At 36.6% G+C, this 72,089-nt stretch overlaps 4 protein-coding genes across 6 annotated transcripts; 3 read left to right on the top strand and 1 right to left on the bottom strand.

Annotated features, from left to right (window-relative positions):
* Positions 1-22,143: 22,143 nt before the first annotated feature.
* Positions 22,144-34,780, top strand: LOC113764541 (pentatricopeptide repeat-containing protein At5g65560). Of its 2 annotated transcripts, XM_027308459.1 has the most exons (8): positions 22,144-22,360; positions 23,429-23,744; positions 25,383-25,443; positions 25,610-28,787; positions 29,820-29,869; positions 29,995-30,079; positions 31,789-31,871; positions 34,356-34,780. In XM_027308459.1, exon 4 carries the CDS (start codon positions 25,621-25,623, stop codon positions 28,423-28,425), a length of 2,805 nt encoding a protein of 934 aa, XP_027164260.1. In that variant the 5' UTR covers positions 22,144-22,360; positions 23,429-23,744; positions 25,383-25,443; positions 25,610-25,620; the 3' UTR covers positions 28,426-28,787; positions 29,820-29,869; positions 29,995-30,079; positions 31,789-31,871; positions 34,356-34,780. The 2 variants fall into 2 exon arrangements, with proteins under 2 accessions (XP_027164260.1, XP_027164261.1); XM_027308460.1 differs by lacking the exon at positions 31,789-31,871.
* A 20,724-nt stretch (positions 34,781-55,504) lies between these two features.
* On the top strand, positions 55,505-60,578 carry LOC113766909 (probable 2,3-bisphosphoglycerate-independent phosphoglycerate mutase). Its single transcript, XM_027311069.1, has 6 exons — positions 55,505-55,840; positions 57,509-57,954; positions 58,135-58,280; positions 58,590-58,866; positions 59,063-59,335; positions 59,779-60,578. Exons 2-6 carry the CDS (start codon positions 57,646-57,648, stop codon positions 60,256-60,258), a joined length of 1,485 nt encoding a protein of 494 aa, XP_027166870.1. The 5' UTR covers positions 55,505-55,840; positions 57,509-57,645; the 3' UTR covers positions 60,259-60,578.
* A 1,757-nt stretch (positions 60,579-62,335) lies between these two features.
* LOC113765732 lies at positions 62,336-63,932 on the top strand. Its single transcript, XM_027309977.1, has 2 exons — positions 62,336-62,718; positions 62,816-63,932. Exons 1-2 carry the CDS (start codon positions 62,399-62,401, stop codon positions 63,672-63,674), a joined length of 1,179 nt encoding a protein of 392 aa, XP_027165778.1. The 5' UTR covers positions 62,336-62,398; the 3' UTR covers positions 63,675-63,932.
* Positions 63,933-66,787: 2,855 nt separating this feature from the next.
* Positions 66,788-70,549, bottom strand: LOC113765675 (protein FLX-like 2). 2 transcript variants are annotated; one of them, XM_027309913.1, is made up of 5 exons: positions 70,425-70,549; positions 69,164-69,741; positions 68,654-68,799; positions 68,459-68,559; positions 66,788-67,863 (listed from the first exon to the last, which is right to left on the bottom strand). In XM_027309913.1, the coding sequence occupies exons 2-5, from the start codon at positions 69,721-69,723 to the stop codon at positions 67,297-67,299; spliced, it is 1,374 nt and encodes a 457-aa protein (XP_027165714.1). In that variant the 5' UTR covers positions 69,724-69,741; positions 70,425-70,549; the 3' UTR covers positions 66,788-67,296. The 2 variants fall into 2 exon arrangements, with proteins under 2 accessions (XP_027165714.1, XP_027165715.1); XM_027309914.1 differs by lacking the exon at positions 70,425-70,549 and adding an exon at positions 70,127-70,141.
* Positions 70,550-72,089: the final 1,540 nt, after the last annotated feature.

The following is a 72,089-nucleotide window of genomic DNA, read 5'->3' as shown; positions in this document are numbered from 1 at the left end:
CAAACTTACTGAAATCATCTTGTAGTATGTTCTTTTTTTTTTTTAGTGTAAACAGGAGGACTTGAACCCAAACCTCTTCCTTACACTCCCTCCCCCGTACCACCCAACCCAACCCAACCCTCCTCCTAGTATATTCAAAAAAAAAAAAAAAACTCATCCTGCTCATCCTATGCTAGTAATTAATTATGTCTAATAGGAACATTCTTTTCTAGAGAAACTTTCAGCAGTGAGAGTGCAAGATATATTTCACAATAAGCATTGCATGTGATTGATATTTGACACTAAATGACCAGCAATTTGTTTATTGCTTAAGGAGATATTTTTTATTCATTTATACATTTCTCCAAGATTTTTTAAAGTTAAACAATGCGATAAATTTTCTTATTTTGCATGGGAAGAAGTATGTAGTTATAATGTGTAGAAAGTAAAGATAGATAAAAGTGAAAATATTTCAAAAGTTAAACAAACACCAGAAAAATGAAGTAAGAAAATATTTTCAATAAGCTAACCAAACACCTGAAAATGATGAAAGGGAAATGATTTTCATGGAAAATTACTTCCACGGAAAATATTTTCCCAAGGAAAATATTTTACTTCCAACCAAACAGACCCTCAATCTCAAAAACTCTATATAATATTTAGTTAAGAATCCTGAGTTGGCATGCTTGTGATAAAAAATCCAACCACATGCATGTTCTAGGCCCATGGTCTTGATGACAAAAGCTTCACAATCCGGCTCCTTAGTTGCATAAGTGAACCATGCACACTTTTCATTTTTGCAACTTACCCTGATTCTATTCTTATCATTCTTGGCCACTTATGCTCCTTGCCTCACTTAATAGAATAATGTTCCACTGCCGTCTTAAATAGATTTTTGGTATCAAAAAGTAGATTCATAAAAAACTTTGGATCCTTCATGCCCCTTTCTGGCTTAAATCCTACATACTGTGATTTCTTTACTAAAGTATCTTCATCTAAGGAATAATAGTTGCCATTGAACTCCTCTGTGTTCACGGAATCTGACTCTTCATTGATAGGTATTTGTTCTCCAGCGTAAATGTTGAAATCAGCATAAGCCCTATCTTGAATATCAACTTTTTCACTTGCCCATTTGCCTCAATACCAGCTGCATTCTTACCCTTCACATCAACTGCATTTTTGCCCTTCACATCAGATGCCATTTTACGCTTCTCATTAGGTGCACTTTTACTTGCTCCTTCAACTTCACTAGCAGCTTGTAGATTGCTAATTTGCTGCTCTAGTGCCCTGTCAACAGTAGGAATACAGTTCTTGTATATTGTATTATCATCATCCTTGCTAAAGTCATAGTCGTTGTCATGATAAAATTTTTTTTAGAGTAAATTAAAAAAAAATACGTCACATTGTCAAAAAAATAGTAAAGACAAAAAAAAAAGATCGCCAATTGACACTAGTAAGAATGGTTAGGGTTCAAATTGATACTAGTAAAAAAGGTTAGGGTTCAAGTTGACACTAGTAAAAAAGGTTAGGGACTAAATTGGCAAGGAACTGGGATTATTAGGGACTAAATTGGCGAGGAATTGGGATTACTAGTGTCAATTTGAACCCTAACCTTTTTTACTAGTGTCAATTGGCGATTTATTTACTTTTTCTGAATTTACAATTTTTTTTGTCTAGATTGATGGTTTGAAAATTAGAAAAATAAAAAATGCTGAAAATTATATAGAAACTTTTTTGTGATGTTTTCAAGTTGGTAGAAAAAGTTATTTTCATTATTATAAAATATTTCAAATTATTTTTACAAGTATTGTAAATTATTTATATAATTTATAATAACATAAAAAATTTTAAACCAATAACATAAAAAACTATTAAAAGGTCTTTCGACCGCGTTATCAACTTTTTAAATTTTAATTAAAGAACCATACTAACCAACTTAACAAAAATTAAGAAATAAAATTAATGTATTACGACAATCAAGAGTCCATAAGACAGAATAAGATTATTATATCCCATCTTTCAAAATAAGTTTTTTTAATATCTAAAATATATAAAAGAGGGAACGCCCATTTGCTACAGTGCAGCCATGGGCCGGTTTCGATGGTAATTCGGATGACTTCATGGGGTATTTTGGTCTTTCCAATGTGGCATAAAGGTGAAATTTGTGGCTCTTGAATTTTCTGATATTGACTTTGCATTTTTTCTCTATAATGCCCCTGGTGGTCAGGTTTTGCCCGTAAATTTGGAGACTTGTGTGTCCGTTTATTAATGTTTGGTTAGCCTTTCTTGTAATTTTAACCATGTTTGTGCCCTTTTATTGTTCTTTTCCTTTACCTTATCGGCATTACCCGATGGGGTTGAGCCTGAGGAGTCAGAAATGCCCATTTTTTCTCTCATTTCTTCATCGTTGTCTCACTCTTCAGCTCATCTTCCCATCAATCATTCTCTTATGGGTTAATTACATTTACCTCCCCTGAGATTTGACCATATTACCAATCAATCCCTGTAATTTGTCCAAATAACGGTCTCATCCTTTGAATGATCAAACATTTAACAAAAACCCCCTAAATGCCGAAAATGCCCTTATTGAGGCCATGTTGCATTAAAAAAAGAACATATTTTTATTTTATTAACCCTGAAGCAATCCAAAAAAATAGAAAAAGTTTTTGCTTATTATTTTATAAAAACCATATCTTTGCTTCCATAAATAGTTTTGAATCAATAATTATTTTAAATCTTAAAAATGAATATTAAAAATTAGATAAATTGAAAGAAAAATAAAAAAGAAGCAATAATTTTAAATCCTCAAGTATGGTTCGAATTTGTGGTTCAAGGCATGTTGCGGAGAGCACAAGGCATGTTCTATACTTACTAAGATTGAGGGTAATAGGTTGTGACTTTAGTATTCATGTTCACTTGTAGCCTTTCTATTAGTGAAATTTGCAAATTATTTCTTGATAATCTTACGAATTAATTATATATGTGATGAATATCATTGTTAAGTTGTTAAGCTTAAAACGACTTATAAATCTCAACTTATTCAACCGTTGTTGTAAATCTCAGACTCTCTTAAAATATGTATTGCTAAGTTATGTACATTTTCAAAACACAACTTTGTCAAATCCAGCATAAACCTTTCTGCATTTCATGAAGTATAATAACATAAAGGAGGGGTTGCGCTAACATTTCTCTTAATTATTTAAGTACTTTGCACAAACAGTATTAACATGGTTGAAAACATAGTTATATTAGTATTAACATATCCAAACACTTCTAAGACAAACTGCAAATGAAACTTTGAAAACAAATTGACTTGAGTTCTTATCCTATGTTTAGAATTCTTTTTCTGTGGTTTATATGCTCAACAATTAAACGCTTGCATATTGTATAAGCAAGTGCAAGATTTACTATAATCCCAAAAATGTGTCCTTTTCTTTTGGATCGACTTTCTTTTGTTTTCTAATAAATCTAACGCATTCTTTCTTCTTTTGGCTATCTACATTGAATTCTTCTAATGTTACAATTGCAAAGCTTTAAAAATATGTTAAGAAAAATAATTTTTTCTCTTTTTTTTTTCATTATGGAAACACCAAATCTCCTTAATTTTTATTTATTGCTTTAGGGAATGTTATCCTTAAATGTCGCACTAATATTGCGCCAAATATTCATCCAAGTTATTTTTTAGAAAAACATTTACAAGAATTCTTACTTTTATCGCCTGTCAAGGGATTTTTTTTTTTTAATTCCTTTACTCAGCTTATCTGATTTGTTTTTTTTTTTTTTTTGTTTTTGTGGATAAATAAGGTGGAAGAAAGAGGATGCCTGCGGCAAGTGATAAGTGATTATGATACAGGTTTTGAGATTCAACTCTGATAACACTTCAGTATTTGTGTTCACTTGTAGCTTTTCTAATATTGTTTGACTTTTAATTGTAGTAATACCCTTTCATATTACAGCAATCATTTGAAAATTAAGTTTATGGCATTTTGTAGTCTGATTCATGTCTCACATGCTAGGGCATATTTGTTAAAGGACAAATCTAAGATCAGCTTACACCATCGTACTTCTAGCTAAAACAAAATGCCAATAGACAATCACTATAAAACGCTTTTGTAGAAAGGATATAGTTATTAAACCCGGCCCGGCCCGGCGGTTCGACCGGTCAACCCGGTGAACCGGCCATTGAGCCGGGCCGGTTAGCTAATTGGATCGTTTTGACAACTAAACCGTTGACTTTTCAACGGACCGGCGGTTCAACCGGTCAAACCCGGAGAACCGTCCGGTTTTATAGGAAACCGGGTTTGCATGTTAAAAATGTTTGGAAGAAAGATGCTGGAGTGAAGCTTCGAACCAACAACCTCTTGTATTGAAGGAAATGCAACAACCACTGCACCAACAGCTCACTTGTTTAACATTTAGTCTTTTTTTATATTATATATTAGACTTATTCTTATTTTAATTTTCCAAAACATAATTTATTTGGAATCTTTTAATAAATTTTATTACTCCCCAGACTCTATAAATTATGAAATGAATTTAAAAAATAACATATCACATAATTCATTCTAAAGGCAAATATCGTTCCTAATAATTCTTTGCATTTAAAATTCATAAATAAACTAGATAATTATACTTAGATAAAATTTTATTCTTGAAATTTGATGGATTATTAATTGCATTTAGGTTTTGTTAATTCTTATAAGAATTAATGATTCTATAATAAATTAGACTAATTGAGCATTTACTATGACATAATTTATTATAGTTTTAACCATATCAAAAATTATGAAACATAATATTTAAATATATTTCGTGACCCACTGGTTGAACATAACCAGATTAAGCAACTCAAACATTTACTACGAAGAGCATTTAAACACATAACACGTATACATAGATCACATAACCAGATTAAGCAATCATGCGGAACAGTCAGTCAAGTACATACAATAGTACTATGAACAACTACTAGGTCACAACTAGGTCACAAGTGCAAAAGAACTCACGAAAAGCTTTTCCCCTTCTAGGGCTTCGTCCAAATACTTATATCTTAATCAAGGTTGATCATGCTTAACCTCACCCGATCAAACCACACGAAGTTCCATAGAATCGCCTTTCTAGTTCACCACATCCTTTCGTATCCGGGCGCAAGAATCTCGTCTAAGATAATTCACATCTCGAGCCGGCCGGTCCCAAGAGTAAACTATCCTTATTAAAGATTCCTACCCGACATACATACCTAGCTTCCTCGAGTCCCATGATAATGATTCGTACACTTATTACATGCCCGGTTCATAACTTACGCTCAAACGAGCACTTAGACATATTCATGAAATTAGGACCACAACACCACTTGGCCCAGTCTCACTCCACGCAGAGACCACGCGAAGTGGCTCTGATACCACCTGTGACAGCCCCACCTTCCCCTAAGGCGAACCAAAGGGGTTAGCGGACTGCCTGCCCAGCTCTCGCCAGGACTACGGTACAGTTACACGCGTTCGAATACGTTTCGGGAAAACAAAAGTGCGCTCGGACAAGCCATAAGTATCAAAATAGCAAAATAAAAAAAATGGAAAACTGAATAGTGGCCTGGATAGAAGAATCCAAACATCAATTTAACATATACACATTGAAATCCAACATTTACACCCATAATGGCATGCCAAAACCATTCATTAAGGAGTACACATTCGATTTGCCTATCAAAAGGAAATGAACCCGTTATACATTAGGGTTTCACTTCAAGAGCTATACAAAAGACATTTACAAGCTCAGTATGGCAATTGACTATCCAGTCCATTTTCAAAAACAATTATATCCCTGTAAGGAAAACAAATAACATGGAATGAGCCAAAGCCCAGTGGTATACCACCATTTACTTCCAATCCTTCCACCTAACATACCCCAACCGGGCCCGCACTCCATTTCAGTAGCTTTTGGTAATACTCGAGTTTACCGGAACCAAGGGTCTCATTACCACAAGGTTCCCCAGTACAGTCCCCGTGGCATGATAATTTTCACGGCCAAGCCCTCGCCGGCTCGATCCAATTAACTACCATACGGGGTTGAGCTCATAAATGCAGTAAAGCCATTGGATACTCGTCCAACGACACCAAATCAGTTTCCATGAATGGAATGCAGTATCTCATATATCCAGTGCAGTATTTCAGTAAAACAATCAATAGCCATGAATAAATTCACAAGGGGTGAGGGCGATCAAGTACACCCTCACCTCAATCATTTCCAATAACCAAGTAAGCCTTCAAGGCATCAAATACACATAGCACAAAGCCACATTATAACAAGTAAGTGAGTAGTATACTCACTAAGTAAGAAAATGGTGTTTCATACACCGCGGTCACCAAGACGTCGTGAGCTACCGTCACGCCCTAGAATCACGCAACAAATGCAATGAGACTCGATAACGAGTCATATAGCAATGCTAAACACAACCCCAATAGGGTTTCATATGCATAAATGAGCATAATAGCAAACCAGAAATTAGAAAATGGCCTTAGTCTTGGCCCCAAATAGAAAACTGTTTTGCCCTTATTATGCGGTAATGGTGTAAAATTCTATACGGTTATCGGATGGGGGTGTAAGACCCACCGTTTCAAAGCTATGAAACAGGGCTACAACAATGTAGAAGGTCACTCAATCCAGTTCCTAGCTTAACTAGGTCGAAAATGCCAAATACCATACCATGATCATCAAAACAGGTTTGCAAAACACAGAAAACTGTAATCGGTATATCTCAGTCCATACAAGTCCAAATGCCGAAATTCCAAAGGCATATGTTAGCTAAGACCTCCAGATTCCTTTCATCAGAAGACACCAACTTCAAAATCCAAACCAAAACCAGTCAAAATGTCCAATTACTATCGCAGTTTTCGCATTCTGTCCAAAGCAGAACAGCTACAGTAATTTCGTCATAACTCATTCTACATTAATCCAAATGACCTGAAATTTTACAGGCATCTCCATCACATCAATACCTACAACTTTCATGTTTTGAGAAAAGTCAAATTCGGCCTCTAACCCTATGATCCAAAACCGGACAGAATTGGGATTTTAAGAACCCTAACTTTTCAATTGTCACACCAAATCCAAAATTGATTGCATTTTCCTATCCAATACACCTCATAGAGTCATTATCAGCCATTACCATTCATCATACAAGGCCACAACATTCATTTCATATTAAACCAGAAAAATTCCCAATAAAATAAAAACTTCACCAAATCAATTCAAACCAAGATAAAAACCAGAAATTTTAGCACTCTTATCACTAATAAGCACAACATAAGCATCATTAGGTGTAGTAGGGTGTTTCAAGCTTCACTTACCAAGAACCAAGAGAGAAGAAGATGTTGGGCACCTTAATCCTTCAAACAAAGTTCACCAAACAACTTACTAGCTCTAGAAGGAAGAATTTTATGGAGTGAAATGGATGGAAGCAAATGTTTTTGGTTGATTTGCACCAAGTAGAAGCTTGAAAATTGAAGAAATCTCCTTCCTTTCTTGCTCAAGGTGGCCGGCCAACAAGGAGAGAAAAATGGTGAATTTTGTGCAATTTTTGGATATTTAACCTTTGGTCAAAAAAATCAAAATTGTGAATAGTAATTCTTAAAAGGCATCCAATAAGAAGATGACATGTGGCACTCTATTAAATGCATTCCTATCTTTCTTTTCTCTCTCACATCAATCACTTCACACACTCTACTTATCACTTAACACCCGATAAATTTTAAACAGTATCCGAAACTTAACCTTAATGGCCGAATTTTTTCGAACTTTTCGCACTAGTGGGTCCCACGTCCAATATATATTCTTAATTTTCTAAAAATTCTCCAATACTAGAAAAATCATCTAAAAACCATAATTGCTCATAAAAGCCACCAAGAAAATATTCCTAGGCCAGAAAATGCAGAAAACATGAAATTTAAGGGGAAAAACCCTAGGAAAAGTATTAGGGCAATACGGGTTCTCACACTCTCTCCCCCTTAAAAGAATTTCGTCCTCGAAATTCCTTATCATTGACTACTCCGGGATTACATTGAGCAGTATACTTAGCTAACAGATCTGTACCCCTTCACTGGCCAGGTTCATTAAATTCTTACCTTCCACGTCCTCTGATGGGTCAACATCTAAGGAGTACACCCGAGAGGACACTTTCGATCCATCCTTGTCCCCCTTCGACTGGGCAGGGTTGGTCGTAGTTGGTGGCAGAGTCCCTTGCCGCTCGCGCAGGCGAGCTGGACAGTTAGCAATTTGATGTTCGGCACTCCCACAGAGCAAGCATTTTCCTCCTTTCCTCCAGCAATTGTCCTCCGAGTGGTTTAATTTTCCGCAATACCCGCAGGGTCCACGTGCTGTAGAAGCTGAGCTTCCTCTTGACAGGCTCTCGTGTGACACTCCCGGCATTCTTACTCCTCCCGTTCCCCGCCCAAACTTGGGAGGGGTACTTTCATCCTCCTGTCCCGAACTACTTCCAGGAAATCTCCTCTTTTTCGCCTGGAAGTTTTTCACCTGGAGCCTAGCATTCTCTACTCGTTGTGCCTTCTCCACTGCTTCGCTGAAGGCGTTAATTTGGGCTGCCGCGAGATCCTTCTGGATTTCTACGTTCAGGCCCTGGACAAATCGCCGTATTCTTCGTTGCTCGGTCATGATGAGTTCGGGCGCAAATTTGGATAGGCGGGTGAACTGGCTCTCATACTCCGCCACAGTTTGGGCTCCTTGGCGAAGTCGAATGAACTCGTCTTCCTTCCTCTCCTGAACTAGAGGAGGGAAAAACTTCGCATTGAACTCTCTGATGAAGTTCACCCAAGTCCTAGGTGTCTGTTCTTGTTCCCACTTCTGCCTAATTACGTTCCACCAGGAACGGGCTGCCCCTTCAAGCTGGAACACGGCAAAAGTCACCTGCCGTTCGTCAGGGTAGTGTAAGGCTGCAAAAATGTCTACCATCTTCTCAAGCCACTTCTCAGCCACATCAGGGTCGGGTCCCCCAACAAACTTTGGCGGGGAAAACTTTTGAAAGCGTTCTAGAGCTCTATCCTCGCTCTCAATATGATGGCCAGGGTTTCCGGGGTTTCCAGGGTTAGGGTTTGGGTTCTGAGCTTGTTGCTGCACTACTTGTGCAAGCAGGTTTGTCATTTGCTGCATAGCAGCAGCTATCTGGGCATTAGGGTTGGCTTGGGGTTCAGGATCAGGTCCAGTCGAGATTTCCCCCGCACCCCTAACCGGTGTAGGTTGTCTAGTTCTGCGTCCACGGCCTCGACCACTCCGAGTGCCTTCCATCAACCTAAGTCAATCTAGGTCACCAAATAAATATACTGTTAAAGGGCACCTAACCCTCCTTTCCGTAGCACCAGACAGGAACAATGAAACAAGAATAAGCAACTCAAACATTTACTGCGAAGAGCATTTAAACACATAACACGTATACATAGATCACATAACCAGATTAAGCAATCATGCGGAACAGTCAGTCAAGTACATACAATAGTACTATGAACAACTACTAGGTCACAACTAGGTCACAAGTGCAAAAGAACTCACGAAAAGCTTTTCCCCTTCTAGGGCTTCGTCCAAATACTTATATCTTAATCAAGGTTGATCATGCTTAACCTCACCCGATCAAACCACACGAAGTTCCATAGAATCGCCTTTCTAGTTCACCACATCCTTTCGTATCCGGGCGCAAGAATCTCGTCTAAGATAATTCACATCTCGAGCCGGCCGGTCCCAAGAGTAAACTATCCTTATTAAAGATTCCTACCCGACATACATACCTAGCTTCCTCGAGTCCCATGATAATGATTCGTACACTTATTACATGCCCGGTTCATAACTTACGCTCAAACGAGCACTTAGACATATTCATGAAATTAGGACCACAACACCACTTGGCCCAGTCTCACTCCACGCAGAGACCACGCGAAGTGGCTCTGATACCACCTGTGACAGCCCCACCTTCCCCTAAGGCGAACCAAAGGGGTTAGCGGACTGCCTGCCCAGCTCTCGCCAGGACTACGGTACAGTTACACGCGTTCGAATACGTTTCGGGAAAACAAAAGTGCGCTCGGACAAGCCATAAGTATCAAAATAGCAAAATAAAAAAAATGGAAAACTGAATAGTGGCCTGGATAGAAGAATCCAAACATCAATTTAACATATACACATTGAAATCCAACATTTACACCCATAATGGCATGCCAAAACCATTCATTAAGGAGTACACATTCGATTTGCCTATCAAAAGGAAATGAACCCGTTATACATTAGGGTTTCACTTCAAGAGCTATACAAAAGACATTTACAAGCTCAGTATGGCAATTGACTATCCAGTCCATTTTCAAAAACAATTATATCCCTGTAAGGAAAACAAATAACATGGAATGAGCCAAAGCCCAGTGGTATACCACCATTTACTTCCAATCCTTCCACCTAACATACCCCAACCGGGCCCGCACTCCATTTCAGTAGCTTTTGGTAATACTCGAGTTTACCGGAACCAAGGGTCTCATTACCACAAGGTTCCCCAGTACAGTCCCCGTGGCATGATAATTTTCACGGCCAAGCCCTCGCCGGCTCGATCCAATTAACTACCATACGGGGTTGAGCTCATAAATGCAGTAAAGCCATTGGATACTCGTCCAACGACACCAAATCAGTTTCCATGAATGGAATGCAGTATCTCATATATCCAGTGCAGTATTTCAGTAAAACAATCAATAGCCATGAATAAATTCACAAGGGGTGAGGGCGATCAAGTACACCCTCACCTCAATCATTTCCAATAACCAAGTAAGCCTTCAAGGCATCAAATACACATAGCACAAAGCCACATTATAACAAGTAAGTGAGTAGTATACTCACTAAGTAAGAAAATGGTGTTTCATACACCGCGGTCACCAAGACGTCGTGAGCTACCGTCACGCCCTAGAATCACGCAACAAATGCAATGAGACTCGATAACGAGTCATATAGCAATGCTAAACACAACCCCAATAGGGTTTCATATGCATAAATGAGCATAATAGCAAACCAGAAATTAGAAAATGGCCTTAGTCTTGGCCCCAAATAGAAAACTGTTTTGCCCTTATTATGCGGTAATGGTGTAAAATTCTATACGGTTATCGGATGGGGGTGTAAGACCCACCGTTTCAAAGCTATGAAACAGGGCTACAACAATGTAGAAGGTCACTCAATCCAGTTCCTAGCTTAACTAGGTCGAAAATGCCAAATACCATACCATGATCATCAAAACAGGTTTGCAAAACACAGAAAACTGTAATCGGTATATCTCAGTCCATACAAGTCCAAATGCCGAAATTCCAAAGGCATATGTTAGCTAAGACCTCCAGCTTCCTTTCATCAGAAGACACCAACTTCAAAATCCAAACCAAAACCAGTCAAAATGTCCAATTACTATCGCAGTTTTCGCATTCTGTCCAAAGCAGAACAGCTACAGTAATTTCGTCATAACTCATTCTACATTAATCCAAATGACCTGAAATTTTACAGGCATCTCCATCACATCAATACCTACAACTTTCATGTTTTGAGCAAAGTCAAATTCGGCCTCTAACCCTATGATCCAAAACCGGACAGAATTGGGATTTTAAGAACCCTAACTTTTCAATTGTCACACCAAATCCAAAATTGATTGCATTTTCCTATCCAATACACCTCATAGAGTCATTATCAGCCATTACCATTCATCATACAAGGCCACAACATTCATTTCATATTAAACCAGAAAAATTCCCAATAAAATAAAAACTTCACCAAATCAATTCAAACCAAGATAAAAACCAGAAATTTTAGCACTCTTATCACTAATAAGCACAACATAAGCATCATTAGGTGTAGTAGGGTGTTTCAAGCTTCACTTACCAAGAACCAAGAGAGAAGAAGATGTTGGGCACCTTAATCCTTCAAACAAAGTTCACCAAACAACTTACTAGCTCTAGAAGGAAGAATTTTATGGAGTGAAATGGATGGAAGCAAATGTTTTTGGTTGATTTGCACCAAGTAGAAGCTTGAAAATTGAAGAAATCTCCTTCCTTTCTTGCTCAAGGTGGCCGGCCAACAAGGAGAGAAAAATGGTGAATTTTGTGCAATTTTTGGATATTTAACCTTTGGTCAAAAAAATCAAAATTGTGAATAGTAATTCTTAAAAGGCATCCAATAAGAAGATGACATGTGGCACTCTATTAAATGCATTCCTATCTTTCTTTTCTCTCTCACATCAATCACTTCACACACTCTACTTATCACTTAACACCCGATAAATTTTAAACAGTATCCGAAACTTAACCTTAATGGCCGAATTTTTTCGAACTTTTCGCACTAGTGGGTCCCACGTCCAATATATATTCTTAATTTTCTAAAAATTCTCCAATACTAGAAAAATCATCTAAAAACCATAATTGCTCATAAAAGCCACCAAGAAAATATTCCTAGGCCAGAAAATGCAGAAAACATGAAATTTAAGGGGAAAAACCCTAGGAAAAGTATTAGGGCAATACGGGTTCTCACACTCTCTCCCCCTTAAAAGAATTTCGTCCTCGAAATTCCTTATCATTGACTACTCCGGGATTACATTGAGCAGTATACTTAGCTAACAGATCTGTACCCCTTCACTGGCCAGGTTCATTAAATTCTTACCTTCCACGTCCTCTGATGGGTCAACATCTAAGGAGTACACCCGAGAGGACACTTTCGATCCATCCTTGTCCCCCTTCGACTGGGCAGGGTTGGTCGTAGTTGGTGGCAGAGTCCCTTGCCGCTCGCGCAGGCGAGCTGGACAGTTAGCAATTTGATGTTCGGCACTCCCACAGAGCAAGCATTTTCCTCCTTTCCTCCAGCAATTGTCCTCCGAGTGGTTTAATTTTCCGCAATACCCGCAGGGTCCACGTGCTGTAGAAGCTGAGCTTCCTCTTGACAGGCTCTCGTGTGACACTCCCGGCATTCTTACTCCTCCCGTTCCCCGCCCAAACTTGGGAGGGGTACTTTCATCCTCCTGTCCCGAACTACTTCCAGGAAATCTCCTCTTTTTCGCCTGGAAGTTTTTCACCTGGAGCCTAGCATTCTCTACTCGTTGTGCCTTCTCCACTGCTTCGCTGAAGGCGTTAATTTGGGCTGCCGCGAGATCCTTCTGGATTTCTACGTTCAGGCCCTGGACAAATCGCCGTATTCTTCGTTGCTCGGTCATGATGAGTTCGGGCGCAAATTTGGATAGGCGGGTGAACTGGCTCTCATACTCCGCCACAGTTTGGGCTCCTTGGCGAAGTCGAATGAACTCGTCTTCCTTCCTCTCCTGAACTAGAGGAGGGAAAAACTTCGCATTGAACTCTCTGATGAAGTTCACCCAAGTCCTAGGTGTCTGTTCTTGTTCCCACTTCTGCCTAATTACGTTCCACCAGGAACGGGCTGCCCCTTCAAGCTGGAACACGGCAAAAGTCACCTGCCGTTCGTCAGGGTAGTGTAAGGCTGCAAAAATGTCTACCATCTTCTCAAGCCACTTCTCAGCCACATCAGGATCGGGTCCCCCAACAAACTTTGGCGGGGAAAACTTTTGAAAGCGTTCTAGAGCTCTATCCTCGCTCTCAATATGATGGCCAGGGTTTCCGGGGTTTCCAGGGTTAGGGTTTGGGTTCTGAGCTTGTTGCTGCACTACTTGTGCAAGCAGGTTTGTCATTTGCTGCATAGCAGCAGCTATCTGGGCATTAGGGTTGGCTTGGGGTTCAGGATCAGGTCCAGTCGAGGTTTCCCCCGCACCCCTAACCGGTGTAGGTTGTCTAGTTCTGCGTCCACGGCCTCGACCACTCCGAGTGCCTTCCATCAACCTAAGTCAATCTAGGTCACCAAATAAATATACTGTTAAAGGGCACCTAACCCTCCTTTCCGTAGCACCAGACAGGAACAATGAAACAAGAATGAGCAACTCAAACATTTACTACGAAGAGCATTTAAACACATAACACGTATACATAGATCACATAACCAGATTAAGCAATCATGCGGAACAGTCAGTCAAGTACATACAATAGTACTATGAACAACTACTAGGTCACAACTAGGTCACAAGTGCAAAAGAACTCACGAAAAGCTTTTCCCCTTCTAGGGCTTCGTCCAAATACTTATATCTTAATCAAGGTTGATCATGCTTAACCTCACCCGATCAAACCACACGAAGTTCCATAGAATCGCCTTTCTAGTTCACCACATCCTTTCGTATCCGGGCGCAAGAATCTCGTCTAAGATAATTCACATCTCGAGCCGGCCGGTCCCAAGAGTAAACCATCCTTATTAAAGATTCCTACCCGACATACATACCTAGCTTCCTCGAGTCCCATGATAATGATTCGTACACTTATTACATGCCCGGTTCATAACTTACGCTCAAACGAGCACTTAGACATATTCATGAAATTAGGACCACAACACCACTTGGCCCAGTCTCACTCCACGCAGAGACCACGCGAAGTGGCTCTGATACCACCTGTGACAGCCCCACCTTCCCCTAAGGCGAACCAAAGGGGTTAGCGGACTGCCTGCCCAGCTCTCGCCAGGACTACGGTACAGTTACACGCGTTCGAATACGTTTCGGGAAAACAAAAGTGCGCTCGGACAAGCCATAAGTATCAAAATAGCAAAATAAAAAAAATGGAAAACTGAATAGTGGCCTGGATAGAAGAATCCAAACATCAATTTAACATATACACATTGAAATCCAACATTTACACCCATAATGGCATGCCAAAACCATTCATTAAGGAGTACACATTCGATTTGCCTATCAAAAGGAAATGAACCCGTTATACATTAGGGTTTCACTTCAAGAGCTATACAAAAGACATTTACAAGCTCAGTATGGCAATTGACTATCCAGTCCATTTTCAAAAACAATTATATCCCTGTAAGGAAAACAAATAACATGGAATGAGCCAAAGCCCAGTGGTATACCACCATTTACTTCCAATCCTTCCACCTAACATACCCCAACCGGGCCCGCACTCCATTTCAGTAGCTTTTGGTAATACTCGAGTTTACCGGAACCAAGGGTCTCATTACCACAAGGTTCCCCAGTACAGTCCCCGTGGCATGATAATTTTCACGGCCAAGCCCTCGCCGGCTCGATCCAATTAACTACCATACGGGGTTGAGCTCATAAATGCAGTAAAGCCATTGGATACTCGTCCAACGACACCAAATCAGTTTCCATGAATGGAATGCAGTATCTCATATATCCAGTGCAGTATTTCAGTAAAACAATCAATAGCCATGAATAAATTCACAAGGGGTGAGGGCGATCAAGTACACCCTCACCTCAATCATTTCCAATAACCAAGTAAGCCTTCAAGGCATCAAATACACATAGCACAAAGCCACATTATAACAAGTAAGTGAGTAGTATACTCACTAAGTAAGAAAATGGTGTTTCATACACCGCGGTCACCAAGACGTCGTGAGCTACCGTCACGCCCTAGAATCACGCAACAAATGCAATGAGACTCGATAACGAGTCATATAGCAATGCTAAACACAACCCCAATAGGGTTTCATATGCATAAATGAGCATAATAGCAAACCAGAAATTAGAAAATGGCCTTAGTCTTGGCCCCAAATAGAAAACTGTTTTGCCCTTATTATGCGGTAATGGTGTAAAATTCTATACGGTTATCGGATGGGGGTGTAAGACCCACCGTTTCAAAGCTATGAAACAGGGCTACAACAATGTAGAAGGTCACTCAATCCAGTTCCTAGCTTAACTAGGTCGAAAATGCCAAATACCATACCATGATCATCAAAACAGGTTTGCAAAACACAGAAAACTGTAATCGGTATATCTCAGTCCATACAAGTCCAAATGCCGAAATTCCAAAGGCATATGTTAGCTAAGACCTCCAGCTTCCTTTCATCAGAAGACACCAACTTCAAAATCCAAACCAAAACCAGTCAAAATGTCCAATTACTATCGCAGTTTTCGCATTCTGTCCAAAGCAGAACAGCTACAGTAATTTCGTCATAACTCATTCTACATTAATCCAAATGACCTGAAATTTTACAGGCATCTCCATCACATCAATACCTACAACTTTCATGTTTTGAGCAAAGTCAAATTCGGCCTCTAACCCTATGATCCAAAACCGGACAGAATTGGGATTTTAAGAACCCTAACTTTTCAATTGTCACACCAAATCCAAAATTGATTGCATTTTCCTATCCAATACACCTCATAGAGTCATTATCAGCCATTACCATTCATCATACAAGGCCACAACATTCATTTCATATTAAACCAGAAAAATTCCCAATAAAATAAAAACTTCACCAAATCAATTCAAACCAAGATAAAAACCAGAAATTTTAGCACTCTTATCACTAATAAGCACAACATAAGCATCATTAGGTGTAGTAGGGTGTTTCAAGCTTCACTTACCAAGAACCAAGAGAGAAGAAGATGTTGGGCACCTTAATCCTTCAAACAAAGTTCACCAAACAACTTACTAGCTCTAGAAGGAAGAATTTTATGGAGTGAAATGGATGGAAGCAAATGTTTTTGGTTGATTTGCACCAAGTAGAAGCTTGAAAATTGAAGAAATCTCCTTCCTTTCTTGCTCAAGGTGGCCGGCCAACAAGGAGAGAAAAATGGTGAATTTTGTGCAATTTTTGGATATTTAACCTTTGGTCAAAAAAATCAAAATTGTGAATAGTAATTCTTAAAAGGCATCCAATAAGAAGATGACATGTGGCACTCTATTAAATGCATTCCTATCTTTCTTTTCTCTCTCACATCAATCACTTCACACACTCTACTTATCACTTAACACCCGATAAATTTTAAACAGTATCCGAAACTTAACCTTAATGGCCGAATTTTTTCGAACTTTTCGCACTAGTGGGTCCCACGTCCAATATATATTCTTAATTTTCTAAAAATTCTCCAATACTAGAAAAATCATCTAAAAACCATAATTGCTCATAAAAGCCACCAAGAAAATATTCCTAGGCCAGAAAATGCAGAAAACATGAAATTTAAGGGGAAAAACCCTAGGAAAAGTATTAGGGCAATACGGGTTCTCACACTCTCTCCCCCTTAAAAGAATTTCGTCCTCGAAATTCCTTATCATTGACTACTCCGGGATTACATTGAGCAGTATACTTAGCTAACAGATCTGTACCCCTTCACTGGCCAGGTTCATTAAATTCTTACCTTCCACGTCCTCTGATGGGTCAACATCTAAGGAGTACACCCGAGAGGACACTTTCGATCCATCCTTGTCCCCCTTCGACTGGGCAGGGTTGGTCGTAGTTGGTGGCAGAGTCCCTTGCCGCTCGCGCAGGCGAGCTGGACAGTTAGCAATTTGATGTTCGGCACTCCCACAGAGCAAGCATTTTCCTCCTTTCCTCCAGCAATTGTCCTCCGAGTGGTTTAATTTTCCGCAATACCCGCAGGGTCCACGTGCTGTAGAAGCTGAGCTTCCTCTTGACAGGCTCTCGTGTGACACTCCCGGCATTCTTACTCCTCCCGTTCCCCGCCCAAACTTGGGAGGGGTACTTTCATCCTCCTGTCCCGAACTACTTCCAGGAAATCTCCTCTTTTTCGCCTGGAAGTTTTTCACCTGGAGCCTAGCATTCTCTACTCGTTGTGCCTTCTCCACTGCTTCGCTGAAGGCGTTAATTTGGGCTGCCGCGAGATCCTTCTGGATTTCTACGTTCAGGCCCTGGACAAATCGCCGTATTCTTCGTTGCTCGGTCATGATGAGTTCGGGCGCAAATTTGGATAGGCGGGTGAACTGGCTCTCATACTCCGCCACAGTTTGGGCTCCTTGGCGAAGTCGAATGAACTCGTCTTCCTTCCTCTCCTGAACTAGAGGAGGGAAAAACTTCGCATTGAACTCTCTGATGAAGTTCACCCAAGTCCTAGGTGTCTGTTCTTGTTCCCACTTCTGCCTAATTACGTTCCACCAGGAACGGGCTGCCCCTTCAAGCTGGAACACGGCAAAAGTCACCTGCCGTTCGTCAGGGTAGTGTAAGGCTGCAAAAATGTCTACCATCTTCTCAAGCCACTTCTCAGCCACATCAGGATCGGGTCCCCCAACAAACTTTGGCGGGGAAAACTTTTGAAAGCGTTCTAGAGCTCTATCCTCGCTCTCAATATGATGGCCAGGGTTTCCGGGGTTTCCAGGGTTAGGGTTTGGGTTCTGAGCTTGTTGCTGCACTACTTGTGCAAGCAGGTTTGTCATTTGCTGCATAGCAGCAGCTATCTGGGCATTAGGGTTGGCTTGGGGTTCAGGATCAGGTCCAGTCGAGGTTTCCCCCGCACCCCTAACCGGTGTAGGTTGTCTAGTTCTGCGTCCACGGCCTCGACCACTCCGAGTGCCTTCCATCAACCTAAGTCAATCTAGGTCACCAAATAAATATACTGTTAAAGGGCACCTAACCCTCCTTTCCGTAGCACCAGACAGGAACAATGAAACAAGAATGAGCAACTCAAACATTTACTACGAAGAGCATTTAAACACATAACACGTATACATAGATCACATAACCAGATTAAGCAATCATGCGGAACAGTCAGTCAAGTACATACAATAGTACTATGAACAACTACTAGGTCACAACTAGGTCACAAGTGCAAAAGAACTCACGAAAAGCTTTTCCCCTTCTAGGGCTTCGTCCAAATACTTATATCTTAATCAAGGTTGATCATGCTTAACCTCACCCGATCAAACCACACGAAGTTCCATAGAATCGCCTTTCTAGTTCACCACATCCTTTCGTATCCGGGCGCAAGAATCTCGTCTAAGATAATTCACATCTCGAGCCGGCCGGTCCCAAGAGTAAACCATCCTTATTAAAGATTCCTACCCGACATACATACCTAGCTTCCTCGAGTCCCATGATAATGATTCGTACACTTATTACATGCCCGGTTCATAACTTACGCTCAAACGAGCACTTAGACATATTCATGAAATTAGGACCACAACACCACTTGGCCCAGTCTCACTCCACGCAGAGACCACGCGAAGTGGCTCTGATACCACCTGTGACAGCCCCACCTTCCCCTAAGGCGAACCAAAGGGGTTAGCGGACTGCCTGCCCAGCTCTCGCCAGGACTACGGTACAGTTACACGCGTTCGAATACGTTTCGGGAAAACAAAAGTGCGCTCGGACAAGCCATAAGTATCAAAATAGCAAAATAAAAAAAATGGAAAACTGAATAGTGGCCTGGATAGAAGAATCCAAACATCAATTTAACATATACACATTGAAATCCAACATTTACACCCATAATGGCATGCCAAAACCATTCATTAAGGAGTACACATTCGATTTGCCTATCAAAAGGAAATGAACCCGTTATACATTAGGGTTTCACTTCAAGAGCTATACAAAAGACATTTACAAGCTCAGTATGGCAATTGACTATCCAGTCCATTTTCAAAAACAATTATATCCCTGTAAGGAAAACAAATAACATGGAATGAGCCAAAGCCCAGTGGTATACCACCATTTACTTCCAATCCTTCCACCTAACATACCCCAACCGGGCCCGCACTCCATTTCAGTAGCTTTTGGTAATACTCGAGTTTACCGGAACCAAGGGTCTCATTACCACAAGGTTCCCCAGTACAGTCCCCGTGGCATGATAATTTTCACGGCCAAGCCCTCGCCGGCTCGATCCAATTAACTACCATACGGGGTTGAGCTCATAAATGCAGTAAAGCCATTGGATACTCGTCCAACGACACCAAATCAGTTTCCATGAATGGAATGCAGTATCTCATATATCCAGTGCAGTATTTCAGTAAAACAATCAATAGCCATGAATAAATTCACAAGGGGTGAGGGCGATCAAGTACACCCTCACCTCAATCATTTCCAATAACCAAGTAAGCCTTCAAGGCATCAAATACACATAGCACAAAGCCACATTATAACAAGTAAGTGAGTAGTATACTCACTAAGTAAGAAAATGGTGTTTCATACACCGCGGTCACCAAGACGTCGTGAGCTACCGTCACGCCCTAGAATCACGCAACAAATGCAATGAGACTCGATAACGAGTCATATAGCAATGCTAAACACAACCCCAATAGGGTTTCATATGCATAAATGAGCATAATAGCAAACCAGAAATTAGAAAATGGCCTTAGTCTTGGCCCCAAATAGAAAACTGTTTTGCCCTTATTATGCGGTAATGGTGTAAAATTCTATACGGTTATCGGATGGGGGTGTAAGACCCACCGTTTCAAAGCTATGAAACAGGGCTACAACAATGTAGAAGGTCACTCAATCCAGTTCCTAGCTTAACTAGGTCGAAAATGCCAAATACCATACCATGATCATCAAAACAGGTTTGCAAAACACAGAAAACTGTAATCGGTATATCTCAGTCCATACAAGTCCAAATGCCGAAATTCCAAAGGCATATGTTAGCTAAGACCTCCAGCTTCCTTTCATCAGAAGACACCAACTTCAAAATCCAAACCAAAACCAGTCAAAATGTCCAATTACTATCGCAGTTTTCGCATTCTGTCCAAAGCAGAACAGCTACAGTAATTTCGTCATAACTCATTCTACATTAATCCAAATGACCTGAAATTTTACAGGCATCTCCATCACATCAATACCTACAACTTTCATGTTTTGAGCAAAGTCAAATTCGGCCTCTAACCCTATGATCCAAAACCGGACAGAATTGGGATTTTAAGAACCCTAACTTTTCAATTGTCACACCAAATCCAAAATTGATTGCATTTTCCTATCCAATACACCTCATAGAGTCATTATCAGCCATTACCATTCATCATACAAGGCCACAACATTCATTTCATATTAAACCAGAAAAATTCCCAATAAAATAAAAACTTCACCAAATCAATTCAAACCAAGATAAAAACCAGAAATTTTAGCACTCTTATCACTAATAAGCACAACATAAGCATCATTAGGTGTAGTAGGGTGTTTCAAGCTTCACTTACCAAGAACCAAGAGAGAAGAAGATGTTGGGCACCTTAATCCTTCAAACAAAGTTCACCAAACAACTTACTAGCTCTAGAAGGAAGAATTTTATGGAGTGAAATGGATGGAAGCAAATGTTTTTGGTTGATTTGCACCAAGTAGAAGCTTGAAAATTGAAGAAATCTCCTTCCTTTCTTGCTCAAGGTGGCCGGCCAACAAGGAGAGAAAAATGGTGAATTTTGTGCAATTTTTGGATATTTAACCTTTGGTCAAAAAAATCAAAATTGTGAATAGTAATTCTTAAAAGGCATCCAATAAGAAGATGACATGTGGCACTCTATTAAATGCATTCCTATCTTTCTTTTCTCTCTCACATCAATCACTTCACACACTCTACTTATCACTTAACACCCGATAAATTTTAAACAGTATCCGAAACTTAACCTTAATGGCCGAATTTTTTCGAACTTTTCGCACTAGTGGGTCCCACGTCCAATATATATTCTTAATTTTCTAAAAATTCTCCAATACTAGAAAAATCATCTAAAAATCATAATTGCTCATAAAAGCCACCAAGAAAATATTCCTAGGCCAGAAAATGCAGAAAACATGAAATTTAAGGGGAAAAACCCTAGGAAAAGTATTAGGGCAATACGGGTTCTCACAGAACCACTCACCCACTGGTTGAACCAGTAACCCGTTCACCCACCTCTTCCGCCGGGTTCCCCTCCGGGTCGGGTTTAATAACTATGAGAAAGGATCTACCTTTGAACCGACTGTCATCACATTTAATTGAATAAAAAGTCCATATATATCTATAAGTATGCAATTTGCAATTCTGCAGATGGCCATTTCCGCATAAAAATTATAAGCCCTAAACGTCTAACTCCCTGGCTTCGTCCAGCGCGGGGGCCAAAAACTAGTTATATTTTAAAGTGGGTTGCAAAAGTTAGAAAAATACCCAATAAGGTAAATGAGATTTTTCAAAGTAGAAAGATACAAACAACTGAAACAAGTATCAGGCCAGTTTTCTGAAAATTTTCCTTTTATTTATTCCCTTCATCATCATTATTATTATTATTATTATTTATTCCCTTTATTATTATTATTATTATTATTGTTAATCTTTCTGTAACTTTGCAGTTCTGCACAGCTTCAGTAGCCGTCTCCTCCCTCGACCTCGATTCTGCCTCTCATTCTTCTTTCCTCCCTCTCCTCCCCCGATTTCACCACCACCCGAAAGCCTCCTTGATTCGCCCTTTCAATTTTCCTTTTCTTTTTCTTGGATATCTGCCACCCATTTGCTGTTTAGTGAAGAGTCTTCAAAGAGATTATTTTGGGTTAAAGATTGATTTGTTATGGCTGTCTTTCTGTGCAATTTCTCATGAATTGGATGCGGGTAAGTGTATTTTTTTAATTATTATTTGTTTATACCCTAAAAGTCTCTGAAAATCATGGTGAAAGCCTCCGTTCATGGATCTCTGATGAGTCAATATGGGATGACTCGGCCGCGCTTTGAGTCCCGGAGTCGACTCGGCCCGAATCTTCCGAGTCTGAACGAGTTTCCACCGGGTCTACTGTCTCCGGGATATGGCGTGGAAGCTGAAGTTCCAGTGATGAATCGGGTCGGGTCGACTTGGACTCGGCCAAGTCTTCAAACCATGTTTTCGATGATGCCTGGATTCTTGTATTTTCTGAATGTGAGTAGTGTCTTTAATTAGCATTTCGATTAGTCAAGTAAGTCCTAATTAGCATTTCGATTACTCACATTGGCTAATGCAAGTCAAGTTTTCCGCTTCTTTTCTCTTTCCTTTTTTCACTTTTTTATTCTTATTATTGTTGAGTATGGACACTTTTTTTTGGAAGCTTGGAATTAGGGACATTGATTTATTCGTTTATCATGTGTGTGGAAGCTTAAGTGTTAGTTTTTGCTTTATGATAATCAAATGCATGCTAAGTATTTTGTTTATCTTAAGCTGACTCAACTTTTGGCCTAAAAATTGTAAGAATGCAGATTAATTTTTCAACTAGTTTTTACCAGCTATGGGAAGGTGCTCGTGGTTGAAATCTTGACCTTCCTTCCTCTCAACTGAAGTTTATTTTATCTTATCTTTTTAAAGGAAGAATAGTCTAATTAAAGAATTTTGTCTCAAAAAATAAAAATTTTCATTTTTTGATAGAATTTCTAGCTGACACGTTGTACCTAGGGTCCAATTTTGAATGGCGACTCCAAATATTTGAAAAATTCTTTTCCTAGATTATACCGGGCATTTGATCGTCGCATTTCCAAGGTCCCATTTTTGGTCGTTTCTTCTTTTTTCTCTTTGCTTTTAGTTTATATTATTTAAAAATAAAAAATAAAAAACTAAAACCACTGGTGGTTATATTATATGTATTGGTCTAAAATAATGTGACACTTCAATAACATCTTATATCTATGTCTAAAGTGTGCATCTCCTCCAACCAGGGAACAAGTGGACCGGGCTATTAAAAGTCTTGATTAATTGTTGCAGCAGGCCTGACCCGAGCAAAGAAGAAGAAAATGATGACATGGTGGCTGGAAATGAGGACTACTGAAAGGTTGCCATTGAGTTCTTTCCTGACAGCGTCATTTCAGATGCATAAAGAGGTCTTGAAGAGTATTCCTATAGGTGGTAGGGATGGTGGTTCAGCCAGGAAAGAAGTCATTGGGATTGTGATTGGCATTTAAGCACTTGGTATTGCAAACATTCAAATAGTGCTTTTGGTTGGGTCTAAGGTTTATTTTATGACAAGTATAATTGGTTAGTATAAAATGAATATATAATTATAGATAAATAACATCCCTTATCTTAGTATAAAAAGTTTTACTTTACATTTGCGATTTTAAATTTATTGTCCATCTATGTAGAATATCTGGTTCCATTACTATTGTAATTGGACTTGTTTAGGGTTACTTGCTGTTTGGTAGTCTCCTTTGCCGTGTAACCACTTTGGATATTCAATTTAGCACACTAATTCAACTTTCTAATTAGAATTTTGCTACAATAATTTCTTATGTTCATCAAGCTTCTGCCACCAAAGTGCAGGAATTTTTGCCATTTAACAAAATTGTTATTTGCAGGTAAAATATGTAAATTGCAGTTTACAAGCTTTTCCTCAACTTTGTGGCTATAATTTCTGTATGGTTCTGCCGTGTGTTGATGAAACTTATAGGATTTGAAACAACTTGAACTTAAAATGTAGTCGTCAACTTTGCTTGGTGTTTGACAATCAAAGATATTAACTTCTGTTTGCCTTTGACTCAGTTTTTATGTCCCTTTGTCTTGACTGCGATTGTACGAACCCTGAAACTATATCCTTTTTGTACACAATATTTATTTTTCTTTTCTTCTGAAAGTTAGATTGCACAGTGTCTTAATCTTGGTTTAGCTTTCAAATTTTTGCACTTTCTCTTAATTTTTTAAGTGTTGACTATGTGTTTGCATGAATTATTGCATTTGCTGCTTGATTTTTTTATTTTTGGTTGTGTGGACTGTAGAAAGTATGAAAAATTCTGTTAACTAAAACTTCCAAAGTTACTGATTGGGTTAGGCAAGCAAGTTATTCCAACAAAAAGATCCCATGTGCTTATTTGCAATTTAATAGTTCTTATTTTTCAACTAACATTCTATCCTCTGTTTTCCCCCTTTTAAACTATCTTTGATTCTGTAAGGAGAATGTAGATGCTATTATGTTTTAACATTTTAAGCAAATCTCTGGATGTCACAGTTCAATAAATTGCTCACAAATCCGTTTTTGCATCTTCTCTTAAATTGTGACAGCAAGTTCAAGACAAGGTCTATGCTTTTTGGTGTTGAGTTTGTGGTAATTGGCAAATTAATTGCTATTAGTTTTTGCCAAACCCTCTCTATCCTGTGATTCTACCTCCCTTTGAACTGTATCAGAGCTTTGAATGTATATGCTGTTATGAACACCAGCTGCTTTAGCACTTACAAGAAAAGCTCTGGATGCCACGTTCAATTAAGTTGTTCGAGCTTGAATATTTGTTTTTGCTTCTTCTCTTAGATTTTATTAGCACAGCATGTTCAAGGCAAGGTTTAGGCTTTTTGTCTATGATTATTTTGTGGTAATTGATTTTGGCTTTCAGCTGGTGGTACTGTTATAGAGCAAGATTGGACCTTGTACCAATGTTCAGCTCTTTCTTACAGTCTCAAAAACCTGCATTCCTAAAACATGTAGAACTTGTACACCTTTTTTCTTATTAGAAGTAATTCTGAGATTGGATGTTTGGCATTTAGGATGTTTTGCATGTATGCAAAATTCATGAATCAGATATTTTGTTTGTCACAATTTAGAGTGTGTGATGAATTTCACATTTTTTGAATTGCTTATGGTACAGTTCTTCTCTGACCGTACTAGTATTCTGACTTCTTATTTAGGGGTACTGGCTCTTTGCTTGCTCAAGACAGTCTTTTCTGGTGTGGAATTGCTTTTAAATTGGTATGTTAGTCTCATTTGGTTAGCTGTCTCTTTTTTATTCTTTTAACACGACTAATTCTCTGTTTTATTTGTGTGCTATATAAGTAGAGTATGATGTTGAGTTTGAAATGTTCCTTTATGGATTTTGCGTTGCTCTCAACTTACTTTATGTATTTGTTTTTCCCAGATGCCAATTCCATGGTCTGGAAGAACTCTCTCACTTGCGCTGTCCGATCCTTTAGCACCATGATTATAAGATCAACTGCCACTGTCAACCATCTCAACAAGCCAGGTCCATCTCCTCTCATTTCCAAGCACCCATTTTCCATTGCCCCTTCTTTGCTCCCTATCACTTCTCCAGAACCCAATATTAATCCTCCTGTACAAGACCTCTCCGCCAAACTCTACTCCCTCCTGTCCAATCCCAATTGGCAAAAACACCCATCTCTCAAAAAACTAATTCCAATTTTAACTCCAAACCATCTTGCCAATTTCTATTCCCAATTTCCCAATCTCAATCCCCAAACGGCTCTCAACTTCTTTAACTATCTTTCCTGCATTCCATCTTTTAAACCAAGTGTTCAATCATATTCTTCCTTGCTGCATATCTTGATCCCCAATAAGTTTATTGGGTTTGCTGAAAAACTCCGCATTTCAATGATTAAGATCTGCGAATCCCCTGAGGATGCGCAGTTTGTTTTAGGTGTGTTGAGGGATATGAATAATAGTAAAACTGATCATGATAATGGGTTGCTTTTTAAGATTAGTCTAAGGTGTTACAATACCATGTTGATGATGTTGGCAAGGTTTCTTATGATTGATGATATGAAATGTGCGTATGTTGAGATGTTGGATGACAAGATTTCGCCAAATATTTATACTTTTAATACCATGATTAATGCATATTGTAAGTTGGGGAATGTGGATGAGGCTGAGTTGTACTTGAGTAAAATTTTGCAAGCTGGGTTGAGGCCTGATACTCACACGTTTACGTCATTTATTTTGGGGCATTGTAGGAAAAAGGATGTAGATAGTGCTTTTAGGGTGTTCAAGGAGATGGTTAAGAAGGGTTGTCGGAGAAATGAGGTTACATATAACAATTTAATTTATGGGTTGTGTGAGGTGGGGAAGTTAGATGAGGGGATGCAGTTGTTTAAGAAAATGGGGGAGGACTATTGTTGTCCTAATGTTAGGACCTATACGGTACTTATTGATGCATTGTGTGGTTTAAGTAGGACAATGGAAGCCTTGAAGTTATTTGAAGAGATGAAGGAGAAAGGTTGCGAGCCCAATGTTCATACTTACACTGTTCTCATTGATGGCATGTGTAAAGATGGTAAACTTGATGAAGCGTCGAGGTTGATGATTCTGATGTCGGAAAAGGGATTTGTTCCTACCATAATTACTTATAACGCTCTGGTTAATGGTTACTGTATGAAAGAAATGGTGGATGCTGCCTTCAAGATATTGGAAGTGATGGAATCTAATAAATGTAGTCCTAATGCCCGAACATACAATGAATTGATTTCTGGATTTTGTAAGGCAAAAAAAGTGCACAAGGCCATGGCATTACTTAATAACATGCTTGAAAGAAAGCTAGCTCCAACTATTGTAACTTACAACTTGTTAGTCCATGGACAATGTAAAGAGGGTCATGTTGATAATGCGTTTAGATTGCTTAGGTTGATGGAAGAGAGTAATGTAGCACCTGACAAGTGGACTTATGGTCCTCTAATTGATGCATTATGCAAAAAAGGCAGGGTTAAAGAAGCTAATGCGTTGCTTGATTCTCTCAAAGACAAAGGCCTGGAGGCAAATGAAGTGATGTATACTGCTTTGATTGATGGATATTGTAGGGCAGCCAACATGGATATTGCTTTTAATTTGTTTGAAAGGATGCTTGGAGAAGGCTGCATTCCGAGCTCCTGCACTTATAATGTGCTGGTTAGTGGGTTGTGCAAAGAGGGCAAAATGCATGAAGCATCTGAATTATTGGAAAGGATGTTGGAGAGAGGTGTGAAACCCGATGTTGTTACTTGTTCTATTCTCATTGAGAATATGCTAAAAGAATATGCCTTTGGTTATGCCTATGCAATGCTTGATAAAATGGTTTCTCTAGGATATAAACCTGATGTTTGCACTTACACTTCCTTTCTTCTTGCATATTGCAACCAAGGGCAGTTGAATGAAGCAGAGAATGTGATGACTAGAATGAAAGAAGAAGGCATTAGGCCAGATTTTATGACCTACACTGCATTAATGGATGGGTATGGACGTTTAGGATTGATGGACGGTGCATTTGATACCCTTAGACGTATGGTTGATGCTGGATGTGCACCTTCTCAGTATACCTATGCTGTATTAGTTAAACATCTTTCACATGAAAAGCATACTAAAGGAAATGTAACTGAAGTCAGACTCGATCTGAAAGGTGGGGTTCCTTTAATAAACATTGCTGATGTATGGAAAGTGATGGATTTTGGTACTGCTCTGATGCTTTTTGAGAAAATGACTGAATATGGTTATGCACCTAATTTGAACACGTACAGTGCGCTTGCTACTGGACTTTGTAGAGAAGGAAGAATTGAAGAAGCTTGGAAATTGTTTGATTATATGCATAAGCATGGTTTGTCTCCTACAGAAGATATGTATGATTTGTTGATAAACTGTTGCTGCAAGTTGAAAGTGCACGAGAAAGCCCTGCAGATTCTTGGTAACATGGTCAAGCATGGTTTAATACCACACTTGGAGTCCTTCAAATTGCTTGTTTGTGGGTTATATGATCAAGGCAATAGTGACATAGCGAAAGCAGTATTCTGTTGGCTGCTAGAGTGTGGCTACAATCATGATGAAATAGCTTGGAAACTTTTAATTGATGGCTTACTTAAGAGGGGGCTTGTTGACAGTTGCTCTGAACTGCTGGACATCATGAAGAAAAATAATTGCCAGTTAAATCCCCAAACAGATTCAATGTTAATAGAGGGTCTTTTTGAGAGAACATAGGGCGCATAGAATGGTGATTCTGTACCTCTTAGACGAATTCTTTTACTGTACTGGTTAGAGTTACATGTAGTATATCTCACATATGTTGGAAGAGTCCTCAATTTTATATGTGAAGGAATATTTCCAATTGCGCTTCTTAAGATAACACCTTGATTGACTGAGACTTCTGATTTGCCTCGTCAAAGTTCAATGGAGCAGCCCAATAATTCAGGATAAGCAAATTCTTTCAATGAAGGAGAGGCAAGTAGTCACTTACTATTTTACGTAAGATTGTTGTTCAACAGAGGTGAGGCAAGTGAACCGTCAGCGAAGTTGCTACACCTTCATGGTTGCAGCATCAAGATGTTGTGCTTTCCTACCAGGTAGTTGCTTTCAGTTTGATGTTTCCATTGCATCATGTTCCCTGTTTATGAAGTGTTCTTTTTTGTAATATGTAGGAGGCTATAGTACACATTACATTTTAAAATTTTTTATTAATCAAATTTATCAAGTTCTGAAATATCTTTGTTGTGTTTGACTGTTTTAGTAGTGATCAATCTACTTAATATTTCAGGCATGGTTTGAAACAGGAGTTGATGTTTCCTTTGGTGATACAAACCATGGCTGAAAGACCATCATGAGCTTCAATTTGAGCTCTATGGATGGAAGCCCATCTGATATTTTTGGGCCTGAAAATAAGCTTGATTCTTCTTACTTTTACATTTCAAATGGGATAGTGCCGAAGGTTATACTTCTCTTCTACTTTACCTAAACTTAGGAAGAACAAAAGAAGGAAATCCCACACCAAAGCATGCTTAGGGGCAATAAAAAAAAACAACACTATTACAGATGAGAGAAGTCTAGATTTTCTTCACCTTTTTTTTGGGGGATAAGGGGGAGTGGGGGTTCTGGATGGTCGAATTTAATATCTGTCTTCTGTCATGTTAGTCTTCCCCTTAACCTATGCAACATTGAAAGTAATTTCCTTTTGTATTTTTATCTTCAGCAGTGTTATAATTTGAAAGTTGCACCTTTTCTTTGTCTCAGAGCTAGTGTTTCAATTTTCTACTTCTGGGTGTTGTCTTTTATATGAAATTACATGAGCTGTAACGAATAAGGAATTGAAAGTATAATTTGCCTAATGTGCCAAAAAGAAAAACTGAATGACAATGAGAAATTTTTCCAGAAAACATTGAGCCTGCTAACAAAGTGAATGAGTTGAATAAGTCGTCCTCATATGAACCTGTTGCTCAAAGAGGATTCCTTTTTGAGGCACTAAGCATGATGAGATTCATTGCTTTACTTAGTTTTTTGTTAAAGTCTGTCTTATAATTGCTAGAATGCTGAGTTTAAGATTCCATTTTCTTTGTTAAATCTTTTTCCCTTCAGAATTGTGATATTCATTTGTACCACAGGGATCTGTTAGAAGCAATTCAAGCCAGAGCATTGACAGAAAGTGGTTAAGGTATGGGTTAAGCTACCTTTATGAGACTCATCATTTGGCTTCTCAAGAAGACAAATCTCTGCTCCATATGTCAAATCTGAACTATGGTGGATATAAAATATTCTTATTTTCTGTACTCTTTTCAGTGTGAAGCTTCTCTCTCCATTAGGACCTTTGCGTCCTTGATCTTCTGAAAGAAAGCCTAGATGGTTGAGAGGACAGATTCAACAGGTTTTTTAAACATCTGAACCTCATTTTCCCAAATTCATTTCGCATCTCAAATATATTATCTTGTTTCGAATGGAATACCACTTTCTGTGTTCTTGAATTTTTTTTTTTTTTTTTTTAGCAAGACAACTGTTATATTGATAATCATTTGTTCCAAAGAGGATGTCTTTAGTCGTGAAAGATACCTTGAGGAAAAAGCATAGTTTTGAACGTTGTATCACTGAAGTTATAGATGAAAGTTTTCTATTTTACAATAGTAAGGTAACTGCAAAAATATGTATACATGTTTTTGTGTATGGTTATAGACTATGAAAGGTTTTGGGCATGGTCTGGGTCTGGGTCTGGGTCTGGGTCTGGGTGTAGGCCTGGATGGTAGGCAGACCCACACCCATAGTTCTCTTTCAGGGTTGTTTTGGAAGTTTAGAGCTAGACCAGTGAAATTTTCATGGATCTACTTAATAGCTGCAGTTAACATGCCTCTGTGCAGTTATAAGATTTACCAGGATGCTAAAGTTTCTTACTAAGAGTCTTCTACCCTTATCAGACATGATATGACATTGGCACTCTGGTATGTGATCTGTGTGTGACACTTCTTTTGAAGTTTTGGACTCCTCAGTCAATGAACACGAAGAAAAACAGAGGAGGAAGCAAAAGGTCCAAGGTTTATATCATGGTTGAAACTGCTAGGAGTGCATGTGGATTTTTATTCTAAATATGATGTGTATTTTCTTTGCTTCTTTTACATCTTCTTTTCCTGTGCAACACTGAGGAATTATTAAAACACAAATACATGTTTAAATAGATATTTTCCATTTAAACATGTGGTACAAAATAGTTTAAGTGGGTTTATATTGTCATATTTTCTTAATATGCTTCTTACAAAAGAGGAGACAGGACAGCCCCCTGTACTCATGTCCAAGTCTTTAGAGGTGTTTTGCCATATCTTAGTTATAGAAATTAATGAATATTGGACGCTAGACACATTGCTGTACCCAACTCCCATACCTGAGACCAAGTAACATAGGTGCTAATTTGCTGCTTATTTTGTTCTTGACGAATTGATTTTGTTATAATCTGAATAACATCAGTATCATCCTTGCAATTCAGTCTGAACTAGTTTCTAACTGGCCTTCTCTCCTAAAACTTTATCTTGCTGAAGTTGTTGTAGATAGATTGTGTACTGTTTCAGTCTTGTAGATCAGCCCCTTCTTAGGCTAAGGGGCACCATTCGTGCTGGTATGTTGTAAGTGATTCTTATGATGTAATTATGTCTAATCATGTACTCCCTCCCTTTTTTTATAACTGACGTTTAAGAAATTTGCTCTTAAGTACTTTTATCTGTCGTTTTACTATCCCCATGCAGCATTAATTATTTTTTCACAATTTTACCCTTTTATCTCTCTTTTCCAATACAGGGTTCTTAATTACTACTCCTAGTTAGTTTGCATTGCTTTTGGCCTAGTAAAACAGCACCATTTAGTACTCTAGTGAGAGAAAACATGGGTGAATTGGACAATTAATGAGGGTACAAAAGAAAAGTAGTGTATAGATTTAAACAATGAAAAACTTTTCTTAATTGGTGTGCAAAACCTTAAACGTCAGTTATAAAAAAAGGGAGGGAGTAAGTTGAAACATTTCTTGCATTTGGTTACCATAATTGCAGATAAATTCACTCACAAGAATGAATTTTAAGAGCTCAATAACCATTTCAGAGTTCGGGGGCTTGATGGACGTATTTCTGTGGACGCACTTATGCCTCCAACTGGGAATTTATCACTGCAATATGTTTTTTCAGGTACTCGGATGATGTATGTCTGAGATGTGGTATATTCCAGCCATTAATTCCCCAACCCTACCCCACACAAAAAAAAAATGAATAAATGAATAAAAAAGAAGAAAATTATTGTTATTCCATGTGATATGGCAAAAGAAGGGACAGTTACTAATTGGCTGAGAATGTTCACAAGGTATTGATACCTTGATTGAGAAAGGATCTTTTGAGTTTTGTCCAAACTTTGCTTCACTTCTAGAGAATTCCTTCAAAAACTAAATTGAAAATTATAGCAATCTTGTCAGGGAAGTGTGTCATTTCACGTTAATCTCTTTCCTAGCCAGTTTAACATTACCTCCTTGCCACAGTAATACAATTCTGACATAAAGATTCCATGCGACTACATATTATTTCTGTGCCACCTCTGTGTTGCATTCCACCATTCTGATCATTTAGGCCTCATTTCATTGACCAATATATGCAGCTTAGGAGAGTAACCTGAATACTTAACAAGAGATTTCACTGTTGGCTAAGTAGGTGAGCTTAAGAAGAGTAGTTAGATTTCTCAAAGCTGAAAGCTTTATGCCAAACCTGGGATTGTGAATTGTTGTCTTTTGGTGATGATTAGATTCCTAGCCAATGAAATTGGACAAAAAGAGTGTTACATCCTTTTTGACTCAAATGGAGGTATTGGCCAAGTTATGCTCTCTCTCTTTTAGGAATTCTCAAACTATTACAATTCCAAAACAAAATTTAAAAAATGAATGGTAACCTTGTCAGATCAGTGGTGTATCTGACAATAATCGGTCTTAGAGCTAATTTAATGATGGCCTCTTTCCCATAGTCTGGAGTCACATGAATAAGCATTAACTTCCTATCAGCTTTCTGTCAAACTAATGACAAAAAATTTACATCTACTGTCAACTTCTGAATGTTCAAGATTGGCCCTAGGTTGGGTGGAAAGGGGGGAGGAAGTGTAAATAAAAAAATGGTCCTTGGTGTGCCAGCACAAAAACCTTCTGCTTCAGCATTCAACCATTTGAAAAAATGAAAATTCTTAAAATCGCAAGTTGAAAACATAAGAAAAAAATTATAAGAGAAAATTCATGGAATGCGATTCATACTTAGAAGATTATGGCTTCTTTAAGTTATAAGAGAAAAATTAAACAAAATGAAAAATAGAAGGACTACAATTGCAACCATATTTTTTATTTCTCGAAATGCTATTGTGGAAGTTTATTGTATTCTCATAAAAAAGTAACTAGTTAGCAAATTGATTTTAGAGACAGTTTGTGCTAAATGCTACATGTTCTATGTTGAGTATTACTGTTATTATTTCCCAAATGCTGTAGTTGGAATTCTATAAATCCAAAAAAAAAAAGATCATGAAACAACTGGACAAAATTGAAATTTTCCTTACAGGTCTGTGTTTTGACCTACCTATACACTTTTGGAGTTGTAAAATGGGGTCACAGGTCTGTGCTATTGATAATTTCAAGTTCTTGGATTCATGCTTCCTTTCATATATTCAGTTTCTTGCTCCTTTGCTGTCTGTGTTTCGACCTAGAATACTGAAGTTCAGTACAGCAAGGGGTTGCAAGTAACGTCATCTTTTTAAAGATGAAAAAAAATTATATGATTGGCAAGATTAACATTATTGTTTTCAAAATCAATTGTGAAAGAGAATCAGCTGTTAAATGGCCAAAGACACGATGTGATTTGAAAGTATATCTTTGAACAATGTGCCTTAGTAGATTTCATGGTCCTAACCTTTGCCATAGTCATAGAATTGGCCACTCACCTGAGCTTCAACTTCTATCTTGTCCTGAATTTGGTTATACCTGAGGAAGAATCTTGGATCTTTAATGGAAGAAATCTTGCTTATACTTGGTGGTCGTTATGATCATTTATCATGCACGAAATTATGAATAATGTGATTTATTTTGCTTTCTTGCTTCCTTATTTTATCTTTGTAATTGATAACTGATCAGGCAGTGACCAATTGCAATAGAAGTTAATTTTGCTGTATGCTCCCAGATGGATGTCAACATGGACTTTAAATAAGTTTCCTCCTGATCTTTTTGGTGCATGACCTAGTTTTCTGATGCTTATCGTGACATCTTCGTTTAACTTGTAGAACTTGCCTCTCTGGGAAATGAAAGTGGAGTTTCCTCCATGTATAATTTTGGGCGTCAAAATATTGAGCAGTGAATCATGTTGTGAGAAAGGTCATTGTATGGTCTCTAACTCTTTTAAAGTTTGGTTGCTGTCCTTCAGTCAGTGCTTTTAAAACTCAAATCAGACTGGCCAGTTTGACCGGGAACCCGTTGTCTTGTTGAAACTCTGGATTTTCTCTGCCAAATTCAAATTTTTCTGGAGGGTTTTTCTGCTTTTAGCTGAAACCATATCATGAAAAGATTGAGTTCTTCTATCTTCTTCCTTGAGCCATTTCACATGATTATTTTTTCTGCCAAATGATCTTTTTCTATTTGCATATTTTCTTTGCAGAGTTATTGCATCGTGTGATTATTCCATGGCTGCTGCTTGTTGCCTTTGTTGAAACTTAAAAGGCCTGAAATCAAAATGAAAACAGAAAAGCAAAAAAGAAAGAACGGATGAGAAGAGAACGAGAACAGAATAAAGAAAATAGGCAAGGTTCTGTGTGTGTTCGTCGCAAGGAAAGAAAACATTGATCAAAGTAAGGAGGAGAAGTCGATGAAGGAAACAAGGATGAGTCAAATGGAGTGGTGAAATAGACGGAAGGAAGGAAGGAAATGGTGTTCAGGGAAAGGGGACAGCAGAAGAAACAGGAGGAATTTGTTGTAATTGTTTGATGGCTTTTATGCTTTAAACTTTTGAGATATTCTATAATGACCCATAACTTTTGAAACTGTAAATTCCCCCATGAATATTTTAATTTGGCAGCTTTAAAGTTCTAAATTCATCAACTATGAATCTGAACGACAGATATATAACTAACCAATGTTCCTGCTGGGTTGTTACGTCTTATTTAAAGTTTATTGTAAAAGAATACAAAAGAAACCAGTTTTAAGGCCCATTTGTCTCACGGGAATTAATTTGGAGAAGGTTTGGTCCATCTTTTAAATCCTGATGCTTATAGAACAAAAAAATTTGTTCGTATTTTGAAATTTGTTTATAAAACTAAAGGTAGAGATGACCAAATAAGATAAACTAACCCTTTTTTATTTGTTGATAACCATCCATTGATCCCTTTAGATACACACCTTTTCCCTATTATAGAGCTATAACCAATATATGAAATAGAAAAAATTATCCGTCGTTACAGTTTTCAATAATTTAAATTCTTAATATCATTTGAGGAGTGATAAATCTTTTTTATACTTTCAACGGTAAAATTAAACTCATGGGTATAGTACTCAAAATGGACTACAAAACCCCTTACAAAATAGAGGGTTAAAAATGTATAAAAAAAAAACACTACGAATAATACTATTCGTATATCAACTTGTAGTTAAGTCCCTGGGAGCAATCCAAGAGTTGCCGGCTTTTGGATTGACTTCTGGGATTAGGTTTAGTTAGTCAAATTTCGTTTCCGAGAGAAGTATATCAACTTGTATACAAATCATAGGAGGTCTTACTAAAGCTTTTTCCTTGAATAATAATCTCTGACATAATCCATTTTTGTTTTCAAAATCACTCCCAGAGTGGACTTCCAGCATGGTAAGGTGGATTGACCTGCCTATCACCAAAAAAAAAAGAAGAAGAAATAATTTATTTTGTATCTAATACTTTATAATTTCATGTAAATAGTTCGCATGTAAAGTAATTAAAATAAAAAAAAAAGCATGTCAAATAAATGAAGTCAATAAATTGCTTACATATCTCAATACACAACGAATCAGAACCACTGAGGCTCCAATAGTAGGATTACTAACAGCAAAAACCTTAAAGCCATCATCCGTAGAAAGGGCATTAACGCCACCACTTACAAGCAAAATCACTAGAATTTTTTTAGTAACTAATAAAATAGGGAGTTTGAGTATTGAAAATTTTTTTTTTGTTTTGTGGAAATTCGGGGTAATATGTCACTATACATGAATATAATATGATGGAACCCCTCTTCATTATAAATATCATGATAAATAGTTAGTTTGTTTGGACTGAGTTTATTTGGTTTGCAAAATTTATTCTCACAAATCCCAACCACCTTTTTATCTTCCCAATCACCTTTTTATCTCACATACATCACATCACAAAAAGTGCTACAGTAAATATCTCAAATAAATCATCCAAATAAACTCTTATCCAAACAAACTAACTTTCTCCTGTGTCATGTCAAATCATTCGTGGATGCAGCTAACTCCTCGTGAGATAATTGTATGATTTTCCAAGGTAAAAGGGCTCCTGACCAATTAGAAACAAAAATAAATAGAAACAAAGTTCCAATAAAAGGAACCGAAGGTAAAAGGGAACTCCTGAACCAATTAGAAACAAAAATAAATAGAAACAAAGTTCCAATAAAAGGAACCGAAGGACCATATTCTTCTCCGGTTTTATTGACATCTCGAATAAATTCAAGAACATATTCGAAGAAGGTTTTATTTAAAGTCTAATTTTAGGTGGAATGTGTTTCTGATTTCTGATTTCTATCTTTTATGAATCATACTTTTTTCACAAACTTAACTCAATCGAGTTCAAATAACACGCAGGTATAAATTAATCTAGTTAGGATCCGGGTAAGAAATGCCTGATTATTCTCTAAATTCAATTCTTTTATAAAAATTTTCGTTGAAAGAATATACATAGATATATTTTTATTTATCATTAATATTACCAGACTGAATACACAACTTTTTATTGAATCAATAAAAAAAATTATGGATAAATCCATTAATAAAGCAAATAAAGAAAGGATATGTCGGACAGTAAAAAAAATTACGTGGATGAAGGCGTGTAGGTGCACTATTCTGCAATGGAGATTGCAACTTTCTATAAATTTCCTATTTGTCATTTAATGACTGAACTTTGCTTATTTCTTTTTTTGAGGATCGACGAATCAAATGATATTTTTGTTCCAACTTTTGCCTCTTCTTCTCCTGCTGAATCAAACCTTTCCAGAAAGGGTAACTGCTTGACGTTGCATATTTAAACTCATTAAAGCCCGATTCGCATCATTATGTTCAATAAAAGGAATGAGGGAAACTCCAATAGAAGGGAAACAGCCCGGATCACCAGCTAAAGCCCCTAAATGACTGCTCAGTGATAAAGGAGGTAGGGGTGCAGAGACAGCCAGTTGAGAGATAAATGACCTTCCAAGGGCCACCTCATGGCATCCAAGTTGAGAGAGATAAATTGAGCAAGTATGGTCGTCCCTTGTTGGGATGTACTATTAAACCTAAATTACGTTTATCTGCTAAAAACTACAATAGAGCTGTTTATGAATGTCTTCGCGGGGGACTTGATTTTACCAAAGATGATGAAAATGTGAACTCCAACGCTTGTTAGTATCTCATATAGTCCTTTATGTCCCTGGCCGGTAAATGGACCTCTGTGAGCTTCTAAAATATCTTTCAAGCCATGACCGATATCCCAGTTGGTCCTATACATATGACCTGCTATCAGGAAAGAATTGCAATAGCTAAATGGTGGTGTGCAATATCGGTCAGCCACAGACCCCCAGTTACTGGATCTAATCCTCCACGAAAGATAAAAAATTCCGCATATTTTGATCAATTCAAGGTGAAAAATGGGGTTGCTCCCTCGGCAAAACTAGGATAAAGTTGAGCCAACGGATTGGCTGATGTTTCAAATTTTAATATTGGTTCACTAGAACTATATAAACCGATACCCAAAACTCCCATTAAGAGAAAAATAGAACCCTCGCCATATACAAAATAAATTTTGTAGCCGAGTACAGACATTTCTTTCCTCCCCACATAGATAGAAGTAGATAAACAGGAATTAATTATAACTCCCACATAATGCAAAAAAGTAAAAGGTGCCGAGAAGAAAATAATCTTATTTGAGCACTGTACATCGCTAACATCAGGAAATTAAATAACCGAGAATCCCCATATTGAGATTAATTAATATGAATTTTAATTTTATTTGTTTAATCAAAGGGTTCTATCCATTTTTTATTTGGGGTGAATTTGAAAAAAGAGTTAATAGCCTGTAGTTCGGTTGTATCAATTATCATTTTAACGATCAACTTCTCCCATAATGATATCTATGCTACCTAGTATCATCATAATATCAGCCAATCACTCTTGACATAATTCTAATCCAGTGGCATGACAAACAAATCTACATGATTTTTAGGTGTCAAATGCATCTCACTTGTTGCTCTCAATTGATACTTGGGCTTCAGTGGTGGTATAGTTGGCAATGCATTCATAATATCTTGTAAATAGGCATGTCCATAAGCAAGAAGAAACACAGTTGAAATACACAAAAAGTGAAAGTATAAATTTTTAATAAGTATATTTAAGAAAAAGTATATATTTTTTATTTTTTAAAAAATGTAAGTAGGAGAATTTAAACTTGAGATCTTTTACTTATATTTCTTCCTCCCGAACCACCCAATCCATCACTCCCCCAAGAAAAAGGAGTATATCTTAAGCAACCATAAGACGATATTAAAGTGTTATAGGAACCCATTTAACGCTATTATCGTGAACAATTACATATAAGAGACTGTTTACTTTCTGATCTAATCTTAAAGGCACACCATCGTCTTCTAATGAGACTTAACTATTAATAAGTAAATTAAATTTATTGAGACAAATACAGCCCATGTTCAAATCCCAAAAAACTTCAAAACCAACAAATCTCTTGCAACAACAATATTTTTGACTCATAAACTTTTATCCAATCTGAGCCAGTACTTTCGTAAACAAAGATAGCACATTAAGCCGAAAATCATATTCTCCCTCTTGTTGGCTTCCAAACATTATATGGTTTCTTGAAAGGTACAAAACCCCCTTACAATTAACTGTTGAAACACCACATTTGATCAAATGGGCTCCATTTTGCTACTTCATCACTCCTTTTCTAATGCTTATATCATAAAACCAAAATAGAAAATAAATCAAAAAACAATTTAAACAACAAAAATGTTCCGAAGAAAAAAGGGGAAAATAGACTTACGGAGGCTCGAGTTTTGACGACATTAAATTTTTTTTTTATATTATAATAGTTGTTAGGCTTGACACTACACTCTAGGTTACCCAAATTTATTGAGTTTCGTGTATGGTGGTCCTAGTTAAACTTGCTGTGATATGTGTTGTAAATTGGTTACCATTTTTTAGTCAAGATGTGGCTGTATGAATTGCGAGAGGTTGGTTGCTGTTTTTTTTTTTTTTGAGAGCTGCGAATTAGTTTGATATGCTAGATTTATAGCTTTGGCGTTTATTTGGGCAGCAGAGAAGTTGCAATTATAGTGGAGGTGATAAGGATTGGTGTAGTCTGAATTATGGTATGCATGGTTGCGAAGTATAGATTTAGAAATTATAGCTAAATTTGTATTTATTTGCATGAATGACAAGAAGAGTAATTTGCAATGTTGCCGAGAGTGAAGGTATAGTGTTGGCATGTAGAATCAACGTTTTGTGCTACTTTAGTTTATGCTAATGTCATGTATACGTGTGACTGTGGATGATATGGGGTGTTTGTTGGTTTGTTTATTATAGGGTAAAACACATTTAATCTCGTGCGATCTGATCTAAAGTAACAGAATCTCCCTATTATTTAAAAATATTCAAAACGCTCCATTTTGGTTTGGACTAGTTTGGAAAATGGACGGAAACCATTTAAATTGACGAAAAGACATAAATTTTCTATATTAACCCTGTCTTCGAACTATACCAAAAGTTACCTTTAGACTTAATTAAAATTTTAAAGACTTTCTTGCTTCATTTAAAACAAAGGTAAAACTGAAGGGCTCATTTGAAATTTTAAAAGATACGTCATCTTCTCTATTCTAGGTTTCTATTGCCAAGCGAAGTTAGAACACTAAGCACTTTTTCTTTTTTCCTTTTTTTTTCTCATTTTTTTTTCTGTTTCCCATTTCCCTTCCATTTTCCTTTCTTTTTCTTCCATCTGTCAATCAAACCAACAATTTGCCTGTCACTGCCATCACCTTCTCGCCATTGTTGTCGTCTACATTTTTATCGTCATCTCTATTACTGTTGTATCTCAATATAAATTCAAGATTTTTCATGTATTCCGTGTAAAATTGATGATACATATCTATATGATGGCTCTTGAAGATCATCTTAGTACTAAATTGTACAAGATTTGGATGTGATTTGAGGGTACAAAGAGGGTTAGATCCACTTTGATTCTAAACCTGTTTTACTACTTTTTGGCCATTTTTGACCAAATTGGACAACAGAAAAAAGTCCGCACCACAAATAGAGCTCGGGATGCATGCTTGATAAAGTTTCGACAAGCCGTGGCAGCCGGCACAGTGGCGGCCGCATGGACCGATGTTGCACGGCTATATTTTTGCTTATGGGATTCTAGTTTGCTGAAACAAGGGCAAACTTAGAAATAAAAAAGAGGAAAAAGAAAACAAAAAGAAAAAAGAAAAGAAAAAGAAAAGTAAAGTCAACGTCAAATTACCATCTTACACTGTCATCCATACTGGCGTATCAAGAGTGTACAGCTCACTCTCTATTATTTGCATGGTTTTTGTTCATTTCCCAAATAAGTCCCAACTAAAATGGGGTCTTCTAGTTATTTTCAAATAATTGAGAGATCTCATGACCTTAGACTAAACCACAAGGAGGTTTTATGTATTTTACACTTTATTATATAAGGGCATGGTTGGGAAATCTTTTGTGTTCAGGAGAATTGTCTAGCCTATTTTTATATATATCTGGAGTAATAATTTGAGATGGTGGTTTCTTATAAAATTAATTTCTTTGTTAGTTTTTATTTTTGTTGCAATTATTTGATTTACTTAAATTTTTTTCTTTTAGGAATGTAGATTATAACAAATTATACGATGATGAGTCAGTTGAATGATAAGCTCTGTGGCCAGGCATCAAGGTTGATTATAATTGAGAATAATCCTATTCAGCATATGAGAATTTTAGATAGAATATATCAGCAATTTGTATTTTTTTTGATGGATCAATAAGAATTATTTATGTATTTGGAATTATATAAGTTAATTATAATTTGTTCGATTAATATGTATATTTATGTATTCAATAGCAAGATGATAGAATGCAAGGCGTTGTTTATGTGATTGATGCTCAAACATTGGATTAATTTTTTGAGTTGTATAGAATATATGATGCACTTTTTGATAATTCATGCACTTTTATTTCAAAATGTAATTGTACAAGAAAGGCACGATCATCAAGAATTTGTAGTAATCAATGAGCAGTAAATTTCATGATTTTCCTTTCGGGTATAATAAGATTATTGTGTCTTGCGTATGAATTAATTGATTATATTGTTATAGAATGAGGCATATTATATTCTCTATATGGGAAGGTTTTATGAACGACTACATTTTTCAAAAATTGTGCATGTGGGTAATTGTTGTCCTTTCGAGGACATCTATAAAATTGAAACAATACAAATATTAGTTATTATAATTTGTATGCAAACAATCTATAAATTAAATGGTGGGTTTATTAAGGTTTCTTATTGTAGGTATGGTATTTTCAATTTTATTGATTTTAAAATATGTATTTAAAATAATACTATTCATTGTAGGTGTTTCTCTTAGTATTCGAGCAACAACAACTATACCGCTTAATCCGAATATTTTGTGAGAAATATATGCTGATACTTAATTATATAAGTGTTGATTTAAATATATGAAATGATTTTTTTTTAGAATAAATCGGTTTCATGAAAGAAAATTGACTTGTATGTTGGTTGTGTTTGTACGATAGAATTAGTGGTATAAAATTTGTTATGGTAAACAAATGAAGGAAATGCAAAGACAAAGGAGAAAAGAGGGTCAAAAGTTGTGTACAAGTTAAAAATACAGAATGAGTTTTATGATCTATGATATTTATTTATCAGTATTGCTATAATAAAAAAAAATATCAACACCAGATTTGAAAACGAATAGTATAGGTCCTAGGATTAACTTTATTTGCGGAAGAGAGGAAAAATAGGGGGTGGTTATAAAGTGGGGCATCTTCCTTTTTATCTTTATTAATTAATTCATTCAGTCGTAGTCGTATTTTATATTTTTTTCTTTATTTATTGTAACGTATTTGTGTGTTTCAAATTTGATGACCAAAGTTAAAATTATGGTGAGTACTTGAAAAGAAATTTCTTCATATTAATACTTTGACAAAGACATTATTTGTGATTGATGAAAAAAGTAGTAATTCAAGTTGTAATAACAAAATTACAAAGTAGACAAATATAAAGAAAGAGTAAGAAGAAGTGTGCAAAAGTAATAAGCTTGTAAAGAGTCTTGTGATATAAGATATTTGTCTGACAAGATTGAGAAGAAACCACAGATCCATGCAATGAATCCACTCAATATGTTAAGATTTATGTATCTAGGTTAGGTGCTCCCCCCCCCCCCCCCTCTCTAATTCCTATGTGGTGGCTCTCAATGGGGCAAAACCCTCCTGATAGTCTATATTTATAGGCTATAGTATTATAAATGGGAGAGAAGAACCTAACCCTAGTTTCTGAATTGGACCCTTTCATTAGGGAACCCTAACTAAATATAAACCCTACACCTTACATACCGTACCCAAATAGCTTAACTGAGATAGACCTAGACCTAAACAGTAGTGGATCACGTTACAATGGGTTTTACTGATCTTATTTAATCCGTTTTGACAAAATAAATAATTAGTGACATCCTAAATAAAGTAAATATTTCTAACATTCTCCCACTTGGGTAATATTAATTAATTTGAGTTTGAAAAGAAAAAAGAAAAAAATTGAAAACTTTTTTTGGGTTAAGTATTGCTACAGCGGCCACTGAAAAAACATCTCAGTTCAGAATTCCGTCCAATGAAAGTATTTGCACTGAACTGTAAATGTCCTTGCATTATTTAACAATGTAGGACTTGTACAGTTACAAATACTAATACTTCATTGACATGAATTCCACATCGAGTGTAGTGTGGTTTGACTCACATGATCCAAAAGTAAAGTGATCAAGTCGATCAAAACCAATACCACAGGTCTCAGCTCTTTGGTTAATGGATTAGCAAGCATATTACTCGTTGCAATATGCTCATAAAGCACATCAACATTATCAGCCCATTTCCTTAACATTAAAGAATTTTAGGCCAATATATTTTGCACCACCAGAGTTCTTTATGAAAAATACAGCAGCGGAATTGTCAGAATAAATCTTCAATGGTCTAGCAACGGAATCAATAAACTTAAGGCTTGATATGAAATTTCTCAACCACTTAGCATGAGCCCCACCTTCATAGCAAGCAATCAAATTTGCCTAAACGGTGGAAGAAGCTATCAAAGATTGCTTTGAACTCTTTCAAGATATGGCACCGCCTGCTAACATGAAAATATATCTCGTGGTAGTTTCACTGATAGATGATAGAAAATCTCGTGGAAGATATATCAGCATGAAGATATATCAGCATCAGTGAAACTGATAACCTGGAGATCATCAACATGTCTATAAATAAGTATATGATCTTTGTTTTCTTCAAATACCGCATCAACTTCGTCGCAGCTACCCAATGTTCATGACTAGGATTTGCCAAGAACCTTCCTAATACGCTTATTGCATAGGTAAAATCAGGTTTTGTACAAACCACAGAATATATAAGGCTACCCCCTACACTGCTGTAAGGAATTCCTTGCATAGAATTCCTATCAAGATCATTTTTATGACACTACTCTTTACTTAGCCTGTCACCTTTATCTAATGGAGCCACACCTACTTTATAATTCTACAGGTTAAATCTAGCAAGAACGTGATCAATATAAGCAGATTGAGATAACTTCTATAGTTTCCTTTCTCTATCTCTATGGATCTCTACACCAAGAACAAAGCTAGCTTCTACAAGATCTTTCATATCAAAGTCATAGATAAAAAACCTTTAACATGAAGAAACAATTCCAAATCACTGCTAGTTGATAGGATATCATCCACATAAAGAACAAGGAAGATAAATCTACTCCCACTGACCTTGACCTATATGCAAGAATCCACTGTATTTTAAACAAACCCGAAAGATGTCACCACTTCATGAACCTTGAGGTACACCGCCTGGAAGCTTGTTTCAAACCATAAATTGACCTTTTCAATTTACACACCATTTGTTCCTTCCCATTTTCTTCAAAACCTTCTGATTGCTTCATGTAAACTTCCTCAAATAGATCTCCATTCAAGAATACCGTTTTGACATCCATTTGTGGAGTTCGAAGTCATAATGTGCAATCAAGGCCATGACGATTCTGAAGGAATCTTTCGATGAAACTGGAGAAAAAGTTTCTATGTAGTCTACACCTTCCCTTTGTGTATATCCCTTAACAACTAGTCTGTCCTTGAATCTCTCCACATTACCTTTAACATCTTCTTCATTTTAAACACCCATTTGCACCTAATGGATTTAAAGCCTTTGGGAATTTCAACTAATTCCCAAACACCAATATACGCCACAGACTGCATCTTTTTTTGCATTGCAACCTTCCACTTATCTGATAATGGACTGGCAACTGCTTCTTTAAAAGTCACTGGATCAACAACTCTATAAATGTCAAAATCATATTCACCTAAATAAACATAATAATCGTCAGATAGAACTTGCCTAAAAAAGAAAAAAAAAAAAGAGATAGAACTGGCCTTCCATCATGTCGAGAACGTCAAAAGGGAGCAGTCTCAATTTCTAAATTTTGCTGTGTGACAATGGGATCAGGATTATCATTGGCAGGATTGGATTGCTCAATATTTTCTACAGGATTTTGAACGACTCTTTCATGCATTATTAGGATAGTTACAATCGTAGATTGTGGTTTAGAAAGCACTATATCATGAGAGCAATCACAACTACCAATATCATATTCCAAGAATTTTGCAGTAGTAGATTCAATAGTTCTTGTGCCATTATTTGGACAGTAAAACTAGTAACCTTTAGAGGCCACTAGGTATCCAATGAAAAAACCACGAGTAGTTCTGTGATCAAGTTTCTTTTCAAGGGAATTATAGATTCTGACTTCGGCTAGACAATCGCAAACACGCGAGTGATCGAGGCTAGGTTTTCTACCAGTCCAAATTTCAAAAGGAGTTTCGGGAACAACTTTAGTGGGAACTCTATTTAGGATATACATTGTTGTATAAAGGGCTTCACCGCAAATTGATTCAGCAAATTGGTTCGACTCATCAAATACCTAATCAGGTCCTTAAGAGTGCGAGGCACTCAGCCATACCATTTTGTTCAGGAGTTTCAGGCATTGTATATTGAGCTACTATGCCACATTTTTCTAAATATTCAGCAAAAGGACCTTTGGATTGACCAATGTCTGTATGTCTACCATAATATTCACCATGTCAACCCTGACCACTTTAATTAATTTACCCAATTTCCTCTCAACTTCAATTTTAAATATTTTAAATTTATCAAAAGCTTATAATTTGTGGTTAATCAAATAAACACACCCATACCTAGAATGGTCATCAATAAATGTGACAAAAAAATTTTTACCACACAAATTAGGTGACAAAGGTCCACTAATATTTGTATGAATTAACTCTAATAGTTCCAAACTACGTGTAGACCGTTGTATTTTAGATTTTGTTAATTTTTCTCATGAAATCAATACAAGTGGTAACATCATTAAAATTCAAATTAGGAAAAGTTCAAAGGCTACAATTTTCTTGAACTTTAGGATTCAAACCTTGATCTTGTGGCTCTAATACCACTTATTGGGTTTATTAGACTTCAATACCAAAGAATTAAATATAGTAATAAACACAAAGCATGTACTGTTATTTGTAACCATTGAATCCTGACAAGATTGAGAAGAAAACATAGATCCACATAATGAATCTACTCGATACGTTAAGGTTGATGTATCTAGGTTAAATGCTCCCTTTTCTTCTCCAATTCTTGTTTGGTGGCTCTAAATGGGGCAAACCACCCATGGCAGACTATTTTTATAGGATGTAGTATTATAGATAGGAAAGAGAGACCTAACCCTAGTTTTTGAATTGGATCCTCCCATTAAGGAACCCTACTGAATACAGGCCCTACACCTTACATACCACACCTAAATAGTTTGACTAAGATAGATCTAGGTCCAAATAGTGGTGAATCACGTTGCAATGTGCTTTACCGGCCTTATTTAACTCATTTTAACAAAATAAATAATTAGTGGCAGCCCAAATAAAGAAAATATTTCTAACATGAGCAACATAACAAGTTGCTATTAAACACAAGATATTTTCAGATATATTAGGTGTGCAAGTTTAGTGTGGGATACATGTTCACATAAGTACATAGCAATGGACAAAAAGTTAATGAAGTTTTGCTACTTTGGTTCTCGCAATAGTTGTAATATTTTATGACTTAAAATATTTCTATATGTGCTAAATGGGTTGAGTGTGGCTTCTTCTTGTTAATTATTGCGTATTTTCTTTTACTAGATAGCTGCAATTTCTAATGTGTTTTTACTCTGCATTGTTGTTGCAGGCTAAGAGAAAAATAAAGAACTCAAACTAGATGTGTTGGATGCTTCAGTATCAGTATTATGGAGCAAGAGTAATTCACTTGTTTATGTCTCAGTTGTGATTAGGATATTTACTATAATGAGATAAACTGTTGTGACTGGATTATGCTCCTGATTTGCAAATAAAATTAGACGTTTCTAAGTTTTTTACTTGTTGCTTCCATTAGCTACACTTTTGAGGAAGCAGTAGCTATCTTCCAATTTCAAATGCATCTCTTTCAATTTAGAATTTTTTTGTGCATTAATATCACCTTTATCCTTCACTATCAAATTTCTCTGCATAAGTTTAAATTAATTATATTGTTATCATTTTTTTTATCAACGTTGTCTCTAGCAACTTAAGCATCTGTATCTCATATTATGCAAACAATATTATTGCCACCATATTAGCATCCAATGCTTCAATGTCTTTTGACAAAGTAATGCATGCTAATTAGTGTATGTACTTCACTCAACATACATGTATTTTAATAACTACCTAACCCATTCATATATTCCTTTGTAATATATTATTAACTTACTTAATTCTATAACAAATCAATTTGGTTCCCTTTCTAAACACTTTTAAAGTATGTACTCTTTACAAATTTTAATTAAATTTTTATTCCATAAAATTGAGCAGTGGCTGCGCTCAGCAGAGTTACCCCTATTCTACTACCAATATAGAGCATTGCAGACACACAAATTTAATGTTCAATATGTTCGATTTGCATAGGTAACTTTAAATTTTAGTTGTGTTTAATAAGTAAAAAAAAAGTACATATTAAACTTGTAAAAGAGATAATAATATGTACAATAGCTATAGATTCTAAAAAATAGTAAGATAGTACTAGTATGCTATAATAAAGGATAACAAATAGACAAATAGCAGCCAACTAAGATGAATTTCAGTTTTATGCCATCATTAACAAGACTTCTTTATAAACAATATTTTTGGTAAGTTTGTACTTAAAGAAAATATATATAGTTAGAGACTTATTAGGTACTTTACTATTGTTTAGTATTATTTTGCTTCTTGATAAGGTCACATATAGCTGTTTATCGAAGAAAATGGGCTCCTTAAGGTATGAGCCAGCGAAATCTAAGGTTTATTTTTTTTTTGTGTTTTGTTAATTGTTATTGCATTCGTAGTCTCAAAGGAAATTGTACGTGCTTGAAAGGAATTAAACAGAACTCATCATCTGAGCATTCTAGGGGTATCCGAGGAATAAATACATGCTTACCTACAAAAGACTCGGATGCTATGTCTACTTGGATAGCATTGTTTGCAAATTCTTTATAGATTAGTTAAATATCATTTGAAAGGCCTTTTGTTGGATTGAAATTTTTATCAGCATAATGGGACGATTTCTCTTTAGTTTTAACCTGTGTTTTAAAACTCGGATCGGATCGGTCAATTTGACTGGTTGAACCGAGAACCGGCCAAATGTTCGGTCCGAGTTATGCTAAAAAATCGGGTAAGTAAAAATCCGGTCAAAAACCGGGTTTGACCGAAAAAAACTGGATTTTTCGGTTCAATCAGCATTCAAAAAAAAATCTCAAATTTTTTCAATATTATGTTTTGACCCATAGATTGTTAAAAATTATTAATATACCTCAAATATTTCATACTTTATCAATATTTTCTTAAAGTTTGATGTTATTTTTCAATTAAGTCCATAATTTTAATTCTAAGCTTGTTAATGCTCATTAAATAATATAAATTGCTATTTGATTGTTCTAATTTCTTTGTATTTTCTTGTTAAATATATTTGAAACATCAAATATATATGAATATACCTTTATTAATATTAACATGTTATTAGGTATTTTACATATAATATTTTAATTTTTAAATAATTTTTATTTGTGACGTCATCCGGTTCAACCCTTATCGAATCCGGTTGAACCCATTGACTCCTGACCCCTGAGCTTGATCGACTCGATACCCGGTCCGATTCTAAAAACATAGGTTTTAACTCATGTAGTGCCAATCCTTTTGGAGTCAATGTGTTCAAGAAGTCTCGACTCTCCAATTTCCATTTCGAATCGATTACTTTATCAAAGTTAAGGTATGTTTTCATAAGGTTAGGAAATTTTTTTGATCAATTGTTCGTTTATTTCATGGACAAAATCATTTATTTTCATAAGGCTTACTCTATTACCATTTCTATAGAGTAATCATTATTGATGAATGGCAAATCCATTGATGGTGGAATTTGGATTTAATTAGAGTCATTGCTTGGTTCAAATCATCACTAATTCTGAGCAAAAACTCACAAAAACCAAGATACAATCGTATACACAAATTTTCATAAAGTTTGATTTTGATAACTCACTGCCAAATTGGGAGACATTACAAGGGAAGCATTAATGATATCATCTTTGTGGCCTTCTTTTACTGCGAGAAAAGTTTGTCAAAAGTCTCCTCCAAGGACAACAAACTTGCTCCCAGTGAAGACTCCTTATTAATAATGGGCCTATTTGGCAAACAAGTTTTTAGGCAAATTTGTCAGTTACAAATTTTTTAACAATTTTAACTATAATAATTTTAAAAAACTTCTCAAAATTTTTAAACACTTTAAAATATCAAAAAATTTATACATTTCAAAAATTTTTCCGACAACTTTTATAGTAAATTACATTAAAATTTTAGACAAATACCCAAAAAACTCATTTGGCAAACAAGGCCAATGTCTTCTAGTATTTCATTGAATCTTTCAATAATTTTTTGCTTTGCCATAGTCGTTTCATCCTTGAGCTGTGCATCTCTGATCAGTTGGCTAATGTAGTTTATTTGCCAATATACCAAGTCTTTGAATCATTGTCATGCAATGAAATTTTAAATCTTGAATGTACAATCCATCCACCAACTAAAATAGAAGTTCCTATACCTGAGGTTGTTGATACAAGTGTAATTTCACCATTTGATCTTATTGTTGCAACTGCTGCTTTGTAGAGAAAAGTCTAACCTATACCTCCATGACCATCAATGAATGATGCTAACGGATAATCGTTATTGATAATGGAGCACCTTGTCACATGCCACTTTTTGGCCTGGCTTTAGATCGTTCAATACTAATAACTCATTTTCAGAAACAATTATGTTTCTTTCGACTTCAATCTCCGGTTAATCCACTTAGTGGCCAAATCACCTGAATGAGGGGTTACTGTAGGCTATGCTGCTAGACAGTAGACACGCTCCTGAGCTAGTAGGGCTTCTAGTGAAAGCCAGTAAGAGAAAGTCGAGATGGACAAAGATACTATTGGTAGTACTAGTGTGGGAAAACAGTTCAGGTTGACTAGAGGGGAGTAGAATTGTACGCTTGCCACTGCAGAAAGGCGCTTCAAAAGTTATGTTTTCACCTGTTTGTTAGTGTCTTCTGAACCTGAATTTCCTTAGGCCACGTCTATTGGTGCAATTAACTGCCATAATGTGCTCTTGTAAGTGTTGAGACATTTATTGCTCAATTGATAATCTTTCAAACACTTCCCCATTGCCTGCAGATAGCCATCAATAATATGCATAATCTTTGCTAGTACAGATTTAATTAGATGGGATAGATGTGTATTCTTGAATATCTTCATTGAGAAAATCTAGGACTTTTTGCCACAAGTCTTTTAGATTCCTAGCAGTGAATAGATGTCTCAAGGAAGTTTGACATGAATCATAGCTTCTTGTAAACATGGCTCGACACTATTATCATATTATAGTAGTCTAAGCAAATTCATTGCCTCACAAAAATATCTATAAGTGTAACCATAATAATTCTCAAATTTTTTTAAAAAAATTGGTTTCCATATATGTATAAGTAGCATTCTCCAGTAAAATTATTCTCTTTCTGATGGATGAACATACAAAATCCTACTAATCACTTCTTTGTTCTTCAATTGTTACCAAACTCTTGCCTTTTGGTCCCAAGTGAACTACTCAAGAAAATTAGCATAGAGGCAGCTTAAGGACTTTGCAATGTCATTTCTTCTATTCATAGAAAAGAACTTTGTTAACACTGTTTTTGATTAAGCTGGATTGCTGACAATATTATGTAGCAGTCAATCTTATTGGTAGTTTGTTTTCTAAATCAATCTGAAGAATTATCACAGTAGGTGAATTTGATTCAAATCAAATCCATAGATTTGCCCTATAGCATTTGGAGGAGATACCTGTCTGACATTAACAAAATTCTTGATTTTGCCAAGTATTTCTTGGTCGATGTTGTTGTTCTCATATTATCACACCCCAACTCTACTGCTCCTAAGATTCTATCATTGGTGGATAACCTACCTCTTGCCAAGACTCACTCAATCACTAATTTAAAGATTAGCAACAGCTCGCATTTACTAAAAAGACATTTTTGTAGTTTAAAATCTATGCCTTGAAGGCATTACATTATTATGTAGTGAAAATTAAGTTCCATTTGAATTCAATAGATTTTATTCATCTTTGGTGCACTCAACTATTGTAGTTATATATGCAGGGATAATTTTGGGTGATCTTGAAAGGAACGAGACATTTTATGTAGCCATATTGAGATTCCAGGAAGTAAAAACAAAGAGTTTTAGGACAAGCTAATATTTAAGCAACTGAGGGCCGTAGTATCTCAATTAAATTGAAATGTAAACTTTAGCAACTTGAAAAAAATTAGTAGCAATAAACCATGGATTGCTAGAGAAGTTGGAGGTCAATTTCAAGAGCTAAAGAGACAAGTTCTAATAGTTAGGAGGCAGAACAATAATTTGAAAAAGGAAAGAAAAATGTTCAATTTTAGAAAAAAAAAATTTATAGTAGAAGAGACAATATCGAGTTAATCTTATTGTGGGTGTTGCACATATAAGAAAGTTAAGAAATATGATGGACTGTCTATAAGATAAAATTAGAGGACTATGAAATAAAATAGAGACTACACACTTAAAACACTACCAAACTTTATTAGCAATTGTTGACCAAGAGTAGTACAACCACATTAAGCTAATGAAAGAAAATGGAGGAGTCAATCAAAGATGATCCCGAGGAAGAAGAGTTAGATGAATGGAGATTGAAGAGAATGACTTAGAGGAGCAATGTACAAAGGAAGATCTGAGAGACCTTGAAATAATTGATCCTTAGGAAAGAAAAATAAAGATGTGTAGGTTTAGAAAATTTATAGAGTGGTGCAAGATGAATGTAGAACTTAGTTGGTAGGAAACAAGTAAATCTTTAGGGACTTGAATTTAGGTTATGTGATTACAATGCGTTAACACCAAAGTAGGAACAATAATCATTGTAGTGATCAAAAACCATTGTAATTATGGAGATTACAATTCCTTAAAATGTGATGAGGCACTTGGGCCGTTTATATGACATGATTGCAGATGCATGGGCACAATTAAGGATGGCAACAGGGCGAGATTGGGGCGGGCCTACAAATTCCCCCCGCCCCCGCCCCGTCTACCGTCCCCCGCTCCCCCCGCCCCATTGCCATCCGCAAGCTCTCCCCCTTTCTCGTTACTTCTCCTACTTCAAATTTTATATGAAATTTTTTAATTGGATTAGAATTATACAAGTTGTAAGTAGCATTACACCTTTTTATTGTTTCAAACAATAGTGTATGCATTAATAGACAGTTTGACTTCGTGAGTCTCTAAATATAAGATTAATTATTTTCTATAGCATTTATTATATTCTCCTCTTTTCTTAAAATCAATTGTTGTTAAATATTTGATAAATTAGAATGGTCAAGATTTACAAGGGAAACTATATCGGGAGCCAAGTACGAGTTAGTATCTAATATTCATTTACCATTTTCCTAATTATGCTTTACATTAAAATTATATTGACCAAACAAATCATTAGTGAACTATCCTAAAAACCCACTACTAGAATAACAATATTCCGATGTTCATTCCCTCAACAGCTTCCAATAATAATCAAAACTCACTGTAGTCTCAAAATTAATCAAAACTCAAGATACTCTAACAATTCATAGTAGAATAAGTAAAAGCTTAAAACTTAAGAATTAATTACAGTTGCCTTCCCTAAAATTTGTCCGCATCAAAATAAAGGGTTAATAGCATTAAATCCCCTTAACGTTTGGGATGACTTGCACTTTTCCCTGTATAAAGTACTTTGCCTGTTTCATTAATGAAAATCAATTTTGACTGTTAAATAATGTCTGAACTTCGAAAATTTCCCTCATTTTCAACCTTAACAAAACGTTAATTTGCAGTTTATTTCCATGAACTATGATTGCAAGTGTACTTTGTCCCCCAGTATATGATTTTGACATATTATTCCTATCATTATAATTAAATTTATTTTCCTTTACTCCTCATTTGCTCTTTTATCTTCTTGTCTATGTTTAATTTTCCTTTTTCTTTTATTTTTCTACCATCCCCTATTGTCATTTCTAAGCTGTCATATCACTATTAAAAATTGATTAATAAAAACTCTATATATATATATATATATATATGTATGTATATATGCATGCATGCATGCATGTATTTCAATTTCTAGATTATATATGATTTGTCAAACAGCAACGAAATAACCACAATTGACAACAGAATTTACATCGAGTTTGTGATTAATTATTAATGTTGAAAACTTAAAAAAATTGACAAAGTAAAAGATTAAGGCAAAGAAAATAAAGAAAACTAAGAAATTTAATTCAAAAATTATTTACTTAGATATATGTAAAAATTAAGTTTTGTGATAAGTCAACAATTAGCAATAATATATTGTTTTGTAGAGGCAAGAATGAATGTAAAAAAATTGGGGAATTACGAAAAAAAACTGAGTGAGAGTGACAAAAGAAATAAAAAGCGAAAAAAAGAGAGAATAAGTAGAATATCAAGGGTAATTTTATCCTTTAAACGTAAATTACGAAATAAATTGAATAAAATTCTTCATGAGACAAAGAGCAACTACAATCATAGTTAATGGGGGTAGACTACAATTACTAACTTAAGGATACTTATATCCTTCAATTCAACCGTTATGTTTAACTGTTCATTTAGTGGCAAAATACTCGAAACTACAAGATTAACCACCTGTTTGGTTCTTACTTGGGAATGAAAATGACAATGGGTTTTTGGTATTTCTTTTCACTTGTTTGATTTGTCACTTCAATGAGAATTTATTTTGGTTTTTCTTCTTTTTTCCCACTAATATTTCTTTTCTTTTCTTTTTTTCTTTCACCACATTTCCTTCCTCCTCGATGTCTCAGCATCCCATCTGCAAATAATCTATGAAGAACCCAACACACCCAACAATCCCAATTTAAAATTCAAAGCGTATTAGAAAACCCAACCTCGAATAAAAAATCCAAGGCAAAATAAAGCTCAATAGAATTATATCAAAACAACAAAAAGCCAAAGAAAAACACATAACCCTAAACCCAAAAGAAGCAAATTATCAACAAGCTTAGATAATTCTCAAGACTATAGACTTACCGTTGCTGTTGTGTACTTGGAAGTCCAGAAACAATTAAAGAAAAATGAAGAGAAGTTGAAAGCTTCAGTTTTCAAAGCAATTTTTTGCCCAACATGTTTCTGGCTATTGAATTTTGAATATAAGGAGTAAATTAGTTTCCTGGAGAATTTGACAAGAGGAGCTTTGGGCTATGAGACTTTTTTCCAATCACGGAATTAAACACACACACTTAATTAGACTAAGCACGAGAGTTAACGGATAAACCGGCCCGATAAACAAGCAATCTAAGAGAGACCCACAGAGCAACCCGATCCAGCCAATTGGTGACAGGACGGGCAACCCATGGACCTTAAACCCAGGAGCAATTGGGCTATGAGACTGGGTTTGGAAACTTTTGCAAGAAAGATGGAGGAATAAGAGAGAGACAACTAATGAGAGGTGAGAGAGAAGAGAGATGGGAGAATGGAGAGTAGAGAGAGACAAGAAAAAGAAAAGATATTATCTTGGAGTACTTTTTTGGTGATAGTTAAGCAAAAGTGTCCAATTTAGTCAGGAATCGGGAATACACACTTTTAGGTCTTGCATTATTATACATTGATTATCATAGTAGTGTATCAAACGCTAACAATGACTATCATTAATGAGCATTCCCATTGAAAACCCCCTATTCCCCCAACCAAAGGACTGTGGTAAGGGGGCTTACTACATTTAACTCCAAAATAAACACTAAAATTTGACCAAATTATGGCACCCTTTGTCAATGACAAGTCCTCAACTTAAGTAATGGATATGATAAATTGACAAAAATGCAAACGGTTTCAAGAATTTTATGTGTATAAAAAACCTTTTAAAAAAGACAAAGTTTTAGCTAAAAAGATTTAAAAAATGCAAGTTAAGGAAAGAGGAAAGTACCATAACCATACGTAAATAAATTGAAATAAAAATGTTTAAGAACAACAATATGAATATAAATGTTGAAGGACATAAACCAATCAAAAAATAACGAAAAATAACGACAAATTATTTAGATATAAGGTATTGAAAAAAAATTCTTGTAAAAAAATTTCCCCTAATTGTTATAAAACAACTTCCGTTCAAAAGGATGAGTTGAGGGTGAAGAGAGACAACTCGGATCTTACACTTATATTTATTTTTAAAAAAATTCCGTTCAAACTTCTCTGATGTTGTTACTTATTACTTCTTACATATGATGAAAATTCTTTTTGATCCAAAGAATACAGAAAAATATAAGAAAGTTTAATTATTTTCTTGACAAAAAGACTTACTTCTTACATATGATGAAAATTCTTTTTGATCCGGAAAAATGTAAGAAAAGTTTAATTATTTTCTTGGACAAAAAGATTTTTATAAGGAAAACCTTCTATATCAAACCAAACGAACAAAAAGAAATAATGTTTGAATAGCAAATTTTTCTGAAACAAATTGCGTTTGCATTATAAACAGATATTTCAACTCACCTTTTTATATTTTCAATCAATTTTTTATATCACATATACGTCACATCATAAAAAGGGTTAAAAAATGCTAAGTAAGCTGTCCAGACAAAGAATTTTTTTCGTTCCACCCGCATATTTTCCTTTTCTCCTTACCATCTCCGCCTCCGCCTCCGCCTTCGCCGCCGCCGCCCCCTCCCCTATTTTCAGTTTCTAACTTGGCCGCTTCTTTGCCCTCCTTGTCAACCACCACAACCTGCACAAATAAGCCTTCGTTCTCTTTGCTAGGACCAAAAATAAGAAAACAGATACTCGTGCTCTTTCCTTTTTCTTCTTTCCTCTGAAACCCATCCCCATGCTTCTCCGTACTGACTAGATACTCAGGTTGGGCGTGCCAAGGAGTAGAGGAGGCAAAGGTCGCTGCCATCGCCTCACTGGAGTCCCGCCACTACAGCAGAGATCATCAATCTGTAAAGTTTCCCGCACTCTTGTACCTTTTTCCCCCCTTTATTGTATTGTTTTCTTCTTTGTCTGCAATCATGTCAGTTATGCTTTACTTTCATCTTGTTAATCGATTTTAAGTGGCTGGAATTGATCATAGGTTTGAGTAGATTTTTAGATTGAAAATTCGGGCTCAAGCTGTACAAGGGATTGATAAAAAAGAAAGTATCAAACTTTTCATGCTCACTACCTGTTTGTTGGAAGGCCCGAATGAAGAAAGTAGGAAATTAAACTCTGTTGTAAGTGCGAGTGTCCGTGAGATTGTGAGAAAGCTAACAGAGAGATGAGGGTGATTGGAGTTGAGGGAAATTGTGTTGGTTTTTGCTGTTTTGCCACTTTTTCTTTCTGAATTTTAGTTTGTATATATTAGGTGGAATCTGTGTGGGAGAGGGTGGAAGTCCAAACTGGCCAGAGTTGAGAACCAATCGAAGAAAAGGAGAATGACAAATAGCAGTTGTGGCATTTTGGTACAATGAAGAAAAACGAAATAAAACAAAAATGCAACTTTAGTCCGTTGACTTTCCTAGTTTTCTGTTTTGACTTCTCTTGGTTTCTTTCAGATTGACTTCTTAGCTTTTTGTTAGATGTTTCTAGTTAGGTCCATACTACTAGACAAGTCAATTATTAGTTTCATTAGCCTTTCAATTTGTCAAATTAAGTATAATTCAGCTTTAGTTAAGTCTTAATTAGTTGTTTCTTTTTGTACTCATTGTCATGTGAGTCCTTGCTAGAGCCTAATATAATTCTACTATTGCGTTATTCTTTCTTTCTCTAAATTTATTTTTTATTTTCGTTATTGTGGAATGGTCATGTGTGCTAGGAGTGGTCCAGCGTAAACTTGAAATTACAAGTTTTGATACTTTGATCATCCATTTAGGCATTTAGTAAGCTACGCTTTGGTATTCTTTTTTTTTTTTTAAAATTTGGTGACGTCGAGCTTCTAAATATCATTGCAGATGTTAAACTTTCAAGTTTAAAATTTGGTTGCCCATTATAATTCTTGGGGGTTCCTGATTGTAAAATCCCATGGTTGTCCATTATGATTCTTGTAGCTTTATTTATTATTATTATTATTTTTGGGTTTTAGCGATTACTGAAAGTTTAACGGGGGCATGAATTCCCTACTTGAAGTATCGCATCACCATGTAGAAGTATTTATCGTAGAAAAGGTAAATAGTGTTTGTGGTAGAAAGTGCTGTCATCTTTCTGCAGTTTGTTATAGTTACAGCTTGAATGATGGCGTTATTACCATCCAATTCTGGTGGATGAACTGCATTTCTTTGGTGGTTGAAGTTGCATATAATTGTATTAATTGTTTGAGCACCTGAACATTTGCTTTTATGGTTAATGTATTCTTCCTCCTTGAGTTATTATTGGATTTCATGAGTTATTTTGATTGTTGATAATTTAATCCGTGTTAATTTGTGATTCTGAGACTTAAAACTTATTTGCTTCCTTTATGCATCAACTAATATTCCTCCTTTTCATCTTGAGTATCGCCTGATTGCTAAATTCTTTGTCAAGATTGGAAGTCATATAAGTAGACTTCATAAAGCGTCAACTCTTGCTATCACTTGCATAATTTCAAGTTCAAGTCTTTATCTCTTTGATCTTTAACAGCTGTTTGTCTTGGTTAGGAAACTGTATGCTATCATCCTCATATCAGCCAAAGCTATCCAAAACATTGGGGCCATCACTAGTTGTGCTATAAGTTCTCCACTGATAAGCTTAGCAAAGTGCATAGAGGGAAAAGCTTATCACATCCTATAGAAGCATGGTGAATTTGGATCAGCCAAAGAGTAGGGTGGCATTTGTGTTAATTGATGGATTGGGTGATGTATCATTGCCAAAGCTTGGCTACAAAACCCCTTTACAAGCAGCCAAAACACCAAACTTGGACGCCATTGCATCTGCTGGAGTCAATGGCCTTATGGATCCTGTGGAAGTGGGTTTGGCTTGTGGAAGTGATACTGCTCATCTTTCTTTATTGGGCTATGATCCAAGGGTGTATTATCGGGGTCGAGGTGCATTTGAATCAATGGGTGCTGGACTAGCAATGTCACCTGGAGATATTGCTTTTAAAGTATGTGCTTACCTCGTTTCCTATTTTAAAAATGTCTCATTAGTTTGCATGTGATCAATCTATCAGCTATGCAAGGGGTATTCATAGTTGACATGACTTATGTGGTTTCATCTAAAGCTGGTTATCAACTTATCACGTGGTTGCTTCTGAGCTACGTCCTTTTCCAACTTGTATTCTCAGTCAAACTTTGCAACCTTGGATGAGAAAACTGGAGTTGTCATTAGCAGGAGGGCTGATAGGCACTTTGAAGAGGAAGGACCTATTCTATGTGCAGCACTGGATGGAATGAAACTGCCATCTTTTCCCCAGTATGAAGTTAGAGTCAGGTTGAGTGCTTTTAATTGCATTTCTTTTCCATGCAACGTGGCATACCTTTTATGAGGTTTCAATTATTTGCTTGTAATTCTAAGATTTTTATCCACATTTCCAAAAAGAGGTAAATATAGGCATAGTATTAGCTAGTCATGATGTTCCAAAGTTTTTACTGATTGGAATATGTCCTATAAGATGTTTTGTCAAAATTATTTTCTTATGTTGCCAGCCATCAAGTTGATATTACTGTCAGTCATAAGAAGTTTATGTTGCTTTTTATTTTCTCTGTGAAGATAAGAAGTAATGCAAATTCTCTGTTGCAGATATGCAACGGAGCATAGATGTGGGGTGGTTGTAAAAGGACCAAAGTTAAGCGGCAATATATCAGGGACAGATCCCTTAAAGGACAATCGCTTACTTTTACAAGCTCAAGCTCTTGACAAAACTGATGAAGCAAAGCATACAGCTGAAGTGGTTAATGAGTTGTCCAAGGAAATGTCACGAATCTTGGCTGCACATCCATTAAATGCAAAAAGGGCTGTTGAAGGAAAAAACATCGCTAATGTTGTTCTCCTACGTGGTTGTGGTATTAGAATTGAGGTATGTCTTGTGAATATAAAGAATTCTCTGGTCGTGTTTCCTTTTGGGTGTATGTTCATAGAAACTAAACTAGCTCCATCAGCTGGGAAGAAAAAATGAAGTAAATTATATTTGATTGAACACAACCTTTCACTTTTTACAATTCAGAGCAATTGTCTCTGAAAGTTTCTGATCTTATTATCATTGCATGTTGCAGGTTCCTCAGTTTGAAAATCTACACGGGCTATGGCCATGCATGGTAGCTCCAACCAAAATTATAGCTGGCTTGGGTTTATCCCTCGGTATCGACATTCTAGAAGCTCCAGGAGCTACAGGAGACTATCGAACCCTTTTGACTTCCAAAGCAACTGCCGTAGCTAAGGCCCTCTCAGCTCCTTTGCAGTCTTGTCCTAATGTTTTTGTACCTGGGGAGGATGAACACAAACCAGGTCGATCAGGAGGCTATGATTTTGGTTTCCTTCACATCAAGGTGGTTTTTTTAATGTTTATGCATTTTCCTTTATTTTCTTTCTGCCTCTTTATCTCCTGCAAAGTTTTAGAAGTTGTAGTGCCCTGCAATTTTGGACATCAGCTAGTTTAGAACCCAAACTCGTATTAAATCTGTCTTCATGCATTATTATGACATATAATGTCACAGGAAAACATTAGCATTAAACACGAAAACATGAATTTCAAGAGATTGACAAGAATATCTGCACATATAATTATAGTTAGAGTGAGATCTTTGCTGCTGACAATTATATTTTGTAGGACCTATTAGTTGGCATATGAATACGGGATTTATAGGAGGATTACACATATAGAAGATTAGAGCCTTGGCTTTTTTTCGACATACTTTGGATGCTTGTGGTGCTCTGAATCACTTGAATAGCTTGCCAAAAACATTGATTTTTAACCTTAATGGATCTATAGGCAATAGATGATGCTGGTCATGATAAAGCAAGCATTTTTAAAGTCAAGGGTTTGGAAGCTGTTGATAGAGCTGTCGGGCAGCTGGCTAAGCTTCTCTGGCAGACACAATCAACTGGAAAATTCAAATACTTTCTTTGCGTCACTGGGGACCACTCGACTCCAGTTGAATATGGAGACCACAGTTTTGAACCAGTGCCATTTACATTGTGTCGACTAGAAGATTTTGTGGGTGCAATTGGTGAGTTCCTCCTCTCAGAAACTTCTCTCGAACCGTTTCCACTACCGGTGATCAGTGCTAGTGAGGACATAATGGATGATCTGGGTAATCAAGAAAGTACCAAAAGCAAACAGTCAAAAGCTTTTTCTGGCGACTCTGTCTGTGTGTTTGATGAGATAGCAGCTGCAAGAGGCTGTCTTGGACGCTTTCCCGGAAGTGAAATGATGGGAATTATAAAAGCATATCTGAAACTCAAGTCATAGGCAGCTTTGCTTGGGACTTGCATCTCTGCTTGTGTCTCTTGAAGAGATAAGCTTGAATTAGGTATTCAGAATAAGAGGTGATTGGCTAAGTTGGGTCCCTTAATCTGAATAATTGGTTTTTGTTTGTTAACCAAGTAAGAGGAGTAGGTCATAAAATAAATATAGACTCATTTATTTTTTAATTTTAATTTTAATTTTTTTCCCCTGGCTCATGTAACTTGATGTTCGATGAACGGTAGAAGAGTTTTTGTCTTCTGTCAAATATGTATAGAAGTAATCTTTGAACTATTGGTGATTTATTTTTGCTTTTGTTTGCTGGAGGAGTCATTCAGTGTCATGAAGGGGTCTCTATTATTTGTTTGGTTTAAATCCATCCATCATGAAGGATTTATTCGTACTTTCTGGCACATCCAGTGACGTGTGTCGTTGTATCCATTTTCTTGGATGTGTATGTTTGTGCAAGGGCACGATGTCTGACTGGTATAACTTATTGATGCGTGATGTTAGTTTCACTCTAGGGATGCTCTTCCTGAACTTTGAAAAGGGCATTCTGTAGATTTGATTACATGAGCTGGATAGAAACAGCTCTTGCCAAGCTTAATGATTCATTGATGAGATGGTAAATTTATGGAAGAGAATGGGATCATATCGAGCGCCATTTTAAATAGAGTGGATTTGGCACCTGAAAAAGGACACAGTACAAGGAGAAAGTATGTAGTTCCGCTAGAAGTAGAAACGATGAGTCTGTAAGCAGAAGCTTAATCTGGAAAATGGCTTTGGGCCCCTTAGTCCTTAATCCTTGCTAGGACTGTGAATGAAGTTGGACCAGCTTGAGCTCGGCTCGTTCGGTCTAACAAAAAACCCGATGAGTCTGATCTTTTAGTGAGTCGATTTGAGTTTAATCCTAAAAATTTGGTTCGAATTAAATATGAGTCAAATTTGGGTTTCATTAGGCTCAAATTCAATATAGGTCAGGTCCTTTAATTACATATATATAATATTTATTTTTTGATATTATGCATAATTATATATCTAAATATATTATTATTAAATACTAAATATACATAAATTATAAAACACAAAAATGCATCTGAAAACTTTTCTATGAGTTTTTTTGGGAGCCATTATTAATAATGCATAACTGAATCTTTAACTTTTCTTATTGGTTGAGTAAATTTTTGTATTGGCATAAAATTAGTTGATTTCTTTTTGGTCTAGAAACACAAATCACCAAGTGTGTTTGGGTTTAAATCATAAGGCTATAAAAAAGTTCTAATTTTTAAGATGTATTGGCTTATGATCGCATTTTTTTTTCAAGTATTTTGAACGAATTAAATATAAATATTGTTGAAAAAATTTTGATTTATATACTTTTTAAGAACTATTATTTGTTCATATTTAATTTTAATATTGTAGTCTTGTAAATTATAAATTAGTTTACAACTTAATAGTTATAGTAATTATATTAAGAAAATTAAGAAGTAATAAATAAGTTTGGGCTGAACTCGAATAAGGTTCACAACTCGAATATTATATGAGTTGAGTATGAACTTCACGTTTATTAATCCGAAACTCATAACTCAAAACTCGAAAATATCACAAATTAAATGAGTTAATTTCGAATTTATGAAAATCTGACTCATTAAACCTGATTGACAGGCCTAGTCCTTACTAATTGCTATTGTCATGGGTCATATTTCTTAATAATCACATCCTGTTTTTGGCTACGATGTACTGATTCAGTATAATAGGCGCCAGACGTCAACTGCTTATGGTGAGGGAGTCGGAGTATCAATAACACAACATTGCACCCTTGCCTTTAACTTTAGACGTAAGGAAAGTGGGAAATGAGATAACAAAGTTGCTTTTTTTAACTTTTCAATCTATCCTTTACTTTCTTGTCTTAATTCTCAGTGGATTGATCACTTTATTCAATTGGACTTGATATTGACAATTATTAGCAGTAGCAACTAGCTTGCATTCCATGCATTGCTCCGCATACACTGTGTAAAGCTACATAGTCATTCAGCTTTAATTTGTCACTGTCGCTTGTTGTAATTGCGCAACCTCAATTTTTTAGGAGTTGTAAGTTTGATTCCTGAATTATAAGGACACTGTTGAAGTTGCTAGAAAATCAGCTATGTTTGTCACAAGACCACTCTCCCTCTACCGTAACCATCCAAGTGCCCTCTTAGCCCGTCCCCCTTCGGACTCTCCATGTACAGGGTTCATAGTAGTCAGTGATGAGGAGTCAGAAGAAATGGATACCTTTTGTTGGGGCATATGCAAGAGCAACAGAATCAAGAGATTACCCTTTCCTCAAGACAGGATTTTGAATATTGTTCACACATCAGAACATGAGCAGTCAAGAGTTTCGAAGGTCTGGTTCATACCAGTCCCTGATCAACCTTTGTCATCCAATCGGTATTATGTAATCAAAGCAGGAGGCTACCACAAAGGGTATGCATAATTATCTGTTTCATATTTTTAGTATTCATAGGATAGTTACTGCTTATTAATGTTAGTGGGAACTCAAGCTTTGGCTGCTTGTGTATAGGCAAGCACATACATGTTCCAGAGAGGATGGCATCGAAACATGCTGCTACAACAATGTGAGAGTGGATGCAAAGCCACAGCCTTTTGATCACAGGGACGTGTATCAGCAATTTGAGATTCGCCCATATGGAAATAGTGGATTTTACGCGATTCCGGTTGCTTGGGATGGTTTTCCTCCAAAGTTCCTGAGAAAGAGAGGATGGGAAGTTCACATTTCGCATTCATTCAGACTTCACCTAAGAGAAGCTCAAGGCATCCGCACCACTTCTCTATCAGATGTCCCTGAATTTCATGTTCCGCTACTTCCCAGGCGATCCTCTCCCATTATTATAGGCAAGTGGTACTGCCCTTTCGTATTTGTCAGAGAAAGAGCCAAAGTGAAGGAACAGATGAAAGCTTCTCTGTTCTATGAGTTGACTCTTAAGCAATGGTGGGAACAAATTTATTCGTGTGAAAACCAAGGCGACAGAGGCAATATGGTAGTAGTTGATGCATGCGTAAGAAAGTTTGTTACTTTAGTTTATGGTATGGAAGCAGAGAAACAAGATACCTCTAGAAATGATGGTGACGGGTTCATTTGGTTTAGGGCCAAAGCCAGATATGGGAAGAAAGCAACTGTAGGTCTGAGTAGAGTTATATATGAGAAATTAAGATGGCTGCAAGAGAGCAGAGGATGGTTTGATGGAGGAGTGGAAGATGTTAGAGTAGAGGGGGAAAACGAGATTAGAAGTGAGAACGGGTGGAGAAGGTTTGGGTGCTATTTGTTGGTTGAGAGCTTTGTTTTCAGGAGAATGGATGGAAGCTTGCTGATCAACTTCAATTTCAAGAACAGTCATAGGATTCAATGCAAATGCGAGTGATACTTTGTTTCCTCCTGTCTAAGCCTATAAGGCTGTTTGTTGCTTCGTTTCGCAATTGTGGTTTTATTGTATACCCACCACTCACTACCGTAGCCATCCATGCATACCCCTTCTTAGATTCTTTCTATTATTTTCCATAACCATCTCAGCTGTAGCCAAAGAAACATGAAGAGAAGGCAAATTAATGGCTGCTTGGATAATTAAGCTCTCTTTAAACTTTTTCCTGTCCATAATTGAGTTGAGTATATAGATGAGTTGTCTTGGACGGTTTCCTCCCATGAACTGCAGAAGAATTTTTGTCTTCTGTCAATATGTAGTGATTGATTTTTTCTTGGGTAAAAAATAAAAAAGCCCCTGTGATAAATTTAATATACAAGAAAGCCTTATATGGTTTCAAAATATACAAAACAGTATCTCATACTTTGAACTAAATAGTACAGATGACGGAATCCGTTAAAATGAACGAGAACGGATGAAATGACAAAAATGCTCTAATATAAATAAGTAAAAGACAGTTCAACAAAATTATTTGTTTCATTCTCTAGAGAGAGAGAACTAGGAGTTAAGGGGTAGAACAGGTATATTTATTAAAAATTAGGCATAAAATTTTTTTTTAGGTTCCAATAAGTCATTTCCGTTAATTTTAACAGATTTCATCACCTTTACAATTTAGTTCAAAGCATGAGGTGTCATTTTGTACGTTTTGAAACTATGAGGGGCTTTTTTATGTATTAGATTTATCACAAGGGACTTTTTATTTTTTTACCCTTTTTTTCTTTTGTTTGCTGGAGGTGTCATTCAGTACATGAAGGGGTCTCTATCAGTTGTCTGGCGTAATCCGTCCTTCATCAAGAATTTAGTGACATCAAGCCTGGGCACTCAACCGTAATAAGAATTCTACCTCCTGTTCCACTTCATCCTTTGAGCTGCTCCTGCAAAGCTGGAAAAACAGTCTGGGATAATTTCCATATCACCACACTCAAAAAGAAAATCCATGAAAAGATTCCTTATAGCCAAGCACGGCCATTGCTTTGAATTCTCAAACTTTTTAGAGTCTGCCCGCTGATTCAAGTTTTCATGCAATGCTTCAATTTCAGCAACGACCACATTGTTTCCAGAATTTAAGCAATAGAATTGTGCATTGCATTCAGAGTTTCAAGAGGCAACTCTTCAAGTCCATCTAACACTCTAGCAGCAGCAGTTCGATGACCAGTTGGTACTGTAGTGTATCCATTGCAAGGATGTGCCCAGGATTATTGAGAAGCATGAAAATCTGATTCAGCCTCATTTCAACGTTATGGTTTTCCTTGTTAAGAAATGCAGGAAGATAATATTTATTCTTTCGATTATCTTTTTCATTTTTCCAACTAGTTTTCTCAAACTCAAATCAAGCCTCTTCTGTCGGCAGGTCAGGAAGGCAACACAATCCGCTGTTTGTCATTTTATCAAAGCAAGGATGATAGATTGTCTGAGGGATAATGTGAATCAAAGGATTGCACATCCACGATAACTTCCTTCCTGATTCTTTACTAAGTTTTGAACTCCAAAAACCCCTAAAAGGACCCGACGTGTCATAGTTATGTGTAGACCAATTATTTACGGAAGGAAAATCCTATGCTAAGCGACGTACAATTTAAGCGATAGAAGCAAACTAATGGATAACCCACTTTCTTGATTTTAAGAATTTCTATATTTGTGTTTATTGCTTACGAATGTTAAGATTTAGAACCATTTTCTGTAGGTGAACTCTTAATAAATATATGAATTAATTGTGAACAAAGAATACTCGTCAAAGTATTCAGTAATTTAGAAGGCCAGAAGCCACAACTCCAGGCAAACTAAGAGATTTTATGTCGTAATAAGAGATTTTATGTCGTAATAAGCATAGGGAAAACAAGTATATATGTTCCTTCTAACAATTAACATGTTCTTTAGGCTCAATTACATGAAACTCCCTCTTTCTCATTAAAAACAAAAAGCAAATTTAAAATTTACCTCCCAATCCTTTTGATACTTACAAAGGATCCTCTGGTGCTTTTGCTAAAACTGAAAATTTTTACTTTTCTGGTAAAGGTAATCAGCCAAAAGACAAACTCAGTAACACATTAATTTGGAATTAAAAATATGCCCTTCAAAAGAATTTACACAAGACTTAAATTTGACCAGAATATTTTTTTAGGGGTTCAAATAAAATAATACAATAAATGGGCAAACATAAAACGTCTTTTTCTTTTCTGTTTCCACTTGTCAGAACTCTCAACCAAAAGAAAATCGTCCATTTCCCACCCATTCTCTTCTTTTCCTTCTTCTTTTTTAATCCATTTTCTTTCATCCAAACAGATTGTTAGACTAGTAAAGAGCACACAGTTCCAAACTAGATCAATTCAAGAAGCAATAGCTTGAAATTAGTTTTCTACAAATATTTTATCATACAAAACGTTAGTATTAACAATTGCATGCATGGATATCAAGTCTTTTTAGATTTTTAAAAAAGAAAATAGCGTACTAAATATCTCTGGCCTATACTAACTGCAAAAGTTTCAATTACCATTAACAAACTCTTAGAAAACATTGCAAATTGACACAATTTCTTTCAAGCTCATTCCCTAAATTAACAAATTACCTCTCTCTTGAAGACATTTTACATACTTGATCTGGCTGATATTGTTCAATTTAAGAAGCCACGCAAGTTAATAAAAGGTGATATTGTCAAATTTAAATTTAGGCATTAAGAGTTGAAAGTGAAGACTCTTATTACTCCCTTCTCAAGGCTTGAGATGTCAATCTCCTAGCCAAGAAGATAACTAACCGATATCACACCCCCCCCCCCCCCCCACCCCCTTCTCTTTTTTTCCGTATGTTGTTATTTCTCCTGTCTTCTTCCATTTCTCTTATGCCCTCTGCATTGTGCGGCCGGCTAGCTCATAAAATACACCATGAAGGCAACAAATGGTTTTATCTTGTACAGCTACACGCTTGATAAAGCAGCACTTTCGAGTTATTACTCGTGCTCTTATTCACCAGAAAGCGAAATGAACGTTGCCAAGTACCTATAAGTAGTAAGTACTGACAAATTGAAGCAGTAAACCCAGTTACCAGACCAGAATGCCACATACAGAGAAAGATCAAAATGCAACGGAATGGTAGATTGCACCAGAATAACTTATACAAATGGTGATACTCTGAAGCCGTAAGAACTACTAGTGATTTTCAATGGTTTTCAGTTCTAGTACGTATGCTTTAAGTACAGTATGCTTAGTTTTGCTGCTGACTGCAGTATTCAGAAATCCTAACTTTTAAAAGAGAATAAAATGTCAATTACTACTCAATAATGGCTCAGCCTGGGGAGCTTTTATCCAGTCACGAAGGTAGCACAAAGGGACCAGGTGCGAGAGAGAGAGTTGAAATCTCCGTTTTCAGGCGATAATTGATCACGCTCCTCTAGAGAAGCATACACCAATTTATCAACAATTAGCTGTTTGCTTGCAGTTTGCTAAACCTTGAGGATAGCTCCAGAACAATTCTTGGACCTCCTCTAAGCACATGGTTCCATGAAAGTAAGTAAAGGTCATGGTTTTCCCTGCCAGAACAAGACCAGGAAAATGTAGATACCTTCTCCAGTTCATCTTCGAACAGCATTTCCACCTCGTGGTGGTGCCTCATATCCCATCCCCACTCCACGAGCAGATGGAGCTGCTGGCTCATAAGGTGCATTCCTCACCGGTGCTGCCTGTCCTTGAGACCCTGCAGCTCTTGATGATGAATCGTATCCAACACTTTTTTGGGGATTATAGCCTCCTCTTTGTCCATCATAGCCTGAACCTCTCTGGAAATTGTATGGGGCTGCAGCATTTCCACTGAAAGTGGGGCCATGCCCATCAGAAGCAGTCCTCCTATGAGCTTCATACCCAAGTCCCCTTTGTGCTTCATAACTAGGTACTGCATTTCCTCTCTGTGCATCATATCCAGGGCCACCAACTCCCCTGTGTGCATCATAAGCAGTCCCAGTAGGACCCCTCTGGGTGTCAAAAGTGGGACCTCTTGCTGCATCATAAGCAGCCCTTGTTGCAAGTGGAGCATTTCCAGAGCCAGAGGGAGCTCCAACAGGAGGAGTAGCCCCACCAGTAGCAGCACCAGCAGCATCTGCAGCTGCACCACTGCTTCCATCTCCAGAATGAGGGCCTCTGCCCTGCATTACAGAATACAACCATGTAATCAGGAAACTGTGAAAGCTAAAAGTAGCATCGTGAGATCAAATTCTCTTCAACTCTTTAAAGAAGAGAAAATCAACTTATATTCAGCTATTTGGCATCTTTCCCAGGCAACAGATGTCCAAAATTCTAGGACAGCAAACATCTAATACTCCAGAGCCTAAACCCTAAACCTGCTAGCTATAATCACAAAATTAGAAGTATGACATCCTTAACAATACTTGTCTGCTTGTAAGAGTCGCAATCACAACTAAAGAACAGCCAAGATTTGACATGCCTGCAACACTTGCTTCTAAGCATAGCAATCACACATTACCACTTTGAAATCATCAAGACACAAAAAATCCTCCATAATGAGATGTTTCCATGTATCTAGGAAAACTGATAGGACTAAAAAGCCAGTTATATGATATAAATTTTCAAAATCGCGCAATACTGGCCAAATTCAATTTATTACAGGCAAAGTGAGCATATATTTGCTTAAGTTTAGAAAATATGATGTTTAAAGTATTTTCCAAAAGCAGAGGATGATAAATAGTTACTATTCAAACTATAATTGAAAAAGCTACAAACCTGCAAAACACCATAACCATTGCCATAGGCATTTGGTCCAACTGGGTAATTCCCAGAAGCATCATTCTCACTATATCCCATATTACCACCATAAGTCAGACCTGCATTTGCCAATGCATCATATCTATATGAACCCTCTAGTGTTACAAAAACCAGATTTCTACACGAGAAAAATAGGATATTTAGTTATAATACCAGTTCTCCTGTCAAAATTAGAGGAATTAGCTAAGTCGGCCCTAAGCTTTTCCACCTCTCTGGCCATGGTTAGGTAGTTCTTTTCCATCACCTGAAGAGATTCGAGATGGTCATTATACAGTTTCTTCTCATAGTCATAGGTCGCTCTGCATCAAACGTTCACAAAACATCAGCAGCAGTTAATTCCTAAATTCCAACTAATACTAAATGACAACATTAAGCTAGAAAAGCCAAAAAAGTGACAAGCATATTTTAACTGCAACTAATAGGCTAGATCATATATCACTTAGTATAAACCCTTCAAGCATTTTTTGATTTGAGAGAGAGAAGGGGGGGGGGGGGGGGGCAAGCGCAAATGAAAAGATCCAATCAAGCGCAGTAATTGGATGTTCAAGCAGATTGACCCTTATTCCAAGGTATGAATATCAATATCCATCTAGTTTCTTGGCATCTATAAATGCACAAAAGTGGGTTTTTTTGGGTTGGGTGATTGGGGGGTGGGGGAAGAACCTGCAATGTTGATACTCTTGTCTCAGACCATCAAGCTCAGACAGCAGGAAAGGAATCTGCTGTATATCAGAATGAGTCCTCTGAAGATCTTGATTTAGCTGCTGCACATTGGAAATAAGTTCCTGCCTTCCAGCAACCAAGCTCTGAGCTTCAGTTTGAGCTTGATGCAACTCCTTTTTAATCGGTTCTGCAGCTCGGAGTTCAGCCTCCATCCTTGCGATTTTATCCATAAGACCCCTCATCTGCTGTTCCCTCTCAGATTTAATATCCCCTATGTTTGCGTGCAACATTTGCAGCTCATGCTGCGCAGCAGCAAGTTCTTGCCTCAGAGATACATGCGTCGCAGCAAGCCTTTGGTTCTCTGTTGCAAGTTTTAGCATTTCTACATGTTGGGTAGCAAGCTTCTGTTCCATAATTTCCGGTGGAGGCAACATATCAAAAGGAGGGAAACCACCAGGTGGGGGATGAATAGCAGGACCAAAGGGGTCCGGATGCCCCATACCAGGGCCAGGAAGTTGCCGCCGCAGATGGGGAGGTGGGATTCGACCTTTGCTTCCCATTTGATATTTCAATTTAACCTGCAGTTTAACACCATAAACACAATCTGACACCCCAATTATGAAATAGTTGTATCAAAGTACATGCGCAAAATTCATTAGAAGCATCAACTAATCCAAGAAATTAGTAGCTCGGCCTATCACTGAAATTTTTCTAAATATTTTTCTAATGTTTCTTTATCATCTTAAGATTTTTTTCCCCCTCCGACTGCAACCACTTCCACACCTGCAAAATTCTCATGCCCAAGCCTAGAAATTTTTAACGGAGAAACAAAACCTGCCCATTTTTTCAGCTAGCTCCCAAAGCAGAAATCCGATATAAACCACGCCAACCAAAGTAATTTTTTAACATTTTAATGACATGAGAAAATGACGAAAAAAAAAAGACAAGATTCTCTGCCAGCACCTGATTCGACACTGCCCAGGAATGAGCAGGAATCTACCAATAGCCAGCCAGTCCACATTCGTCAATTTGATTATTAGGCAGAAAATTATTTACATAAAATAGAAGAAACACTTAACTAGCCCCCAAAAAATTACTCGATACATTTGACAATAAACAATTTGAACTACTCAAATTCGATCGCAAGTCACAAACAATCTCAAGCTAAATTTCACCGGAAATAACGTTCTAAATTCCGAAAAAATATCCGATGCAGAGGGTGCAGTGCTTTTGGTAGAAAACATATAAAAAGGGACATTACCTGGATTTGCTAGTGGCGGGGAAGGGGAGCAGGATGAGATTGAGAGGAAAGAACTTTGTAGGGGGTCGATGGTGGAGGAAGGTAGAAAGGGGCCCAAGCGTGGGGGCACTGGAACGGGTGAGGAGAGACGGGCCGGGGCGGGCTAATAACGCCAAGGGCATTTTTTTTTCGTTTGTCTTTAATGCCAAGGCTTTAAAGTGTCTTACTTAGTCCCAGTCCCAAGATTTAATTACCGCTACAAGCCTACGGATAAAGTACTAGGACACAATCTCACGCGAGGCGCGACGATAGATCGAGGACAAGATACTCAACATCAACTTGAATATTTATCGAGCTAGCTCGATTAGTAGTTTAATCATTAAAAGCTGTTCGAGATTGACTCGTCAAAATCGACTTTAAACTTGAACTCGAGTTTGAAATTCGAGTCTAGCTTAACGAGCTCGAATGATGGTGGTGAAGTGGTGGATGGATTGGTGAATTGGTATGAAAGAAAGTGCGACTACAAGTTGTGGAAAAGGGAAGAGGCAAGAAAAATTAGGATAGCAATAAGAATCCTCGTTTGAGAATTGAAATGACACTAATATCCTTATATTAAGGTGTAATTAGGGTGTAATTATCAGACATGCAATGAAATGACACTAATATCCTTATATTTCGAGTTTGTTAAGTAGTTTGTGAGCCGAGCTGATTCATAAACGAGTACATATAGAACTCGGACTCGACTTATTTACTGAGAAAAATAAACCGAGTCAAACCCTTAACGAGCCTAATCGAGCTCAACTCGCGATCTACCCGATTCGATTAACAGTTCTAGGTACTTGTCTGACAAAGGTATCTCTAATAGAAAATTAGACTGATGTTTATTGTAACAATTGTGAGAAACTTAGCTTTGAAATATTTTAAATAGTAAATTTGCTGGGCGTCAAACCTTTTAGTCTAAGTTTACAATGAACTTGTTGTGACAGCTCCATCTCTCCCTATGGCAAATCCAAGAGTTGGTGGACCGTCAGCCCAACTCTCGCCAAAACTTATGCACTCACTCAAACCAAATCAAGGTTTTTAAGCCAAACAATTTTTTAAAACTAAGAAAGTACTTGAATAACAACAGCCACAATCCTTAGGTAATAGCATTAACTATTACAACCATAATATTTCAAATACAAATGAAATCTACAATTCTAAATGTCCAAAAGTCGATCAGGAAATCACACTAACTCTAGACAAAAGTTAGCTAGTTTAGCGCCTCCAATTTTTCACTTCAAATTCCTGTTAAACAGTAACAACTTAAAGGGATGAGTGGACGCACAGTGAGGCCAAGATATCAAGCAAGTAAGTAGAATAAGTATCATAATTCAACTCAAGTAGCACATATATAGAATAACAACAATAGTTTTACGTAAAGCTACAAAAGGACTAAAACACATTCATTAAAAGGATACAGGAGCTCTCAGGAGCTAATCCACAAGCTTGCCATTTCACGATCTTGGATGTCATCTCTTTTGTTGACACTCCGTCAACCATGCAAATAACAAATCTGTAGAATTCACTTTACACGAATCCCCATCCATCTTTCACCCTCTACCGAGCCCGAATGTCAAATAGAAATAGTAATAGTAATACTCGAGTATACTCAAGCAAGAACAAGTATGGTCGATGAGATAACAC

This window comes from Coffea eugenioides, chromosome 3 (assembly GCF_003713205.1).
Source record: "Coffea eugenioides isolate CCC68of chromosome 3, Ceug_1.0, whole genome shotgun sequence".
Taxonomy (NCBI): Eukaryota; Viridiplantae; Streptophyta; class Magnoliopsida; order Gentianales; family Rubiaceae; genus Coffea; species Coffea eugenioides.
The sequence above is the reverse complement of the archived record's forward strand: the minus strand, read 5'-3'. Positions and strand labels throughout refer to the sequence as shown.

Coding starts and splice junctions, on each gene's coding strand:
- LOC113764541 (XM_027308460.1), top strand. CDS start 25,621: ATGGTCTGGAAGAACTCTCTCACTTGCGCTGTCCGATCCTTTAGCACC.
- LOC113766909 (XM_027311069.1), top strand. CDS start 57,646: ATGGTGAATTTGGATCAGCCAAAGAGTAGGGTGGCATTTGTGTTAATT. Junction 58,281..58,589: donor CAGTATGAAGTTAGAGTCAG/GTTGAGTGCTTT, acceptor TCTCTGTTGCAG/ATATGCAACGGAGCATAGAT. Junction 59,336..59,778: donor TTGGTTTCCTTCACATCAAG/GTGGTTTTTTTA, acceptor ATGGATCTATAG/GCAATAGATGATGCTGGTCA.
- LOC113765732 (XM_027309977.1), top strand. CDS start 62,399: ATGTTTGTCACAAGACCACTCTCCCTCTACCGTAACCATCCAAGTGCC. Junction 62,719..62,815: donor GCAGGAGGCTACCACAAAGG/GTATGCATAATT, acceptor GCTTGTGTATAG/GCAAGCACATACATGTTCCA.
- LOC113765675 (XM_027309913.1), bottom strand. CDS start 69,723: ATGGGAAGCAAAGGTCGAATCCCACCTCCCCATCTGCGGCGGCAACTT. Junction 68,560..68,653: donor TAATTTTGACAGGAGAACTG/GTATTATAACTA, acceptor TGGCAAATGCAG/GTCTGACTTATGGTGGTAAT. Junction 67,864..68,458: donor ATGGTTATGGTGTTTTGCAG/GTTTGTAGCTTT, acceptor TCTGTAATGCAG/GGCAGAGGCCCTCATTCTGG.